Source organism: Lonchura striata, chromosome 3 (genome assembly GCF_046129695.1).
Source record: "Lonchura striata isolate bLonStr1 chromosome 3, bLonStr1.mat, whole genome shotgun sequence".
NCBI classification, from domain to species: Eukaryota; Metazoa; Chordata; class Aves; order Passeriformes; family Estrildidae; genus Lonchura; species Lonchura striata.
The window spans coordinates 81,194,264-81,266,352 of NC_134605.1; the positions used below are offsets into that span (position 1 = coordinate 81,194,264).

General features: G+C 36.9%; 1 long non-coding RNA gene across 1 annotated transcript; it reads right to left on the minus strand.

Moving 5' to 3' along the window:
* Positions 1–28,674: 28,674 nt before the first annotated feature.
* LOC110479159 (uncharacterized) lies at positions 28,675–43,235 on the minus strand. Its single transcript, XR_002466880.2, has 3 exons — positions 43,086–43,235; positions 30,733–31,244; positions 28,675–28,871 (listed from the first exon to the last, which is right to left on the minus strand). It is a non-coding gene; the product is annotated as an uncharacterized LOC110479159 (long non-coding RNA).
* Between the last annotated feature and the right edge of the window lie 28,854 nt (positions 43,236–72,089).

The window sequence follows — 72,089 nt, forward strand, 5'->3', positions numbered from 1 at the left end:
TTTTATTGCCAGTGCCTAAGTAATATTCCCACTTTCAGTAAACACTATGCAATTCAGTAGCTGTGCGCCATGTTGCTTCATTGCTCTAATGAAAAATATATTTTATATGATATAGGTCAAGGAGATATTCAGTTGTTAATGTTTAGTGGATGATAGTAGAAGACAAAAAAGGAAATCCTATACTGTCATCTTGCTTTTAATTTTCCACTCAGATTTACAAAAAAGCTAACAAAGAATTATAGAAGGGAAAATCCACTTAAATATCCACAAAAGTACAAAAGATTTTTGGTTTTTTTTGGGTTTTTTTGGGTTGTTTTTTTTTTTTTTCAAATAAAAAGGAATACACAACATTAAGTTTAAGAGGAGATAAAAATGAAGTTTAGGTTCATTTGTTTCTCTTCTGGAGACTTCTTTAACTAGTCTAAGTCCCTCAAGCTTTGGTTGCTCTCCACTGTTTCCTGGTAGCTGTCATCTAGGTCAGGAAGATGAATTAATCTGATCTGTCCTCTCACAGTCACATGTGGCAATATTCAACACTGTCCTGCTTTTCCACTTGCCTTTGAATGTGAAGGAAGCTACAGTCAACTAATGGTATGGAACTGAATTATTTTGAATCAGCAATATTTAAAGTTGCACTGGGTGAGTCTGTGAAATAAAGTCAGTTATGATTTTCATTATGCAGATAAATTTTGGAGTAACTCAACTCATCACATAGAAGTCCAGCATAACTGAGTGTATAATTGAAAACTTGTCAGAGGTTTAAGAAAAGAAAGGTAAATTAGCCTGAAATTAAAAACTAGCTGAAGCATGTAAGAAAAATAGAGATGCACATTAAGATTCCTCTTTCTTTAATTCAAAACATGGAATTGACAACCTGAAGCTTCAGGATTGGATTTATTCATAGCACTCTACCCCCACTGAAATGGAAGGTAAACACTGCAGAGAAAAGAGTCAGGTTAACACTGAGTGGCTTTTCCATTGGCTTCAGTTTTTTATCAGCTTTTCCACAGAGTTCTTTTGAAAAGAGAAAAAATATAGTAAATATTCCTACCCAGGAACCATGAAAAACACCTTCCTTACTTGCCATCTTTAGAGATTATTTTTCCAGGAGTTTAGATTTAACCTTAACATCTATGTAATTGGATTAGATTGAGATGAACCTGCTTTAACACGGGCACAGAACTACATTACTTTACAATCCCATCCTGATGGTCTTTACCTAAATGTTTATTGTTTTCAGGTTTTCTTCCAATAAAATTTTCATTCTTTGATGATTGCTTTTCTCATCAAACTTCTTCAGTATTTAATTGTGCATGCAGTTATTTGATGAAATAATTTGCATGCAACACAAAGGCCAGTAAGACATTCACTAAAAGAATATTGCTGAAGACATAATATTCTTTTTCTTTCATGTCACTGAAGCCAGATTCCTTGATTCAATGTTTCTTGCCACAGAGGAAGCTATTGAAATGTACAGATTGCAGATTTGCTTATAGCAAGGCCTTTTAGATGTGCATTTAGTACAACTTTCCTTAAAACAACTTAATGTATAAAGGCAGCCAGGAAAAAGAATAGCAAAGGGTGTGATTGCTGACATTTAAACTGAGCAAAACCACATTCGCTGCTCACAATGGAGAGATATTTTACGGCCATGAAGACAAGATTCATCTTAAACAGTAGACTTTGTCACTGCAATTTAAAACTTTCTGTCCTGCTCAGACGCTGCACAAGAAATAGTTTTGCAATCTCTGACCTGCAGTTGTTCTTCTGCCCTTCTGCTCCCTCATACTGGAAAACTGGCTGCCAGCCTCTTCTCCCCAAAGTGTCAATTAGTTTGGAATTGAGTTTTACACTTCTGTGACAGGTGCAACAACTTGGCCAAAGATGACGATGGCATGCTAATTTTCTTTAATGAATAAGGATTCAGCAGAATTCACGATGCACGATGCCTGTTATTTCATATCACTCGGTTGTCTGACTTTTTCAATACTCTATTCTCCTCATTCTGTAGCATTTTATTTTCTAAATTGACAGTTCATTCAACTTGCAAATACAGATTGAATTTGGGTAGAATCTAACTTGCTGCTTCTAATTAGTTTTTAATTTCAGCAATCTAATGAGAAGCCCACTGTGGAAAGAGGATGTCTTGAAAGATTAATTCTATTTGAAATTGACTAGGATGGAGTCAATGCCTGACAATTTCTCATTATCTATGCTCAAATCTTACTCTTCATGTGTGTGTGGTTGGCACTACCTTCTCAAGTCATGCTCACTAGCACTAGTGATTCTGGACCTTTACAAGTGGAACATGTGAGCATTGTCAGCAGCAAAATATTATTAAAATATTTCTCCTTTGCATATTTCCCATTGGTGAGATGGACTTTCCTTGACAGGAACAGTTAATAATGTAAGAAGTATACTGCTTGAGAAGAGGTTTAGATCTTTCCACTGAAGGAGAAAGATCAATTCAATTTATGCCATATGAGGCCTGAGAGAGGTATTTTACAAAGCTCAGTTGGTATTATTAGCACATTCTGATTCTTACAATGTATGAGTTCTCCCTGCTGATTTTAGGTGATGCCCTCATGCTCAGTGCCATGTGAATGGAACTGCCATGGTAGCAATGGAATATGGGCTGCCAGTGCCATGAGCTTCCAGCACATTTCTGTCCCTCAGGAGGTGAATTGTTTAATGGGGACCCCCACAAAGGGCTGCTCCCTCAACTGGTGAGACAATCAGTATTTATAACCCTATGGCTTCATTTTAAGATGGCCAAGGAAAACCCGAAAACATCCTAAATTAAGCTGCAGCAGCTTCAGCAATGAAAAGGGCAAAAGTAAACCAATTTGAGCAATTAGAAAACCATGTCTGTATAGATAAATTGGGCTTTAAACACAATGACAATATGAGAGCACTCGATGCACACAGAATAAATACAACAGACATATAGAAAACTTTCATCTCAGAATTTCACACAAAAATAATCATACTGAATGCAACAGCTTGCACAAAGGGAGCAGTATTTGTCCTTCTGCTTTATATAAAAGTCTCTCTCTTCATCATTGTAATGTATAATATTTTTGGTGTGTATTTCCAAACTTAATTCTTTCTTAAACTTGCAAGATCAACAGTTTGATAAATATTGACACCAATATGGAACATTACACCTCTACTGTTAAATTGCTGAATGTAAGACCCAGACACTTCCACACAAACTGGGGATATTTTTATGTTCTGTAATGCTTTCTTTCTTCCCACATTACAAACCCTGTGAGGAATGTTACATGTTCCAAACTGCTGATTTTTCTCTTTTCATTTACTGGCTGTTTATAGCTTTTAACTATATTCATTATTTTGTTTTGATGTAGTAGCTCTTCTGCAATAATTTTTTTTTTCAATTTTCATGCAGTCATGAAAGGATTCCAAAGGGAATCATGGTCAGAGTGTTTTATTTCTAAGTGTACTTTTTAATTGCAGGCTATTTCTGTGCCTCTTCCTGAATATATTCAGTGCAGGCACACCCTGTTGTTGGGTAGCTACCAATTCCATCATCTTTTCAAAAGAAAGCAGCATTTGTTTGCCTGTTGGACCAGACTAAGCTGAACACAACCATAACTAAAAAGAAAGATGTTTCAAAGGGTGGTTCCCATTTGAAAAAAACCCAAAAAGATACTGGAGAAGACAGCATCCCTCCTGTCTACAACTATGGCTAAATATAGTATCCAGAATGATAAAAAATTACTTGTTTACTGCACTATAGAAGAATGAAAACTGTTGCAGCTTTTAAGAGTGCAGGGAATATTTTTTCTTGAATAATGTGATTTTTCTCAAAAATGGAAAAAATTCCCAATTGTAACTTAAATGGAATTTTTATCTATCAAATATATAAGAAGTTCACACTATTGCCAGCCTGTGTATTGACTGTGTCTGTAGTGTCAGGATGACTAGGATTAGTTGTTGGCTTGATGTTTTCCATATTGTGGAACTGCTGGGCAGAGTGTCAGCCCATAACACTTTCAAATTATACTTTGATATGAGGGATAAAACAGGCCAGGATGGTCTCCTGTTGAAAGTTTGGTGGTCACTGGAAGAAGAAATATTTTTATCTCTTTGGGCAGAAAGCAGACTGTGTTGCTCTCAGGGCTAGAGAATGGGACTCATACATATTTACTAAAGTAGACTTAGTTCAGGTTTGGATCATGCTGTGTAAATAAGGAACACATCAGTCTCTACTGCAATGTAGAAAAGTTGGACAGATTCACAGATGTAAAATGTGGAAGAGATCCTGTAGCTTTAGTTTGTCTCTCTTCAATAAGTTTTGTGTCTAGACCACTCTGCTTCTTCATGTGGCAGTGACACCAAAGGAAAATTCATCCCAATATTCTAACCAAATGCTCAGCAAAGTGAAGTCTGAGTGCATGAGGCATACACTTTGTCTGCTACATCAGACTGTAAATATATTCAATTTTTCTATGAATTTGAGACAGAAAGTATAACTGTAGAATCAGAGAAAACTGCTGACTGGAAGCTTCAAAAATCTGCAGCTGGACTGATAAAGTTTGACAAATTAAAAGAAAAGTAAATAATGAGCTTATCCTTTGAAGACCATATATATAAAAAAAAAAATTCTCAGAGTTCCCAGAGTTTTAGAAAACTCACCATCATTTTCTTGTTTGACACATGACACTGAGTGCTGAAAGCAGACTTTCCTACTGTCTAGATAAGAACTAAATCTTTTGAAAATTTGGCAACATGAAGGTACAATCCAGTGATTGATGACATGGAACCAAAGAGTGGTACAGATGAGAAAAACTAAACAACAGATCAGAATAATCATTTTTCCAAGAAAGCTAGCTGCTTAGTCTGTGCAGGAGAGAGGGTTCTGCATTTGTTTCATTTTTTTTCATGTGTTGTGTATCTTGTGATGTTTTATTTGTTTTGTTTTGTTTTCTGGTAGGCATGCTAAGGAAATCTGCTTTCATCCATCAGTTTTCACTGTGCTGTACAAATGGAAGAATCAGGAGATAAAACTGACACTGGAAATGGCCTTAAAGTCACATCTGAAGTTGCTGGCTTAAAATGGCAATGTTATCTGTTAAAGGTGTCTTTTGCTTCCTGGATTTTTTGATTTACAAAGAAATGTAAAATTGCTTGGCACTGACTGCTGAGACTAGAGTCAGTGGTTGGCCATTATTCCTGAAAAATGGGTTATTTCCCCATTTTGAACAAGCCAATTTGCCAAAAAATGTTTTCAAGAGGAAATGTATTCAGAGTAGGTGTTACAGGATCTTGTCAAGATTTCAAATGTGTAGTGCTTTTCCAGGGGGGCACCTCAGAAGTGATGTCATCAAAAGTCTGTTAATGGACTTTTTACTTCTGAAATCAGGATTATTTTTGGATGAATCCTTTTTTGGAAAGCAGAAGATACATTGTATTCAGCTTCCACTCCTCTAATCACATTGAATTATAGTCTCAATATGTTATTCCTATAGTTAAATGTCTTCCTTATGAATCACTTCCATGCATATCTGAGATATCACTTGGAAGGACTGCAAGCTACTGTTTTCACTCCCTTGAATTAGACAGTGAGCAATGGGATTATTTTCTTCCCTATAAATATGGGTAATTAATGGATATGGATAATTATTTCAATTGGTAAAGAAAAATAATATTAAAATTCCTACCATTCTGGTCTCTTCTGGTTTTCAGCTAGGATAATTTTTACACTGGTGAAGTGAATGTAAAAAGACAGTTTCATGACTTCTTAAAACCATATATTCTTTGTAAAGGTGGAAAATCTTCTCTAGATATGAACCAAGGATAAGGCAGCATAACTTTATCCTCTGAACTTTGAATCTTCAAATTCTCTGCTGTGAAAATTTTGAAAAAAATTTCATGTTTTCCAGTGTCATGTGTTATTTCAAACGACAGTGTGGGGAAACTAGAAGGGGCAGCAAATTATGCTTTATAAGGAAAAAAAATACTTGAATGGTTGTGTAGCAAGCAAACAGAAGGAAGCAGTGCTATAGATAACAATGAGCACCTGTTTCTCTCAGTACTGTCATCCACCAACAGCTCCTTGTACATACTCCAGCTTTGTGTTGCTAGCACTTGCATGCATGGTCCAAATCAGCATTGGTACTTCTACACGAAAACGTCAACAAATTAGAATAAAATGGACTGCAAAGAGCTCTCCTTTTAGATACAGAATCTATAAACCTGCTCCTACAAAAAATATTTGCTGTCTCTCTTCCCATCCCATGCATTCCTTATGTTTAGCTGGTGTTCTGTGCAGCTACTTGTTTAGGAATGTCAGACTGTAGGTAGCTTTTCCTAGTTTGTGGTTAGAATGTGAACACAATTGAAATGTTGTTCTAATTACTTTCTAAGTGGTATGAAGAAAAAAGGCTTTTTTCTGCTGTTCTTAGTAAAAAAGTCTGAAATCCAGCACTTTGTAACACATTTAGAGTTATTTTCATGTTGTAAAGAAGATCACTGGAAGAACTAAACATAAATCTTTAACTTTGGTTTGTGCTTTTCTTAACAGATTGAATACCAATAAATTAATTGTGGGGCCAGTAAATTAATAAATGGTGAATTAATGATCTGAGAACTTTCTAGTGTAGAAGATCTGGTAAGAGGCTTTGGATGTATCCAGAGGAGAATAGTAGTGTGGTTTTGATCTAATACCTCCTCTAAAGAGAAAATTACATGTCTAGAAAATAAAACAGGAGGCAGCAGGGTTTGGTTTGTTTTAGTAATAATAAATTCTACAATATAATGGTAGAATGGAACTGGGGAAAAATGTAGAGTTCTGGATATCACAGAAAGAGTACTGATTTTAATATACTATGCTTAGAATTGTATTTGGAAGGGATTTTTTTCCTGCTGGAATTGTTGGTTTGATTACCAGCAGGGAAGATCCAAACCAGGCCAGCAGTAGCTTCCTCTGAAGGTGCTGCTTTTTATATCTCCTGTGCTTGTGATCTGTATTCAGCAAACCACTTTTGTTTTAAAACCACATTTTGCTTTGTGAAGAGTAAGGATATAATTCTCGGTATGAGTGATTATGTAGTACTCCACCATGTAAAAATCTTATCTGGAGAATGAGGGTATAGAGCCAAGAACAGAAATAGAGCAGAGAATTAGAAATTTGCCAGCAAGGACTGCCAGCTGTTTCAAATGGCAGGATACATTAGATCATATTCTTCCATATACACTCATTTTTCTTGCTCTATTAAATAATGTTAACCAGGGATGTCATCAACCATTTGTATAAGAACCACACTAAGAGAGAAAACAGATACTGATGGTCTTATTGGAGCAAAGTAAGGAATGCTAAGGAAATAGTTCAGCAGAAAGCTTTTATGCTAATAAAGGAGACTTCTTGGGTCGATGGAAGCACAGCGAGAATTTGGAACACAACACCTTTCAAAAAGCCCCACATGGACATAATGTTTACCATGCAGCAGATGGAATCTGTGAACTCCAAAAAGGATAGGCAGCATAGCAATATATTATACAGAGGTACTATAACAAGCTCATAAAACAGGCTACATGAACTGGAGATGTGCTAAGCAGCAAGGGAAGACATGCCAGCCTTTAAGACATTGTCAGATCAGTAAATTAATGGAATGGATTTTATTTAGTGGTATTGCTATGCTGCAGACTTCCAGCATGAAGTGCTTTGTTCTCTTCCTGCAGCCCTTCTCACGAGCAAGATGCCCCCTTTCTCTTGTAGCATTACCTGTTGCCATCAACAAGGCCATACTTCTGACTGCACAGTTCTTTATTCTTTAACCAGAAACTCATCAGTCCCTTTAATAAAAATATTTTGTCCTTCTCCTAAGCATTGCTGCTTTTGTTTCTGCTGCCATGGATAAAGTGAGCTGGCTTTGCTCCCACCACAGCCTTGTGCAAAGAGCACCATGGCACTGGGGCGCTTGAACTGGTTAGCTGCACCAGGGGAAGGGAAACAATGAGATATCACTTCTGAGGCAACAGTGAACTGAAGCTTCTGCTTAATGGAATGCTTGTGGATCATGACCTCACCTCAAGCCCACAGGTATGAATTGAAGTAGACAGTGTTCCTGACAAGCAAATACAAATGATTGATTACGTTTACTGAAAGTCTGCTCCTCTTGTCTCCTTTAAAGGATGATACTTTCACCTCTTTTGCTATCCTGTGCTACTATTAACATCTCACTCTGACTATGTCCTTCAGATCATCAGCTATTCTCTACCAATTCTTCAGCCATCCCCTAATCTACTCTGTCACCTTCTGCATCTCATTCTCAAAGCTCACCCATGACTTTGTGCTTTGTGCCAAATGAACACTTTGGAAAATCCAAAAGCACTGGCAAAATACTCAGCTTGATCTCAATTCTGACACTGGAATAAGTTTTCAGCCATCCAGTGTAAGAAAAAGCCATTGTCTTTAGCCTGAAACTTATTCAGATAATACAGATAGAGCCTATGGAGAACTGGGTTTCTTAGCATTGTTTTACCTAGAAGACAAATTGCATAATTTTTCAATTTTTCCAAATATAAGTATTGGTTTCCAGTTCTTGGTTGGTTTGTGGGTTTGCTTAGGGTTGGGGATTATTTTTTGGGTTTTTTTGTGGGTACATGTATCTCAGAAAAATGTAATGTCTTTGACATTAGAAAAACACATTTGTTTTTCTCTCATTTGTGTCATATTACATTTAGAATATTGCTTATCATTTTTACTTGATATATTCGAGAGATTCCTGCTCTTCAAAGACTCAAGCTAGTGATCAGGCTTTGGTGCATTAATTTCAGCCAGTATCCTTAATACATATATTAGTTTGAAGCAAATGGAAATTGGCTTTCCCAGCTCCTTATCAGCTTCTTTTAGCAGTGAGATTTACCACTAAGGATCTAGGGGCAACTAATAAATCTGGTCCAATTTTGAATTTTTTAAATTTTTCAATTCTTTTTCTTACTAATTTTAATTTCACCAACACTGATATTTGTCACTCCATGACACTGTTTAATATTTGCATATTTCTTCTGTTAAGATTGTTAGGGTTTAACTTTTTCCTAGTTCTAATTTCTAAGTACTGTTTTAATAATTAATGTATTGTTCCAAGAAAGCAACCCTTGGGATGCTGAGTTATTCATATTGTATTTATGCATTGTTGATTTAAAAATATCGTTCATTTAAATACATGATCACAATATGATGTTATGATCCCTTTGTTTATCTGTTTTCTTTATCCAAAATAATTACAAATTTTCTAGTTTTTCATTATGTTTAAATGCCATTTTCATGATTCCTTTTCAGAGTCTAGAATTAATTGAAGTGTTTTGCAGAATCAGAATTCTAGAGGCAATAGTACAAGTGGAAGATCAATAGACTTTGGACATTCTCAGGTGCAATAGTAACACAAAAATCTATTCTTTGCAGGTATATAGACTCATGGAGCCATGGGTCCTCACTGAAATTTTTGCAGTATCTAATATAAAATGCTGTATATACCCTTGCCATCAAATATACTATTGAAGCTTGTTTCTTCAGCCTGATAAAACTGTGGAAAATAATTAAAGGGAAGAGTTTTTATTTCTATGCAGATATTCTATATCCAGATAAATACCAAAAGCAGAAATGCTTTTTTATTAAAAAAAAAATACTGTGTTTTTTTGCCATTAAATTTTCATATGCTGGTAAATTTTCTGTCAGGAAAGATATCTGTCCAAACATCTGGCCAACAAGATTTCTCTTTGTGATGTTTTTTAACATTAAACAAGAAAAATCGTTGGTTTTTGCTAAAATCTCTCAGCAACTGAGATTGTCATTCTCCAGTTTGTCTCAAGTGGAGGAAAAAGAAAAGGAAGGAGACCAGAAAAAGGGAATTAATAATCTGTTATTCTACCATATTATTCAGGAAGAAAGCAAAGAATATGTATTTGGTAGCTTTTACTCTAGGTTACTATATTCTGTGAAAAGTACAGCCTTAGAGTTATAATATGCAATGAAGTAGTAATAAAGAATGGAAATATTCACCAAATGAGTCCTATAGAAGTGGTTTGTTGCAATGGGTTGACCCAGACTGGATACTTGGTGCCCAGCAAAGCAAATCTGTCAGTCCCATGGCCATTTTCAGCATGGATTTCAGTAGTTCACTTTCCCCCACAATGCTTTATTTCATTCCCAGTGTAATTTGAGATAATTGTATCCCAAAGGAATCATATATGTTCAGAAAATGTACACCTGCATCAGAAGTGATGGTATTTGTGGCATATGTCTGCATAAACTGCATAATCTTGCAATTGATGACTTATTCTAGCTCTCCATATTTCTAATACAGACCTAAGCCAATCAACTCAACTTCCTGCCTCATCCAGTATTAGATGTCTCTAATATCAAGTTTTCTTGTCACTTCTCTAGTAGGCTGTTTAATAGTCTTTTTAGCAAAAATATTTTACTAATATTTATTGGAAGTTAATTTTTTAATGTCTTTTTCTTATAGCTAATAATTAACTTTTATACCAGTTTTTATGACTTCATGGGTTCTTCCTTTCCCACATTTTGTACATACAAGTATTAAGTAATTTGCATTAAATAATTGAATTCAACAACTAGATATGTTGCTGATAACAGGATACTTATATATCAAATCACTCTGGATATTTTTGTTGTCATATTCATGAATTGCACAATTGTTATGGGCTCATTGTGAGCAACTTACTGAAAGCATCCAGCACATTATTTGAGACACAAAACTCATGATTCAGAAATTTAAGGTATTTTCTTTATTAGGATGTCCTGCATCATATACTATGAACTTGCACTCAATCCTTGAATAATTAAAGCAAGTAATTCTGGTGCAATTTTATCTACTCAGATGGACAAAAATTAGAATGCACTGCCTGTTCATGCTTTGAAAGTCATGCCCAATCAACACCAAATTAGTAAACCTGATTAAAGAAAATATGAAAGGCATCAAAGTACCAGAGTTACAGAAATTTTCTTTATCTTTTCTGTTGGAAGCTGAGGCTGCATATTTCCTTTGACTATTTCTAATCTTTTTTGTACTTCAGGCATTGCTTAGCAGAGTTAAAATCACATTCAGACATTTTATTAATCCATAAGATAATGCAGTATCTAAATACTTTTTATTGGTTTTCTCAGCCTCAGATGTGATCTTTATTCTGAATTGCCTGAAGGGGAATTAGAGCTGTGATAGTTAAGCATATCTACTTTCTTGTTTCTTGTTCAAGACTTTCTTAAAGGAGCTCTCTAGAGCATCAACAAGCCTGCTTAAATAAATATGACTTAAACGGCTAGACAAAATGGGTAAAACTTTTGTGTGTGTACTTCCCCAATTATTATTCCAGGTTGGAAAGTAATTTATGGAAACTGAATTGTAGTGAGAGATTTTAACTCTGAAAAGATTTTACACAAGGAATTAATAGAATTTAATTCATTCATTTTAAATTTAATTTCTAATTTTCTGCAACTTCTCTGAGAATTTCTAGACTAAAAGTTCTAGTCTCTGTTTTGTCTCACTAAAAAACCTGTCATATAGAACTTCTCCTTTTTCTCTCTCATTAAAAAAAAAAAAAACCCAACAACCTCCCCAAAACTGAACAGAGCAAAGAGTATTCATTAGTCTCTACAAAATATTACACACCATGCTTCACCTAGTACCCTTTTCTTTACTCAGAGGAAGCAAGCCCTGCTTGGCTGTACCACCCAGGTCCCATGAGTGGGATTCCATATGAGTCCCATATGAGTGCTACCCAGGTCCCATATGAGCGGGATTCCCAGAAATGAAGCTATGATCCCAAGTACAGGGAAGCCCTGAGTGGATGTGCAGTGCCTTTAACTCTCTAGGACATTCAGGAATCTGGACACATCGAAAAATTTTGATTCCACATTATTTGATCAGCTAGCTCTCACTCTCTGGTGCTCTGCCCCTTCAAACAGGGGCAGCTGGTGATGATGAATCATTTCAGTAGCATAAGAGCTGCAATAAATATGGGAGCAGTGCCCACAAAGCAAATTCAGAAAGAGGAAAATGATGTGAAAATGGCACAGACTTGACCACTGAATGACTTTAGGAAAAAAGAACACAGCAGGAAGAACATGACTTCACAAGTAGAAAATTAACACAAGATGAATGACTCAGAGAATCATAGAACTGAATCATAGAATGGTTGGAAGGGACTTTAAAGATCATTTGTTTCCAACCCCTCTGCCATGGGCAGGAACACCTTTCATTAGATCAAGTTGCTCAGAGCTCTCATCAAGCCTGACCTCTGGGGCATTAATAGATCCCTCAAAAATCCCCCAATATTGCCAGCTGTCCTGACCCAAGTGCACCACCTTGCACTGAGTCTTGTTTAATCTCATGAAATTCCATGAGTCCACCTCTCTTGACCTTGTCCAGGCTCTGGATGCCATCCCATCCTTCAGGTATGTCAACTGCACAGAATTCTGATTATAAAATAGGAAAAAAAGGGGTCTATTTAAAGATTTTAATTGGTTTTCTGAAGTTGGCAATACTTTTTTCCTTGTGTGTTGACAGCACTCATTGGCTTTCATTGAATTAGAGGGGACTTAGGACAGTTCTGACTCTGCAAGACACTGAAAGATATCTCAGACATTTCAAACCTGCAAAACAAGCCTGTGGAGTCCAGACCACATAACACTTGATGACATTCCAGGCTAAGGTGCTTTTAGCAGAACACCAGAGTCTTACATTTCTTGCCCTAACAGCAAAATGAGCTGCTCATAACCCCAGTGAAAGTGGAGAAACAATGCATGCTTAAAATTTTTGTTACTAAAGATGATGCTGACACTGGCACACTTTTGGTTTTCTCAATCTTGAATAAACTTTCAGACAGCTGTGGTGGAAAATACAGGCAGTTGAATCCCATCCGTGCATTCTAATTTCAGATTAATTTTGCTGCTCCACTCATGTTAGGGATGGAATCTAGTGACTCCATACTGACAGCTGATCTGTCATTTCCTATTTTCTAAAGTTAGTTGTAGCTGAAACAAGAATTAGGTAAACCATAAAATAAACTTTACATTGAAAGATGCAGGAGTTTAAAAGAGACTCTATTAATATACTTCTCATTAACAGTGCTTTCAATTTTCATAACAGTGTAGTGGGCTCTTTGACAACTGAGATATGAAAGGAGTGCACTCACTCACACCTATACTCACATATGCACAGGAGGAAATAATTTGTGAGGGTAACTACAGTGAATGAAGATAAATGCTGAAGGGTAAGAAAAAATGCAAATTAATCCTGCAAAGCAGAAGTCTGAGAGGTGTAGATAGCAACCTGCAGCATTTAATATAGCCGTATCATAAACATTAAAGTTTCCAAAATCTTTTGGACATATATTGCACTGATGCATTCAGTTTTCATGTAAGAAAAGTTTAAATGAATGTGGTTGCCTGCTTCAAATGATTTATGGGCTCACAAGTTTGTAACTCTTGGTTTTTTCTGGAATTCCATCTTTGGAATGTAAGATGATACTGCTGGTGGTATCAAGCCTTCTCTTAATGTGTAGAGCTAGAAAGACCAGCACAACTGATACAGAGATGGAAGCTCTCCTGGTCAATATGTTTATTTCTGCCTTACAGGGTACTGCTTCACTTCATCCAAGGGTTTGACTAAAAAGTATTTGGCCAAAATACTTTTGAGTTGGTGACTGTGCCAATCATGCAGCGCTCTCACCAGAGATGCAAGGAGATGCAAGGACTGCTCATGAGCTCAGGCTGGAGGATTTCCGCAAAGAGCAAAGACTCCTCAGGAAAAAAAATGTGTGCAGTGCTTGCAGCCTGGGAAAGCACAGAAGGTGCTAGACAATAAGTGTGGAAGAAGAAGTCCTTCACACCAGGAGACAGCAGAAAAAAGTGAGAAGAATTGGTTTTTAAACCTTGTATTGCCATCTATCTTAGCTAACAGAGTACAAGTATTTTCTATTGAGAGTTTGAGTTGGGTTTTTTGTTCTAGTTCAATATTTTATATCTGACAAAACCCAGATTTGGATATCAAGTGAATTTTTATAAGCTCCTTAAGCAAAAATGTTATATATTCACTCAGGATGCTGACTTTCATAGAATCCTGTGCAAGCATCATCATCAACATGTTGATTAAATACGTTGCCAGAGTTTATCACTTCTCCCTGTTGACATAGTTCTGGCTTTAATTTCTGCTCATGACCTAATGCCCAGCACTGTTCTAAGACAAAGCCTCAACTTGAATTGCGCACATATTTTTTTCTGTCAGTTCCTGATGTCAGTTTTGCTTTACAAGAAACTGCATTGCAGTGTTTTTCAGGAATATATTTGCCTTTCTCCCTAGCAGCACTCCTATCTTCAGGTTACTGCATAACCTACAACTTCACTAGTCCACATCTTCCATCCCAGACAGAGAACCAGCTCAGCACCAATTCTGTGCTATTATCTTGGCATCTGTCCCTGCATGGCAGTCCCTACTCAGTATCTTATTGCTGCAGATTTTTATCCTGACATTTGATGTGCACTCTGTTACGTAGACATCACAAACAGCTTTTGCCTAGAATCTCAATAGTAATCCATGGTTTACAGGAGAATTTGCATAACATGACTGTTTGGGAAAAAAAATTACTTGCTTGGAATTTGATTTGTTTGCAGTTCTCCATGACAATTGATCAAAAGATGATCTGGTAGTTTTAATGTGGTTAGTCCCTTCCCTTTCTGACTAAGAAATTGATGTGATACTACTAAGGTAGTAGCCATACATAACGAATTCTAGCTATTTGACCTATGCATCTGGTCTATGCTGCAGTCTAGATCTAAATTTCACTTTCTTACTTTATCCACTTTCTTTCTTAGTCCAATATATTCCATCTATTCTTTTAAGCCGTCTCATAATCACTAGTATGTCTTTCTGTGTTTGAATGGGTGCACCACTGTGTACAGCTGTCTCACAGTTTCTAGTGGCACCTTAAAATTAGATGGCTGTTAAAGTTCCAAAACGCATTCACGTCAGAACTGCCAGGGGAGGGTTGAACCTTTCTCCCAAGCAACAGTAGATAGGACAAGACAAAATGACCTCAGGTTGTATCGGGGACCATTGGAAAAAAACTTTCACTGAAAACATTGCCAGTTATTGGAACCAGCTGCCCATGGAAGTGGTGATACCACCATACTTGTAGGTATCTAAAAGACATGTGGATGTGGCACTTAAAGACATGGTTTACTGGTGGACTTGGCACTTATATATTAATAGTTGAACTTGGTGTACATTTGCATACACAAATAAATATTTAATTGCATCAGTGTGAATAAATTGCTCTTTGGCTGTATATCTGTAAAGGATTGCCTATTTTGTACTTGATCCATTCTTGAGACTATAGCCACTCCTCTCTTTGAACAGTTGCTATTTCGATTGGCTAAAAGTATTTTGATATTTTTTGTTTAAAATTATCATTAAGGATTAACTGATTTCTGACAGTAGATCATTAAGAATTTGATTTCTGACAGTAGATATAAGGACTTTTTGCCAAAGATAGCAGCTGATTTCAAGGTACTTTTGCCCTACCTTTCATATCTCTAGAGAAAGCCAAGTGCTCCAGAGAAGGGTTTTGCAGATAGTTGAATTGCTGCCAAAATCTTGTTCCTCCCACCAGAGCTGTTCAGCTGGTGTGCTCTCACACAAGGAGGCAGCGTGAATCCACGTGGTTCACAATCATCTGTTGTGCTGCAGTCATGTTTTTGAGACCTGTTCTTGCTCTGGGCTTTTTTGAGTGGGTGCAATTACCATGCACATGTTGCCATGCACATGGGCTAGTTACAGCATCTAAAGCTGAAGACATGGAGGTTTGGGACAGTACACAGCTTCTCTAAAAATCCTTATCTCTTCTTGCCTGGTATCTAGGAAAGCACCTGATCTTTTACAGGCAGATTTACTTTTCTCCACAAAGCTTTACCACCTAATCCACCCCCCTGTTCTTCACCTGATGCTTTAGGAGGTGTCTTTGCTGTGTGATGTATCTGACAGTATGACCTGGAATTTGGTAATAAGTTTAGGAAGAATAAATAAAGCAGCCTGTGTTGAAGAGAATTTGAAAAGTGTGCATCAATTCTTTTGTTGCTTAATGAAACATCTGGAGATGTGGGATTTACAGGGCAGTGGGAGAAGATAAAGGCACCCAGGTGCTTCAGATTCTCAGGGATGGAGACACTAATGTATAAAATCAGTTTCTTTTCTAAAAGTTGATGACTGAAATCTCATGTGATCAGCAGATTCTTTTTTGCAGACAGTGGTAAAAAATGGAAATCTTCTATTTTATCTCATTCCGAGGTGATGCCCTAGAAGTGTGACTGAGATAAGGGTCAGGAATCACTCTCTGCACAGGTCTGTGTCTCCTCATATTACTTGAAGAAATCAAGTAAAGATTATTCCTCTAGGAGTAATCCTAGATGACTTATGGAATTAAAAATACCGAGACGAAATGGCCCTATAACCGCTATGTTTCTTTTGTAATAAAGGACCTTTAGAGTAGAAATACATGCTGTTAGTCTGAAGATGACAGATACTTTTACCTTCAAATTCTGCTTCCATATTTTAAATATTATCACCTTAGATATGAACACATTCCCCTTCAGAAGCGTGTTTGTGTTAGAGAATAGCTCATGATTCAGGCACACATGATTAAGTCCTTCCACTTCTTGAGGCCTTTGTCTGTGCAGGAAAAGAGATCCTTTATGTGATGCTTCTAAGTGAGAGTCTCCTGACAGATCTGTCTGCTCCCTTTGCAAGTGTGCTGGAGCATAAGCATGCACATTCCATCTGTATGAATAGGAGGGGAGAGAAGTGCATTCAACATCTGGTGCAGGCAGCTATGAATATTACAGTAGTCTGGTTTTCCTAGGAATTATGCCTAAAGCAGGACCTATGGTTCAGATGTTAAAAAAGGAAAAACTAGCCTAGTACAATTTCTCTGTCTCTTATTTCCTATGATTTTCCTTCAAGTTTTTACCACATGTTCCTTGAGAAAAATCAAGGTCAAATTTCCTTATTCTGATTTGTAGTTTTATTTTGTCATAGTTGGACATCTGGATGATCCCTCACAACATTTCTGAAATAAATTTGTGTGAAAAATTGGCCTGGGTAGCAGAGCAAGAAAATGTGATATGAGGAGGTAATTAATACTTTAAATTTTCAGTAAAATTAAGAAAAATGTTTCTAGTACAAATTTGAATTAAAAATATAAGTTTCTCTAGAATTTTATTTTTTATTATTAATATTCAGGTTATATTTCTGTTTAAAATATGGGTAAAAATCTTGAAGTTGATTGCTTGAGCCCAATTTCACATGACAGAGCAAATTGCATATATGGTGGAGTAATTAACATGTTCTTTAGCAGGTCATTCAACATCTACTTCTATTTGCTTCCCTAAAAGTAAAATGATATTAAGTACTTTCTAAAATTCCTAACAGCATGATGGATGAACTATCTTCAAACTGAAAGGAATCAGAATAGATAAATTAATTTCCTTTCACAGATCTTCAAGAAAGAAAATATGCTTAAAGTACTGGAAAAAATAGTTTTGAAAGCTCACACTTTTTTTTTTTTTTTTTTAATCAAGGACTGTTACTTAGATCCAACATCCAAAAATCCCTAATTTTCATTCGTTTATAGCAAAAAGTGTCAACATTAATATAGAGAGTCCTTTCCTGTATAGACTCAAAAATAAAAATCAAACATAAGTATCTAATTGCAGTGTAAGACAGAATGATACATGTTCTGAAAATCACTATATTGAGGCAAAAAGAAATTTAAAATAGTCTTCATAAGTCAATATACAAGATATATTTTTTCAGGATCTGAGTTCCATAAAGAAACATGACAAAATAATATGCAGTAAGTTATTACCCATTTGAAACATATGCTTATGTTAATAATAGAACCACGCTTCATTTTAAACTGTTGCTTTCAGCACTAATTATGTGACTTCCATCGCACCAAATATTTACGAGAAAAAACAAAATGAAGAGAAATTAAAAGATGAAAGCAAAAATTGTTGACAAATATTAAACAGTTTTATTTTGACTCTCAATTGTGAGCTATTGAGAATGCCAGCAGTGATGTTCCAATGATTGGTACACAATTATCAAGGGAGAAAGGGTTTTAAGAATTCATAACAACTCCTTAGCATATCTTACTGGATTTATGCCAACATGAATGATTTGGTAATGAACTGCTAATCTGACTGCTCCCCACCTGCCTGAGGTCTAAAATTTGGGTCTGTCTAAATGTCAGCTGCAATTAAGTGTTAGGACTAAAAGCACCTTAAAATATGAGAAAGTAGTAGGATACATTTTACTGCCTATTATTGGTATTTATGGCTCTTCTCATGTTTAATCACTTATGCACATAACACTTTCTTGCAGATGTGTCTGGAAATAGTGTTTAATAGGAGAAATGGGGGGGAAAAGAGACAGGGAGTTTAGAACAGGTGAAACATCCTGATAATGAAATCTGTTAGACAATAGAAGAATTCTGTGTGGGTAGAAGGGAAAACTTCAATGCCTGGGACATGTCGAATTAAACTTGATAAACATTAGAAAATACTCTTGTTGGGACAGGAAACAGGTGCAATTAATATTTTTCATGACTAATTTATTTTATTCTCAAAGCTTTTTCCCAGGCAAGAAATCTGGGGGGGTTTTCCTATCATGTCTGCAATGGGTAGTTTCCTTGCCTTAAGGAAAATTGCAACATATATATAAACTTTGAAACTTTAAACTGAAAGTTTAATCATATTTTAACCCAGACATCCCTCATGTTTACCTATTAGCTGACATTATTTAAGGAGTTATCTAAGGCTGGTAAATAAGAAATCTCTTTTACCACACTATTGAATAAGAACAATTGTAAGAAAATTTCCACTGCAAAATGTTCCTGTATGTATTCATGTTAGTAGTCATAAAGATCTTTTGTAGTTTTTGAGGTAAGAAGATCTTTTTTGGAGTCACTCACAATTTTTCACTTACTGGGCAGAACTAGGCACATTTCAAAGAATTGGACACCTGATAATGTAGTCCCATTATTTTAAAAGTGCAAAAGGAATGACTCAGTAAATGGGAGCAACCACCTTGATAAAAGGTTAAAGGATAAAACCATTAATTTGCAATCCTTCAGAATATACGAAAGCTGACCTTACTGGTTCTTAAAAGTCAACCATTAATTAATGTTAAGTAATTAATTTTGTTCCCAGATTGAGTTACAACTGTAATCATCTCTCATTTAGGCTGGAATGATTTTTCATTACCCTTCTTCTGACTATATGTGCAATTAACAAAACTGAATACCATAGAAACTATTGTTATATATATATATATACACACACATACATATACACATATTCATATAAACACATATATTTTATATAAATATATTTAGAGAGCAAAAACCAATAATTCCAATAACTTGAATACATGCTATTTATATTTTTCTAAGCCAAATAATTTAATGTATTTAATTTTGAATAAAAACCATCAGTTTTCCAAAACTTTTACAAAAGTATTTTCACAATTTTCAATTTATTTTTTTTTTATAATGGAGTTGGGTATTTTGCCTTAAAGGTTTGCTCTTCTTCACATCTTTCATCTCAGGAAATGTAGTATATATAAGGAAGGACAAGGGCAAAACGTAGAAATGAGAGTAATATATAAAATTTCAAACTAGTTTTTCTTATTTCCTCTTGTTTACTAGTGGTAAAACAGAGAAATCATTCTTGTTGCTTTCACAGTGTCTTGCTTTCCAAATTTCTGTTTCTTTCTTTGATGAAAAAGATTGCTTTTAAAAACTAAAAAGAAAGCAATTTTCTCCATTAATGAAGAAAATACTAGTTTATAAGCAATTTTTAATAAACAAAAATAATCTCAATAGATTATGAAATAAAAATTCAGCCTTCTTTTTCCATCACATAACTCATTAGAAAATGATATTTTTAATATTATCCTTTCAGTATTCTGATGATATGCCACAATAAAATTTGAAAAGCCAAACCATCTAAAAAGCACTTGGTTTTCTGAGTGTTCACATGATCTGCAATAGTAAACATACAACTAATAAAATTTTCAGGCAGATTTAATCTCTTTAATGTATAACAGCAGTGCTTCCCACTTATTCCTGCCAGTGCTAACTCTGTGCTCATAGAGTTTATCTGTCACCCTGATTCCAAATTTCTCTCAATTAAAAAAAGCAGCAAGTGATGCACTGGCAGTGTTCAAAGCAACCCTTGGTTTTTCGTGAGCATTTTATCAGACCCTGAGAGCAGCTTTTCCAGCTGACAGATCTTTTTGTGAGCTTTAACTGGGTTGACACTCACATCGGGATGCATGTCTAGATCTGAACTCTGTGCCCCTGCCCTGTCTCTGCTTGCTGTAATGATTCACGTTTCCAGAAATGCCTCTTTTCTCAAGCATCTACCCAGAGTGAACTGCAATCTGAAGTCACAATACACTGCCTGATCAGCACCATCCCTTCAGCATACTGCATGAGCTGATTAAAAAAGACAGAGGATGATGAGTTTAGGTGAGTTTAACTGTTAATCTCCCCTTCCCTTCCCTTCCCTTCCCTTCCCTTCCCTTCCCTTCCCTTCCCTTCCCTTCCCTTCCCTTCCCTTCCCAACCCAAAAGACTAGGCCTGCACCCTGGTGTAGAGATCAGAACAGCATCCTTTTGCCAAAAATTGTGAAGAATCAGTGAAAACTAGACTTTTCATTTGTTAAAAAACAACTTGGCCATAAGCCAGACAAGCTAATGGGTGAGGAGGGGATGGAGAAGGGAAGGGAAAGGGGAAGGGTAAGGATGAATGACTTTGCTTGTATCATTTAGACAGCTGGAGACAAACACTGTATAAAAGAAGAAGAGACCTTTAATTACTGTTGATAGCTTATATGAGGACTATTTTTTCACAAAAGCTTTGACAGATTTGCTCTCTGCTAAAACAGGCCATCAGAGAATTAATTTGTACGTGTTTAACATTTACATACTTCATGAAAACTACAGACCGAGGAAATTGGAAAATATGTTTCAAAGCTTCAAATAATTTATTTCCCTAGCAACTGCTTAGAAAAAATCAGACCTTTGACTTTGTTTCAGAAATTGTTTATGCTTCTAATAGTAATTATATCAGCATTTGATGAAGGTTCCCTATTATGTAAAGGACAAATGCAAAACATAAGAAGCATCAGAACAAGCATGGAAAAATCACAAGCGGTTCAATCCACAAATGAGATTTACAAGGTTTGTGGCACATTCTGTGATTATGCCTAAGTTAAATATAAACCAGACTGTATTTTCATATTATGGTGGTACATCATCTGCAAAACAGCCTAAATGGCATGCAGGGAATTATGACCTGAATTGAGCCCATAGAAAAAATCACCTGGCCCACACTCAGCTCCTGCTTACCACTTGGAGAAAGCATCCTCTTATGTGCACAGGTCCAGTCCCTGATAATGTTAATCATTGTACCCCTCCTTCTCTCTCATGTATGGTAAAAAATTCTGTGTATTTACTGAGGACATATTATGTACATTTCTTCTTAACTTCATCTTTCTTTCCTGTCTTGTAGGTATTTCCAGCTAGTAAAATTTTTATATGTAATGTAATCTGGTTTTTCATAAATATATAGCAATCATGAATAGCAAGATGACACACAATCAAAGAATAATACACATTGAAAGGGATGTCAGAAAGTTTTCTTCTCCAAACCCTTATTCAAAGGTAGGACAAGTGTGAAATTTCAGGAAATTGCTCAGAGTCGCATCCAGTTGAGTTCTGAATGCCTGCAGGGGTGAAGATGACCCACATTTCTTCAGACTTCCTCTTACAGTGTTTGATAACCTTCACAGCAAATAAATTTTTCCTTATACAAAGTCTAAATTTTGTTTGCTTCTACTCAGATCCGGTGTCCCTTGTCCTTTTGCTTTGTAACTCCAAGAGCAGCCTGGCTCTGGCTTCTTTTACCTTCCATTCAGCTAGTGGAAGTTTGCAATGAGATCTCTGAACCCCTTTTTCCAGGCTGAACAAGCCAATTTTTCTCAGTGTTTCCTCATGCATCATGTGCTCCAGTGTTCCACCTTGGATGGATCTTCACCAAAGTATCTCCTTGTGTGTGCCCTTTTCTCTCCTGAGACAAGACCTGGACCCAGAACTCCAGCTGCATCTCACCAGTGTTGACCAGAAGGGAAGGATGCCTTCACTCAGCTGATAGCCATTGGTTACTCTTACATCATTCTTCATGAGGTTCCTGTCAGCCCATTTCTCCAGCTTCATGAGGTTCCTCTGAGTTGCAGCCCTGCCCTGCACTTTACTGACAGTTTCATTCATATGGCTTTTATTTGTAAAGTAAATTACCAAGGGTGCATTTAAACACTCATTGGCCCCAGATCAGTCCCTGAGGAACACCTCAGCACCCACCTACTACTTGGACTTTGTGCCACTGACATCTGCCCTTCAAGCTCAGTGTTTCATCTTGTTTATTCTCAAGTATAATCACTGTAACTTTTCCTGTCCCTTAATGTTAATATTTTTATTTTTAAAAAAAGAAGGCAAAAATTAAGAAGCGATGCAAGTGTGCCATTCACTTCCTAGGCTTGAAAATCCCAACTCCCTACATTCAACATTTCTACTTATACCTTTCCTTTTTCCAGAAAAATATTAAAAATAATGATTTCACATTCTAACATCTAGGGAAAGCTAAAGAGAGGACAGATACTTTTTATTTTCAAGTTAGTTCTTTAAAAATGCTTCAAAGGGTTATCTGAGTTCATGACACCTGGATGGAATTTGCAGAAACTTTCTGAGCATTTCTGCTCTTTTTTTTTTCTCTTTTTAAGGAAATTGGCAAAGCAAAAATGTTCAGACCTGTACTTCCTTTCTTCAGAGGCTAGTCCTGAAAAAGCCCCTTGAACTAATATGTAAATGTGTATTGCTGCATAAATTAAGGATTAGAAAAATGAGGCCGAACTCATTCAGTTTACTTTTTCCAGCCAGCCTTGTATAAATGAGGTGGAAATCTAGAAGAAGTTGGTCTTTTCATTTAAACTGGGACTGTTCCAGAAGACCATGTACGAATAGAAATATTTATGGAAGATGAAATGTTCCAGACTTATACAGGGGATAGGAACAGTAAATTCCTGAATAGAAAACTGTATTTAATTTTATAATATTTGTTTTTTAATATACTTCTTTTTTTCTTAAATCATAAATATTTTAATCTATTTCAAAAACCAGAAATTATGTTGCTTTGGTATTTTTAAAAAATTACTTCAGGCATTTATTAATCATCAATTAGATAACTAATATATATTTTTTTTTTAATTCTGCATTAAAAAGTTGCATATTTTTTCTCAGAAAGTAGTCTGGCATATGGGCACTTGTTCATTTTCATGAGTCAATTCACATTCAGAACTGACTTAATATAAAATATATGTCTTTATTTTGGCTCTCAGTTACTTTCCTCATTCATCTTAGTCCCAGTCCAAAAGCTAACAGCAGATTTCCTTTAATATAGGTATGCCTCATAGCAAAATTCAGTAAAAATTTGCTTTCCTATGAAAGAAAGTTTGAGATAAGCAGAGGATGTGGGAAGAGTGTAAGAGACATATTCAAAAAGACATTTTTGTCTCAGGTTCAAATCTTTGTCACAAGGAAACCTCACTGACAAAAAAAAAAAAAAAAAACAAAACAAACAAAACTGTTTCTCAAAGAATTTCTGACTAGCTATTATTTCAGTATCACAAATACCTGAAGCAGCAGTGGTGACAATACATAATTAATTGCAGTTCATTTTCCTTCATTCCTGCAGTCCCTTAACTCATGACAATGAACAGGAGAAGCAACCCACCCACCACCCGTCTCTAACCCAGGGTAAGGAAGGTCTGAGATTTATCTTCCTGACTGTTTTTTGCATGAGAGGACACCACAAGGTACACACTCTGTTGAGGTGCTTGCAAACTGAGTCTCGGTAAGGGAGCACACACCCCACAGTAGCACTGGTAATCTGCTAAGTCTGATCCTGAAGATGTGACCTCCTAAACTGTGGCATTTTCTCTATAGCTGCTGTGACTGCTGAGGAGGTCCCAGTGGGACAGACAGCAGAGGCTGGTGGGCTCACATGATCTCCTGCCTGGCTTCCTCTAAGTCCACTGCCAGCACTGGATGGACATTTCCACTGACCCATGGGGCATTAAATTTTCTTATTCTGGCAGGATGACCACAACTTTACACACACAAGTGATTATGGACTTGGCTCAAAAACCCTTTACATTCCATATTAAGCCTGTTCCATTTGCTCTCTCTTCCACGCCAAGGTCCCATGGAAGGTGCTCTGTCTCTCTCTCTCTGCCACAGAATTATCTTTGAAGAGCAAGTGCCCTCTCAGGTGTCTGAGAATTCTGTATGAATTTAAACATAGACCAAAGACAGAGAAGTGAGTCTTGAGAGCTCCAAACAATATTTTTGACTCTGTTCACCCATTCAGGGAGTCAGCTCTTGCCCTTTTACATGGGTTATGCCCTGATGTTCCCCCCCCTCGCACAGCCCCCTGAAAAATCAGGCTAGCCCAGAGGTCTGAGGCTGTGCGGGGAGGAGTATCAGGAGATGGCAAAGATTTCCAAAAGAGGCTCTTACCCCAGATATGTTGGTTCAGCTCTCTTTATTCTGTGATGTCCAAGGGGAGAGTGGGGCAAAAGAGAACGAACAGGAAATGTCAGGGGTCTATATAGACTTTGGACAGGGTGGGCTTCCCTGGCTCTCCACCAGCCCCATTGGGGCAGGAAGGAGGGGTCCAGGGTTATCTTGATCAGAGTCACAGGGTCCCAGGGAAGGGGAAATGGGGTGCCCATGAGCTCACTCTAACAATGCCCTGCCTACCCCTGCACACACACAGTCCACAGACCCCGCAGTAGTCCTTTTCCAGGACTGTTTAAGCAACAGCAGGTTCTTTAGCACAGCTTGGGGGGTACAGAGATATAGATGGAATCTAGGTTTCCCCAGGGCCTTTCTCATGACTCAACCAAACGCATAAAAAAGGATAAACCATTGCAGATGTTGAGAAGTCTTGACTCCATGCTACCCCTAATGGGGCAGTCCCAGGACAGTTTCCATGACAACTGAAAAGCCTGTATCTATGCAACCTGAGCTATAATACTTACATTGCCATAATAAGCAGCCCTAGCTTTGTTTTTATGTAGGACACCGTGAGGATCTGCTTTCCCATGAGGATCAACTTCCAGCTCCCTTTTCTGGCCTGAAATTCATTGTGCTAATCCTTCACATGGCGCATCCTGAGCTACTGCTGATCAGGGATCACCACAGGTGATTGCAGATCCATTCCCAGGTGGTGGCAATTCCTTGCTGTGTGCTGGGCCATTTTCACATGCAAGGAATGGAATTTATCTTTTTCTCCCTCACATACCACGCCCTAAGGACAAGATCCCCAAAGCTAGCTTCCATCATTTCCCCCCTACTCTTCTACACTAGGAGCTTCCTTGCAGTCCATACTGCAATCAAAACCAGCTTTCTTCCTCTGAGATTTCAGGTGAAATATAGATTATTTCTATAATGGGGATCTACTACATAATCATATATTAGTGATTTACAGCATTACTTTGTACTGCTAGTCAGCTACATGCTTCCCCCCAGTTATAATCAGACTCTGTCAGATTTTTTTTTCCTGAGACCGTTGTTAATTCTGGGACATATTTACAAGGTTTGAAAGCCTACCTGTCATTTCATAAAGCAACACAGTGCAAAATATATGCCAAATATCTACCCTGGCAGCAGACAGGAAGTTTAGTCCTTGGAATTTGTATGAATTCCAGTTTAAGGAGATAATGAATTTAAATGGTACAGACCCACAGACATTAATAGGATTTACTAGATACAGAGCACTTACAGTGGTGTGTATAAGCTGTATGTTACGATTTTATAAACCAAATGTTGGCACACTCCACAAGCTGGCCCTAAGTAATATAATGATCCTGACTTCTGTGTAGAGATCCTCATTATTTTTAGCAAACCACACTCCTGCCTTTTAATCAGTCCTGTGGAAGTTACAGGGGCTGTGGGTCACCATGAGATGGGTACTGAGGCAGTGATAACAAATTAGGAAAAAAAAGAAAGAAAACTATCTAAAATTTGTGGCTATGAAATTAACCGTAATACAGAAAGGAATAGGAAATAGCCTTCTACAAATTTATTGGTATTTTGAAGCTGCAGCAAAAAACAAGTAATTAACTCATATATTGCAGTAATTAGCAATTTCCAGTCTCTATAGCGTAATTGTCTTCAAACATAGTCTTAGAGCTCCCCTGTTCCTGCATTGGAAAGCACAGGACCCTGCCAAGTTTGTACACAGTTCCCTCACTGTATAAGTGAAGGAACTCCAGATTCTCTCTAGTGCAACTGGCATCTGCTTCTGAATAATTTTGTAAGTTCCACAGCTGAGCATATCAGGTTAACCTTGCACTTCTGAAAGCCACTGTGTGTGCTCCCTTTCTCCTCCAGCATGCCAGACAGTGGCATATCTGTGCTCAGTCCACGGTGTGGGTAGCAGGGGGGCTGTCTCCAAGTTGTGGCTGCCTGGCTGTGTGCTGTAATTGTCTCTCTTCACATGAAAAGAGATGATGCATTCAGTCTCTGCACCTTCAGTGCCAGGTAATGCACATAAGGAAATAAAATGAAATGTGTGTGTGTGTGTGTGTGGGGGGGGGGGGGGGGTGTCCTCATCATCCTCAAAATTTGAAACTGTCATCTGTCAGATGCCAAAAAAACTATTCAGTAGTTTGAAGTTAAAATAACTCCTTTTTATTACACTTTTTGTTTAAGATGTTTTCAAAATCAAAAATACAGTTAGGCCAATCTCAAGTAGTAGAAAATTTAATCTTTTTCTGTCTGAGATTAACAGGGCTACCCAGTGGGTGGTATTATCTGGCATTATCTTATAGAATTAAAAAAATTTCTTTTGCGAACTGAACTCTCTTCTAACAGCCAAGTGCTTGAAGACTTGATGTTATTTTTGTATTTACTGTTACCTTTGGTAGCTAAGATACTAATATACATCTGTGCAATTTTCTTGCAAAGCCTCCGGATGGCTTTCATGGCAATTTCTGCCATCAGGAACCACTGTTTATTAAAACTTTGTAAAATAGTTATTTGACAGGTTTAAAACTCCAGACTTTGACATAGCAGAGGCAGCTTGTGTACAATGATTTCTCAGCACATCCTTCATAAGAGGCTGTGTCTCAACAAGCATGGTGAGTCCTAAATTTAGAAGAAGGTATGGTGCAGACAGATCAAAGAAGATAATGAAAATAAGGTTCTATTTTGTTTTACTTTTGTTTTATCTGAAGCTTACTATAGTTATAATGATAAGACTTCAGTCTTAAAGGAAGTAAATCTTTTCTGAGGGAAGAGTAGGAGCTGAAGGAGTAAGCCATAAAATACAAGTCTTTGGTTTACCTGAGTTCTTGAAAAACACTCATGCTCCAGCATAGGTAAAGGAAGACAGTGAAGCAGAGACAAAGAAATAGATGGGAGAATCTTCTCTGAGCAGTTAATGGAGGCCCAGGAGCTCATGCATCAAGGTGAATTCCTTGTCTGCCTCTTCCCCCTTCCCTCAGCCTCCCTCCTAGTCTGGTGACTTAAGGCAAATGACAGTCATGGGTATCAGCAGCAAGATTCCATGGTGTTCCAGCACTGGGAAACTCAGTGCAACTGAATGCTCAGGTTGCTGACATATGTTGTGGAGACAGATTTCCGCAGTATGCAGACTGAGATGCATAATCTGAACAAGGTTATGAGCCAAGCATCTTCAGTGTTTATTGAAAACATCCCTGGTGTTTAAAATTTTGTGGTCTTCTGAAATCCAGCCCTGCAGTTATTTCTCCCTTTCAGGGAGAACCAGACACTCAGATACTTTAGGAACACGTGGGTCTCTTTTTTCCCCTCCCTCCTAACAGGAGAGAGAGTTTAGCTGGCTTTTCCTGGTTCACATCCTGGGATGAATCACTGCAGACCAGCAGCAGAGAGGCAGCTCTGAGGCCCTTACAGGAGCAGAAGAGGAGCAGTCTGTCACTCTGGACAGGGTTCACTGTGCAGAGACAGGGAGAGGGGAGGAGAGTAATTCATGAGGGTCCCTTTATAAGGCAGTCTGGTGTTCAGATACAGTGTGGGATTTTTCTTTCAAAAACAAACAAATGCTAGTTATACTTCCCTGTCTGGAAAAACTCAGTCTTTTAGCCAATCCATCTCCTCTTTGCTCATTCTTTTAACTCTCACTCATTCTAAGCTGCTTTAGAAGTATTTTTGGGGATATTCAGACTTGGAACGCTGTGTTCCTCCTAGCTGTTTTCAGACGTTCTTGCCTGATGTTCCTTTCCACAGCACTGGTCTTTAGGCCAGCCAGAAATAAGGATATTGCTGAGCACAAAAAAAGCCTTGTGTATCCTTCCCAATAACTACTCTAGAGGCTGTAACATATCTGCAAAGGGATTTCAGCATAATTTAAAAATGTCAAAGGACATTTAAAGGCAGTGTCTGGTGACATTCTGCATGACAACTCTTCCCTGCAAAGGTGGGAAATGAGAAGAAATAAAGGCTAGACGGGATTATTTGTTGGAATGTACCAAGACATGGCTCTCTGTGATGGGTGTTGTAACATCTTAGCTCTTGTAAAACTGCCCCTTGTGCCACTCTCTGCATGTGTTTATATAAGTAAAAGGGGGAGCAAGTGAGAATATGCTTGTGGAAGTTCACAGAGATGTTCCCATTTATGAGACACTGGTTTTCTGGAGCTGATATCTTGAAAATTCAGAAATCCTGTAAAAAGAAGAGAAAAAGGATTTTATGTAGAAGGAGAGAACTGCTAAAGTTCTTCCAGATATCCATGCTCAGTTCTGTCATATTTTAATGTCAGATATTTCACTTGTTCATTGTTTTCTGTCACCCATCATCCAGACAATCTATTGGTCTGCCTGAAACCATGTAATGTATTGAAGACTAGATAAGAACTAGGAAATATTTCATCTTTGTGTGAATAAAACTTACAAGCTATTGTGTAAGGTAGTTTTTCAGACCATTGATGCACGTGTAAACTGGATTCCTGCCATGTGCACCAAGAGGACATGTCAACTTTCTTCCAATGTTTTTTTGCAGTTTATGTTCTGGCAGGCATGTTTCCTAGCTCCTATCCTGGGTGTTGCTACAGCTGTTGCGTGTTCCTGGTGCTGGTGGGATCATATGGAGGGACAAAGGTCTGGGACCCCCTGAAATAAAGTATAAAGCTACTTTCTCAAGTAAAACTTTATTATTATTTCTCTTTTCTCTGTTGCCATGTATGATTATATTGGTTATACTGGTTAAATGTACATACATCATTACATTTCTGATTTCTGTAAAACACATTAAAATTTTCAGGGAAGGGACTAGAACCCTTAGAATTTTAGCCACTCACTTGCCCATAAAATTTTTTGGTGTAGATAAAATACATAAAAAGTGTATACACAGACACACAGACACACACAAATGTAAAAAAAAAAAAAATCCCATGGTTATTTATTTTATTGAGAGCTGTTGTATTATACTGAGAGGAAAGATATGCATTGGACTCCATTTATTTTCTTCTCAGTTTAAAACTGTGCTATGAGCAATCATTCTACATTTAAAAGCCATACTGTTCCTAGGAGCCTTCTGTGCCTTAAAAGTCCACACAGATCTCACATTATGCAAGTAGTGAGTAGAGCACAGGTTCCCTATTTAAACACAGAACATCCATTATTATACATATGCCAAACAGATACGTATTCCCTCTTCCTTTCAGGTGCCCAAGTAGTAATCTTGCTTTTAACAATTTTGAAAGGTGACTGGATTTACCCTGGGTGTTTCCTATTCCCACGATACTTTCATGGAATGCAACTGAATGTGCAGTCACTCATAGCATGAACATTTCTGCTGCGTGCATTACAAAAGTGATTTATTTTCTCTAACAAATCTTGTGGAAAATATTCTGAACTGCTTTATGGGAGAGGTTTTAATCACAACAGAAAAAAAAGCTCAGAGAAAAATATTCTATGAAAGCTGATTTTGATTGATAGGTGAAAACATTAAGATTTTAGCACACTTTTCTCTGGTTTGCCACCAAGTAGAGTAAGGGTGGACCTAACAGGAATCTACTTAGCATTTTCCCTTAAAATAACCCAGTGACAGATGCCTGTACCACGGTGCAGAGCACTTAAAGTCTGACTTCCAGAATGATTTATGTCATTCAGCATGCTAATAGGCTCCTTCAAAGCTGCTTTTCCACTATTTTCCACTATTTCTCTAACGGACTGGCTCAAAGAAAGATATTCGTGATCTCTAGAACATAGAGAAAACACATATTGCTACCAGAAGAGCTATTTTAAATTCTACTATCAGCACAAGGATGATTTTTGGAAGTGTCAGTGCTGAGGGGCAGTACTAAATTTGAGTTTCTACCTCTATCCTTATAGAAAAGAGCAGAACCTAAAAGAATAAAATAAAATAATAAATAAAATAAAATAAAATAAAATAAAATAAAATAAATAAGCACTTAATGGCAACTGCATTTAGTTTTCATGAAAATCAAACAATTCATTCATAGTTTGTAAATTTTAGTTACATTAATGCTGGTTTTATAACCCTGTGCCTTTCCAACTCTTACCTTTCTTCTTTTCCATAGGCTGGTCTCCTGAGTCAGACAAGACTGCAAGTGAATGGTGGCAGCCTCTTGGGAATGCCTTTGTTATTCATCAGAGGCTGTTTGAACTTATGCCAGTGTGTTTGACGGGGCCTCATTCAGAAGCCATCAGGATCAATGAAAAAGCTCCAGTTAACAAGGCCTTGATACCAGTCCAAATCTGATACCAAAGGTCTTCCAAGAAGGATCACGGAGTATGGTACTTGATAACTCTTGTGCACGGGCACAGTTTTCATGGGGAAGAAGATGTATTTGCTTCCATTCCACTACAGAAAATCTTGCATGTGCCCTTGGGTTTTTGGCAGATGTTGAAAGCTGATCAGAAGCAGATGATGTGAGAGCAACAATATGTCCCTGAGCAAAGCAAAGCAGCAGGTGCAGGAGGAGCATATGCCAGATTCCCATCAGCAGAAGGAGCTGCATGGAGGACTCTCTGGGACTGCATGTAAGGTGCATGCTCCACTTTTCCTCTGGCACTGGGGAATATTAATGTCTTCATCAGGCCAAGCAAATGATTTGCAAATTTAGCTTTCAGTTATGTAATAATTCATATAATAAATACCTAGGGACTATAGTGCTTGAATATTTCTCACGCAAAACAACCTAAGTCTTTAAAAACCATCACATTTTACTTTTAAAATAGAATATGCATAAAAAAATTATGAAGGAAATTAGAAACCTTAGCTACCACAAAATCTTTTGTACTCATCCAAGAACATGAAAATTTTCCACTTAATTGTATTTTAATTTAAAAAAAATAGTTTCAAAAAATACTGTATAAATTTAATTTGAAATGCTTTGATGAGACCAGTTCTGAGACTCTCTTAAAAAAAAATAAACTAAGAAAAGCAATGCTTCAGTGATTGGAAGTCAGTGTTGTTCAGCCCTGGCCCTCTGCTTTGCTTTGAATGGGCTAAATAAAAATATGCCTATTACAATCAAAATTGAGCAATTTTGGATAGAAGTTATCCATTTTTCTCCAGTGTCATATTATGGTCTTCTCAGTGGAACTAGACAAAAAGTCTGGCTCATGAAATACATATGCATACGTATGCATTTTACCTCGAGACCAAGCCAAGATTTTTCTAAAACAAAAAACATCACACCCTCCACATAAGAACCATCAAAAAGCAGTGAGGGCACAAAAGTATAAACTTTCTTGCATTGTGCCAGGTCTGTTTCTAAACTTCTGCTGTGCCATACTTTTTCATGCTAGTGACCTGAAACTCATCTTCAGGAACAGAGGTGCTTTCTCTCTTTCTTCCCACCTTTGGTGGAAATTTTCTTATTAAAACCTACAGGAAGATTTGGGTTTGATATTTTTTCTAGTAAGGAAATTTTTTTTCAGAGATCTACAACTCTTCTCTTGAACCATATAATGACATTTAATGAACAGGTTAGAAATCTAAATAACTAGATTTTTTGAAATCTAATTTTTTTCTAAGTTTTTTTTTTAATCTACTTTTTTTTTTTTTTTTTGCTTTTTCAAGTAGGATTGAAAGGCCACAGGACAATAGAAACAAAATACCTTCACTGGACAAAGATTTTACCATTTAGTTGTCTCTAAAGTACTCACAGCATGACAAGGTTTTGTGAGTTATGTGTTTTGGAACAACTTTCATTGTCACTAATGTAATCTAATGAAAAAGATGTAGAGGAAGTGTTGACAAGACAAGGAATTCACTTTGAGATAACCAGCAAAAAAAAATTGTTTCTAAGTATTTCAAAGCACTGTACTGACAGATTTCCCAGTTATAGCTGATGCCAGAAAACACTCTATAGCTAACCTTGAAATTTAATCTGAAATACTTGAAGAGATTAGAATAAGAATTCATGGACTGACATCCTTAGTTATCCCAAATTGTTTGATATATAACATGTGGATATAACAAATGTTTGAAATGGTGATTTAAATTAACCCACTGAACTCATAAACCACCTATATGACTTCTCCCATAGCATGCCTATCTATGGCCTGTGCTCCTAAATAACACAGAGACTATAAAATTAATCCTCTAATCCTCACACAGGTATAACAACACTGAACCTTCAATGACTGGGAGTGCCACACTCATATTACATATAGGTCTTGGTGGAAAGAGCTGCAAAAACTTTGCAGCTATCTCTAAGGGAATTGCCTTTGCAGCAGGAAATCAACAAATTGGTCATTCCATACAAACTACAGGGATTTCTTGGAGCCAAAGGGGAGTTAGAAGACTTATGAAGTCCTGCAAAATGCTGAATATCTCAGCGTTTGTTAGGAAATCCTAGAATGCCTAGTTAGAAATGTATTGCAGTTACACACCCATGCAAAACAGGCTGGGGAGAAACAACAATCAACAAGGCAGCCCTCCACCCAACAGATAAAGGGGAAAATTTTAGTTTAGATGTCCAAATTTCTTCAGGGAGTTTTTGAAACTCTCCTGTTTTAGATTGGCAAAAAGTTTGTGCTAGAACTTCAGCAGGAAGGATGGTATAGGACATGAAGAAAATCAGGATGAAAAATCTAGTGAATGGTAAAATGTAGTTTTGAAAGAACAGATTATATACTCATGTCCTAAAAAACATGTTTGTCATCTTTTCCCTCACTTGAATCCAGAAGGTACACAGGTTGACATAATTTTTCAATTGTATCTTTAATTCAGAAATTACTAACAATCGTAATGATAAAATGTTGCAGTTTTGAAAGAATATATTATAAATTCATGTCCTAGAAAACATGCTTGTCATCTTTTCCCCCACTTGAATCAGGCTGACATAATTTTGTAATTGTGTCATTAATTCAAAAATTACCAGCAATCATAATACTTCATTTTATGCATAAATTCACTGAGTTCTCCTAAATAAATTATGCTTTTTCAACCTAATTACAGATTTATTTATCCAAATTAAAATGAAATATGCTTCAAATTAACTTTGTGACAGCTGGCAATGGGTCCACTGGAACCAGACGCCATCTGGGGATAAACAGGGAACATCATTTTCCAGCCATTCTTTTGTCCCTCTCAGATCAACTAGTGCATGAGAGACTGCACAAACAGGAATAGGACTCAGTTGTGCTAATCCTGGTCACCCGCCTTGCCTCCACAGGAAAGCCTCAGAGATTATGTGCAAGACATAACTACTTCCTTTTATAGAAAGTAGAGCAAAGCAGAGAAATTTTCTTGAAATCCTTTGAGAAAGTGGAGCTGAGGATGAAAAGTTGGACATAATGGAAATAAAAGAAAGTATTTGGGGGCTTTTTGCAAATATCAAATGTTTATAGCTGCTGTTTAAGCTGATCCATATAGTTTTCTTGAGAGACTTCTACCTTCAGAGTCTCCAATTAGCCAAATTGAATCCTTCACAGTCTTGGGAAAGGATTTCATAGCTTCCTCTGGCTTGTGGAGCAGCTACTCTGTTCATCTGGTGTCATGGATGAGTGGAATGCATCTCACTCAAAAGAGTGAAGCAGTAACGTGTATTATTCAAGTAAAACAGTAACTTAAGAGAGTTCAATAAATTTGATGGAATGTAACACATTTTAGAATCATCCACACAGAACCTGGAGGCACAAGGGGTACGGAAGACCCTCTTATTGATTCATGAGGTTCAGAGAGGACAGGCTTCATCCCAAAACTCTAGATGGAGCCTTTGTGTGGCTAGATCCAATCTTAATCTCCAATTTAGACCGTGGTTTATACCTAATGGATTAGCTATACAATGTTTATAATAATATTGAGTAGTTACATGGGTTAATAATGTTTTTTCAGTATTGATTCAGCATGTTATCAGTCACTGAGGATCTATCACAAGTAAGGGGTGTCTCCACCTTCAGCAAGGAAGGATGTCAGCCTCAGGTAAGGGGTACTCCAGCTTGCAGGTTCATCACAGGGTGTGAGGTCTCTGTTGCTTCTTAGTCAGCCAGAACCAAAGTACAGCCGGGAGTCAAGTGTATCCATCACAGATATCTGCTGGATGCCAGAAATAATTTTGTAGATTCTCAGATACTAGGAGAGGTTTTCCACTATATAGATGGGGGCTAGGAAATTTGTTGTCAGATGGTTTTGGTTTTGTTTTTGTTTTTTAACAACCCTGCAGATGTACAGAAATATATTTTTACTGTCCTGCCCTGGTCCCCTGCCCTTCAGCTTCAGAAATTACAGAGCCAAGTATAATTCGTCTTTCTTTCCAGTTTGGTTTTGTTGGGGGTTTTTTTCCCCTTTTTTGTTGGTCTAATTATGGTATGCAGTTGTCTTCTGTCAGCAGGAAAAATATGAGAAAAGGTTTGGAAATTTATATGCTGAAGTTCTGTACTCTCTTACAATCCCAGCAAGAGCTGTTTTCTAATCCTTTAAATATCAGGATTTCATTACAGTTTTCTTTCCCTCTTCTAATTCTCAGTATGATTCACAACTGAATTGAGCATTAGGCTGTTTAAACACTAAGACATTTACACAGAGGAGCTCCAGCTGTAGTGTAAATACTATTTAACAAGATTTTTTTTGAAGACATAGTTCTGGAAAAGTCATTATAGCTATTTGTTTGCCAGAAACTATAGGAATAAGAGAAAAATCCTTTGTGTGTCATTTATTATTGTCACTTTATAGGTCGGGGAATTATAAACAGCTCTAAGTATTTTGCAATAGCAACTTTTTACTCAAAGCTCCTCTTTTTAAAATACAGTGTCTGGTTTTTAGTTGTTACAATACACCAGTGCATACTTCAGCTGAGTTGCCCAAGTTTTTTTGCAATTATGGATGCCAAGAAGATTTTATAGCCACATGTTGATGCTACCAGTTTTACTAACTGTGTATATAAATCTTGTACCAGCATTGTGACTGTTAAAATAATTTTTTTAAGTGTGACTACTAGATGGTTTACTTATCTAATACCTTCCAATCCACATAAAGTTAGTTAAGAGTTCCTGCTATAACCTTTTGTGACAAACTTGCACAAACCTCACATAAATTCCATAAATATATACTACTTCTCATCAGCTTTAATTCCTTCTGCTGACATATAATCCATAGTAAATTTGGTATAACCTATTGATAGACTCCATATGAGTATGAGATTTTTTTACATAGGGTTAGACATTCTGAAACTCCCTCAAACACAAATGGGAGAAAAACTTTGACTGTTCAGTGATTTTAGGGTCAATATTTTCTGTAACCTTTCCTGTTTCGTAACAAAGGACACCAAAGGCCAACTAAACTCTGACTAAACTAAAATGCAACATAAGCTGCTTACTATATTTCTGAGATAATGCATCCAATGCATTTTAACAAACTTGATAAGACATTTCATGCTCTCAGTTCTACATAAATTCCCAGTGAAAGACCAGACTTTAAAAGTGTATTAAAATTTCAGTGGGAGTACTTAGATAGTGAGACACTTTCTTACTGGTTTTGTAGAGTTGTGCCCAGTCCTTATGTTTTTCAAAAGAAAAGAAAACCTTCTCATTTACATAACACATAAAAATAGAGACAAGAGATAAATATCTTGTGTTCAAAATAGGGTAATAAGAAAAGAAAAAATAATGAAGCTGTACTGGTGCAACTGGAAATGATATGCAAAAACATTTTCATGAAAGCAGTACAAAGTCTTCATCAAACAAAAATTAATAAGCTAAGATAATATATAAAATCACTATTCATTTTAATTTTCCTCACAATTTTACTCTCAGAAGAAGGGAATTAACAAAAGGAAGGCCAAAGCAGATAAACTAAGGACAAAAGCCTAAGAAAAGCAGCTGCTATGATGCAAGCATGATCCTCTGAAATTATTTGATCATAATTTTCTAATATTTCCCAGCTTAGGCCAAAAAATAAAATATGCAACATTAATTAAAACCTGCAGTGGGAAATTATACAATTTAGGAAATCAGAGAGTTCCTAGGAGAAGAGGAAGGTTGTTTACAGGTATTTTTCAAAAAAAACAGAACCCTCCTGAATATATGCAGTTTTCCAAGCATGATATCTTTACAGATCTGTGAAAGGATTCCATTATAATCTGAGGTTAAATCAGAACAAAGTCTTCTTTGCTTGTGTTATGTGTGTTTCCCTTTCAGAATGTTAAATTACCTGGGCCAGTAGCTCAGTATGTGAGCCAGACAGACCCAGGGAGATTAGATATAAATTCCACCCCAGATATTAAAGTTTGGCTCCAACTCAGCAACAGAAGATTCATTCTTCATGTACCTAAAGTGAGCAGATAGTTGCAAGTTCTTTTAAAAGTAAGAATACTTTTGACCTAAGCATCTGTCCTATATCAAAGAATTGCATTGAATTCTAGTGAATTCACATTGTCATTAAAATATGAGTTAAAAAAACAGGTTTTACAAGAACATCATCTTGTTCAGGATTGTTTTCTACTTGCTTTGCCCATTATGTATTTTTTTAGCTCTTCTCTTACTCTTTTTTTACTCCTTCTTCAATTCCTTGTTCCCACCTCAGAAGAACAGTCAGATCCTGAACAGCCAGTAAGTTTATTCACACAGATATTAACAAGGTTAGTGCATCATGCCTCTTTGTGATACTATGTGGGGGAACTAAAAACATGAAGCTGCCAAAAGAAATTCATTGAAGAGTCCATTGTTTCAGACTAACTGTAGAATTATAATGCAAGCCCAACTTACTTACACTACTATCAAGCCAAATACTGAGAAATAATAAACTACCAACGATAGCTATTTCCCACAAGGTTGGCTGCCCTAGCAACAAGGTGCTCTTGGGCAAACTTTTGTTTTGCTGATTCTGCTTTGTCTATAACAGATCAGAGAGGTGGAAACCATGCCCCACAGCAACCAGCCTTACAATCACCAACAACCAACTCTGTATGAAGGGGCAGCTCAGCAGCAATGAACCACAAGAAGGGTATGGAATGCATACAGTAGATGCTCTCAGCCTTCTGCTTCATGAGTGCCTTTGGTCTTTGGTGTGGTTTCTGATACCAATATCTTGTTTCAATATGCAATCTGTAATGGTAAATGCAATTCATTCTCAAAAAAAAAAAACAAAAAACCAAAAAAACCACCTGAGTATACGATATGTTGCAAACCTGGACTAAATCTGATATACTTTTGCATGTAAGTAGTAGTTGTATTTACTTATAGTTAATATTATTCATTAATCACAAGGAACATTAAAAGCAGGATTACTACAGTTCTTAAAAACATTATTACTAAAAAATTTCAGTTTTATACACGTTTTCACTTTCTTATATGCTATTGCTTTACTTTTAAAAGTTTGGATGTTTTACATTTAGTAAGCTTCCTTACCTCTCTCCTTAGCTACATTTTATTTTTTTTTTCAATAGTTTATGTATCAGATGTGCTTATGTCAAAAGCCTACTTCTGCCTCTTTCCAGACTTGCAGTTACTTGTAGTACTTGACCTACTTTCTATCTTGTACATTGTTGCTAATGTTAAGACTTCTCCCCATTAATTTGTGATTGTATTGACATTATCTCAGTGTTTCACAGCTCACAGTGGTGTCTGCTCCTTTATGGAAGTCTAGTCTCTAAAACCAGTTATCCACCTTGGGCTATGAAAGCACAAATATCACCTCTGGCAATGCATAGACTGGAAGGAAACCTATCCCAAGTCTTATTTGCACTGCAACTGTTTACTGTGCACTTACAAGGTAAGGACACAACTAGTTAAAAATTTTACAGAGCCCCTGTGGAATGTGGTTCACATTCCCTTGCAAGTAAATTCACTAGAGTGTTGACGTTTTTTTGTTGTTTTTTTTTTTTTTTTAAGTTTGTTTTAGCTGTAAAGCTACTTTCAGTTCCACATAGGGAAGGTCAAAAGTACCAAATTCTCTGACTATAAATAAGAAACTTGAAATATTATGGGCCTAAACTGTGAATCACAAACCCAAACTAGAAGACACTAGAATCAGTCTAGGCTCACGCCTTTGCAGGGAACAGGCTTCAGTAACTCCAGGCCATGAAATATACTCTGCTTGAGAAGAGTAAAAGGACCACAGCTTCCCTGACAACCTGACCTTCCCTCCTAATCCCAGCTTTAAAGGACCACATGATTCTCACCACTTCATCAAAACAGAGTTATTGGGACATAAACACAAGGCACAGGGCTCTTTCCAGCACCTCTGAACACCTTCCAGGTTACCTACTTGTTTTCAATCCTTACCAGTAATGGCTGCAGGAAACTGTAAAACTAATCTTCAAAATATGCATTTGGTAAATTGTTTTAAGGAGAGATAGTAGAGAAAGTGGACTAAAAAAGAATAAAAAGAATTGAAAATATAATGGGAGAATTCCAACTTAGACATATAATTCTGTTTTGTCCTAATGTTCAGAAATCTGTAGAAACTAAAATCTCTATCAGGTCAGTTTTGATCATTCAGCAGGATTAATTAGGTTATTGTTATGTGTCTCTGACATTATCTGGATCTTATAAGAATTTGTTTAGAGTACTGCAGCACATTTTAAATCCTATTAGCTATATGAAAATTATGAATGAAACTAAAAATAATCTGGCTATGGAATTTCTGGTTTGTTTGCTGGGTGACACAGCAGCAGAATTTTTGTTTCACAAAATATTATACTGAGCACAGACAGCACTAAATGAAGACTTCCCCTGGCTGTCAGACTGAAAGAACTATGATGTTCCAAGGAGTGAGGGGCTCAGCTTTGCAGTAGGCTAAGAGTAACTTCATACCTATGACATTTCTCCAGGCACAGAGTACACTGGAGCACAACATTAAAAAGAAGTGCTTTAGTTTTCTAATCTACAGACTGATTTGCAGATTAAATGGACAAAATTGGTGGGAACCAAGGGAGCTCTGGGGAGAGAGACATTACATCACTTTCTGCTTTAGTGTTTTATGTCCTGATAGTTCTTAGTCCAGAAGTTCCCTTAAGCTTCAAGTATCTGTGAAGAGCTAGAAAAAAAAATTGCAGCTCTCACTTAAATGTTGAGAATGAGATATTTTGAGAAGGAAAATATTTTGAAACCCCATATTGAATACGGTTTGGTGATAAAAAAAAATTTTTAATGCTCATCACTTCATCTGTCCAAGTGAAACTCAGGAGAGTGAAAACATATCTGTAAGATGGCAAAAATATTTTCTAGATCATTATTCCTACTTTTTCACAAGAATAAGAAACCTTTCCTATGGTTTCAATTGATTTATTGCTCAGATATTGATCCATGACATACAGAAGCATTCTGACTGGTGTTAACAGAAGGATACATTTGCCCAAGCATAAATAAAAAGTTATCTCTAAATCCCAGATAAATGCTAAATGTGCTTTGGGTCCCTTTATAGTCCTATAATGAAATAGGTACCTCTGGATATCAAATCAGGTCAATTTATTCTAAAAATAAATACCTAATACATGCCCAAATAAATGTCCATTGAAAATGCTTGTCGGTCACTATAAAGAGAGTGACAGCTTTAGATTTTAGGGTTAAATTTTAAAACACCTAAAATTAGCTGACATAAATCTTACCCGATGTGCTTCCCTTTGTCATTGTATCTTTAGAGCTAGCAAAGTATTAAAAAATGATCAGGGGTCTTTTTTCAGTGCCAAAATACAGGACTTTTTGCTGACAGTTGCCAAATTGAATCCAGCCTGAGCCTCAGAAATACTGCAGGGCTGCAATGTAGGATCACGTGCAAATCACTCTTCCAGGCATAAAGACTAGCAAACAGAAAACAGCAGAAGTACTGCTTTATGCTAATCCTGAGGATGATTTGATGCCTTGAGAGGCTGATCTGGAACACAGACTAACCAGAGCTAAAGGAATAAAGTAGGTATTTATTGAAAGGCCTTAAAGGATACACCTTGGGCAGTACAAGAGCTTGGCCAGGGCTACATCCATGGATCAGGAATGGTCACAAAAATGGATGACCTGTCATGAGGTCTCACAATTTTATAAGTTTTGGTCCATTTTCACATTGGAGTTAATTGCCCAATTATAACTTCAGGTTATGAAGTCCCATCCTGTGGGAATCCAGGGCTTCCCTCTGGCTGCCCTGGAAGGTCTGGCAGAGGGTCAGGAACCCCCCTGTACAGAGCCCTGAGAGACACTGTCTCTGATGTCTGTCCATGCAAAAAAGTTTTCAGTCTTACAGGATGAATTACAAGCTCTGAGTGTTTGATATAAGTAATAATTAAGTGTGGCATGGGTGCAAAAGTAAAATTTTAGGATTCAAGATTAGGGGTTCAAAGGGTACAAGATGGAGGAAACATGCCCTCCATGTTCCACTGTAGTGTTGGCATTTTTCTATTGGTTTAGACTGGGGACACACTGTTCAAGGTAGGTGACAGATATTGACACATTATTGTAAATACAGCACAGGTAGTTTCTGGTATATAATGTTTGTAACATCCCACTGAGGGCAGAGCCCCACACACTGCCCTGCAGGACAGACCTGTGGCAGGGCAGCAGAACAAGTTATAGATAAGCAAGAATAAACAGCCTTGAAAACCAGCACAGACAAATTCTGACTTCTTCTTTGGCAATGGGGCAGAAAGACAGAGACTTTTTACAATCTCAGGATCATCAATACCTCAGATTCTGACACCATCCTCCTTATTTGCTCTTCAGTTTCCTGTTGATTATACCTCTAGACATGAAACTTGTAATGGTTGTCCTTGGTCTCAAGCTGGAAAAGGAATTGTTTTGTCTACCTACTCAGTGAGGAGAACCTTAAAATCTTATTTTTCAACAAACATGCCAGAAAGAAGAGTAGCATGACAGTTATCTTATTGAAGAAAGACATAAAAAATCCAAATGAATTTCACAGTTCTTAACTAACTTCATTCTTTCTGCAATTTGAAGGAAAGTTAGGTTTAGTGGTTCTCTCTGGCACCAGAAACAAAGGCAGTCAATACTTAACAAATTAAAAGAACTACAATCTGAACAATATTACCACAGAATTTTTTTGGCTGATTTACTTCTCTCAACTGTCTGTTCAGCCTAAAGTTTAAATTGGCAGCACTCAAGGGTTCTCAGTGAATTTAACACAGCTGATTACTTTCACGTCCAGCCATCCACAAATACCTCAACATGTTGAAAGTCACGGAAATTTGCTAAAAACATGAGCACTATGGAATTCATAGCTCCCCAGACAGCTCTAACAAAATGCAAGCAGGGGTCCTGACCCTGTGGATGTTCAGTTCATTAGGTTTATACAGGAAAATAAGTAGTTGAAGTATCAGCCTTTTGGCTAAATATTCACAATCCTAGCAGCTGGTGTGCTGTGACTGACATTCATTAAAGCTGTTTATCACAATTTTCTTCTTCCTACTGTAATTTTCTTTATCTCTGACTGTTATTTCTTCCCACAGCTTTAGAAGAGCATTCTTTGAGACCTGAAATTTCAGGTATGCTACCTAAACACAATAATAATGTGCTCAATGACATGATTCTTTAAACAGAATGGAAGCATAAAATGTAAATAATTGTAGGTCATGATGAGTGTGACAATTATCATAATCAACTCTGTGATGAGGATGGTAATGAGGATATAAAACGGAGCTTTCTAGCAGAAGCTTCTTTTGCCTAGCATCAACATTTGAGTAAGAACAGTCTTTTAAAAGTACATTAAAGAAAAAGGTTAAAATCAGCTACATTCTGTGCTGTTTTATGACATATTCATTCAGTGTGTTATTTAATCATGAGTAGGAATACTGGTTCACTCTTTAAAATGGAAGTTATATGAGGTGCAATAGTTAAAGCAGGGTGGCATTACTCTGAAAATCTGCCAAGAGAATTGGTTAAATCTTGTCTAAAACATGAAGTGAGGGAGAGAAGTTGTCTGATTTTTCAACTTTATTGGCACATCTGTAACTAATAACAATGATCCCTAGTATGGTTTTGTCAGGCAATCAAGGATCTCCGAAACTACTGCTGGGCATGAAAACAGAAACAAGCACGTGCCAAGGACCATATCTAAAAGGCAGCCTGAGCATGACCACCCTGCTCTGGAAGGTGGGACCATTTAATAGTATAAATTACATCAAGCTGCACTGCTGGCCTCAGGATGCTTGAAATGTTTAGCTTACCATTATAGCCTGTGTGTCCAATAATGCTAAGAACTTCAAAGATATTATATAACAATATTTTTACACATATATCTATATACATATATATACACACACACATACATATATATATGCAGCATATTACATACATTATGTTCCAATATTATTATATTTATTGTATTATATTTATACAATTATAATATATATAATTATATCTTTCAGATTAATTTATTTTTCTTACAACAGAACATTATAAAATGCAATATTATAACACTATTATAAATATTGTGTCATATTTGTTAGGTTATACTCACATGAGAATAAAGTGGTATATTGGGTTTGCATGGCCAGGTTTTGGTAAGGGCAGCTTCTGTGAGAAGCTGCTGGAAGCTTCCTGCATGTCCAGCAGAGCCAATCCCTGGCAATTCCAAAGATGGATATGCCACTGGTCAAGTCTGGGCCAGTTAGAAATGGTGGTAAGGCCTCAGTGATAACAGATTTAAGAAAAAAAAAGTTATTACACAGTTGTAATTTTGGCCAGATAAGAGTGAGGTGAGAACATGTAAGAGGAATAAGGTGAGCGGAGAAGGATGGGCAGGAGGTGCCCCAGGCACTGGAACTGGGATTCCCCTGCACGATGAGGCAGCTGTGGCCCTGCAGCCCCTGGAGGGCCATGGGGATGCAGAGATCCACCTGCAGCCTGGGGATGAGACCCAGAGTGGAACAGCTGGATGCCTGAGAACAGGCTGTGGAGAAGGGAGCCCCATGGGAGCAGCCTGTCCTTGAAGGACTGCAGCCTATGGAAGAGTGACCCATGCTGCAGCAGTCTGGGGAAGACTGTTCTCAATGATGGAGTCATTGCTCCAATGAATTGATGTCATGAGCACTTCAATAAGTCTGCTTTGACACTTATGAGATTTCTTTGATCTTGTATAAAAAAAAATAAAATGTGATTTGGGCAGAATGAATTAGTGAACACCTAATTTGAAAGATGAACAGATTTTTGTCCCAGCACTGGCTAAGATGTTCCTTTGTAAGAACAAAAAGAATTTTAATTTTCATTGGACAGAAAGATTAAAAAAAATAGAGAAAGGGGAAAAAAAAAGAAAAGAGAGAGAGAGAAAGAAGAAAAAAAGAAAACAGAAGAAAAAGACATTAATAAAAGAAAGAATAAAAAAGCACCATTCAAAATCTAGTCACTTTGGAAATTTTAAGCCATTTCCTGCAAATTATACTTTCTGAAAAAGAAATGCAGCACTGCCCATCCAACCTGTCAACTGCTACAGACTTTCCAGAAGCACCACTCTCTAAAGTTGTCAGCAGTTTATTTTACAAAGATATACAGTCAGCAAAGAAGCAAGTAGCACAGAGATATCCTTTATTCATAGCAAGTGGCACACACAACCCTTCTCCAAATTGTCAGACACTTACAGCTGTTCATCAGTAAACCACATTGTTAGCAATGAAACCATGGAAGAACAGGGTGTTGCAAATTTCCACACCAAGCCTGCAAAAGACATTGTGAGACTGGAGTAAGTAAGGCCTTTGGAGACTTCTACTCATGCAATCATTGGACTACATGAACTTTAGAAGCAAATTATTAGAGTTGGAAGAATAAAAAAGACACTCCAGTTTCAGGGTTTCCCTACCACAACTCTGGGATTGAAGGTCCAGGCTTTAACATCATCCCCATATGTCAGACTGTCTCACATTTTGCTTGTTAAAACATAACCTATTATTTTTATATTTGTTGTATAAACAGTAGCCAGGAAATTCTTTTAAACTTCTATTACTCATGCAGTATTTCCTTATTCTCAGATATTTAAGAGACTTATTCTTAAACAGGCAGAGAATGGTTCTGTTCATGATTTGTCTGTTTTGAGTAGCGCAAGTTTTATTGAGTTCTCTTTTTGACATCTGGGTCAGAGAAGCTGAATTCTGTATTGAGTAAGTGATGAGTGCACTTTGGCCTGGAAGTGTTCAGGCTACTGATTCAATAAATATGTTCAGTCTAGGGAGATTATTAGGTCTCTAGTTTCAAATACTTATTTTTAAAAATAAATTTGAAAAAGCAACATTTTTACAAAACCTGTTTACTGCAGAATGGTTTTTATTGGATTTGAAGATTTCTTTTATTTTTTGAAAGTAGAAAAACATCTAAAACAAAAGTCTCCTTTAGCATTAGGTATGTATTCAGACACAAGCCAAGACTCTACCTTCCCTGCTTACCATGCAGGTACATGTCTTACTACAGTAAGACAATTTTTCAATATTTTCACTCAAATAAATAATTATATTTAAATCATAAAAATTTTCAGCCTGGTCTCATCCTAGTCCCAATGCATTAATAAAAATGTGTTTTCCCCAAGGCACAGCAAGTACTTATCATTATCTGTCAGCTCAGTTTTATAATATTGATTGAAAAACAGCTATTCCTTAGAATATAATTTTCATTACAAGTGCTGATGTTAATTAGCATAATTAGGTAGTAGTATTTGTAGAAATCAGACAGTGTTCTCTCAAACATGTCTGTTTTCAACTTGCACCTACTGTTTCTCTGAATTTTTCAGTGCTGATATAAGCAATGTATAGGTTTTATTCTACTTTATTTTTTACTTAGATGATTTTTAAGCAATTGCAGTATTTTTCACCAAGGACATGCAGTGGTAGGACAAAGTGCAACAGGTCCAGACTGAAAGAGATTAGTTTTATGTCAGCTATAAGAAAGAAATTCTATACTGCAAGGGTGTGAAGTACTGAAACAGGATGCCCAAAAGATGTAGATATTCCATTCCTGGAAGTTTTCAAGGCTGGACTGGATGGAGTTTTGAACAACCTGAGTTAGTTGAAGGTGTCCTTGCCCATGGCAGAGGGGTTGGAACAAAGTGATCATCAATGCCCCTTCCAATGAAATCCATTCTATGATTCTACTATGTGAAGAGTTGGGCAGTGGTCACACAGAATATTCAGCTCTGCAACAGCATCACCAATTAGCAGAAAGTTAGGCAGCTCTGAAGAATGAAGTAGTAGGAGGTGTGTGTATGAGAAAGGTACTCACAGCTGGAAGGGCCAGAGTCAAGGAGGCAGCTGAGCTTCTAGTGCTGTCTGCAGAAATGGTTGTGAGGATGGATTGGACAATCACCAAAAAAGTGATCTGGATTTGTCTCTGAGCAGCCTGGTTCACCTGTTTCACCTGTGCCTAACTTGGAAGTTGGCCCTGCTTTGAATGGGTTTTGGATCAGATGATTTCCAGACACCTCTTCCAACATAAGTTATTATGTTACCATGACTTTAATAGGCATTGCTATGTAGTTGGCCTATTATCCCAGAGTCAGATCCTAGGAGAAAACAAGAGAAATAGAGCAGCAGTCTCGGGTTACCTGACTTACACAGGTGTCTAAGGATCCCCTTCTACTCTTCATTCCTTCCACACCTGACTACATGTATTTCCCCGCCTCTTCCTCATTCCATGATCTAGAAGTGTCTTTTCTATCCCTGACCATCTCCACTTATAGGAGCTTCAGGAAGCCTCCAAATGGAAAGCCTCGATTTTTTTTATATTGTGGAGTTCAACCATTTGGGCTCATGTGCACACTGGGCACAGCCTTTGACCTATATGAATTATTAATATAATGAAGGCTTCTAAGTTCCTAGATTCAGATGTCCTCCCTGGACATGCCCCAGCCTTTCACAAGTTGTAATTCATTGGTTCTGTGGCTACAGCTTGTGTGGGAAAGAAAATTTGAAGAACAGCATCTATATTTGTAAAGAAGTATGAAATTAATTTTTATAGCTCCTAATTCTTCAGTACAGAAATGCTGTTTCCTTATCCTCTGGTGGGATTTTTATCTAATTATCTTAATGATACAGAAAAAGTAATACAAAGCATGTTTGGGTTTTTTTTCTTCTTCCGTTTCTGGATTCCAATAAGAACTAATCCAAGGAGCTTTTTCTGGGCTTCTTCTCCAGGCAAGAAAAAGGTCAGCAGGATGGGAACAGTAGGGAATTAGTGCAGCTACTTCAGATTTTTACTATGTTATTCTGCATACACATGGTTTTCTGACTCAGAGCCTGTTAAACATAATCAGGTTTAATATAATTTTAATTTTTTTCTGAAGAGCAGGTACAGCTTGAACCTCAAAAAACAATAGCAGTTGGTGGGGGAAAAAACAAGCAAACGGAAAGCAGATTTGATGGTTTATTGGTTTGTCTCAATATTTAAGCATTATCTGGTTCTCCCAACAATGGTAGCTGAGATGTAGTTAAGGATAGTAAAAGTCCTTGGGGATCAATCTGCTCTATCATACAGTGTCTAATTCTTGTAGCTTGCTGACTAGGGACTTTTATCTGGTTTAATGCCATAAGGGTTTATGGGCATAGGAGGAGAGGGAGGCAGTGTATTTCAAAATAGCAAATACCAGGGGTTTTGGGATTTCAGCATCAATGCAGGTATGCCTCCAATGATTGATTTCATGTTCTGGTAAAGCCATTTAGGCAGGGGCCTTGATACATCTACAAAATCTGAATCAGCTTACTGCTGTCTTGCACTTAATCAAAACCTTTTGATGGCAGTCCAGGACCCCTTTTTCCCTAAATAGCCATAGGATTCTATAGACATAGTTTTCACAAAAACAGGATATCCTACATAACCATGCACAAACCTGACAAATTACATCAGACTTGTAGACAGTTCTTTTCCTGTGTTGGAACAGAGTTGGCTGAAATGAGAGAAAATTATTGTAAGCAATCGAAAATTCATTGCCTGCTAATGACTAGAGGATGTATGTAACTGTGGCACACAAGTAGGTGCTACAATAATGTTTTCCTCCATGGGAGGAAATGGAGTTCATGAAAGAGTTACAGAACATTCCTGTATAAGACTTCTCCTGTAATCTGTGCATCATGGGATGGCACATTTGTGTGTGTGTGTTGTAATTTGCCATGATCTGTGCATTCATAATATTTTCTGTGTAGTGACAATATTTCCATGGTCAAACATAACCCAATGTTGGTAAGAGTTAGCTGTATCCAAACTGCAGATTCTTTTCTATTCCACTCAAAAGATTTTGTAGCTATAGGCATTTTAGAATTTAAACTCACTTGCCCAAGTTTTGTATTATAATTGTTTTGAAGGTTGAGGACCAAAAGTCATGAGCACTACATTTTTGAAGATAATATCCTGTATAAGGTGATAAAATACTACTGAAAACCTTTGCACAAATTTCTTCTCTGAAAGCTCTTCTATATGACTTGAATATAACTTTAATTATTTTACATACTTCCCTTTCCCACCACTGAAAAATCACCATGTCCCTATGAAAAGAAAATTCAAGTGCTTCATCAACCCAGCATTAACCTTGTGGTTTTGGAGTTGGATGCTACATGAAACATCTTCTCACATGCTTTAATTAGCACTTGCTGCAGTGGTTAGCCCTCAGTTGCTCTGGATATCTTGATTTGAACAGAATGTCCCAGAATCCCAGAATTTCAGAGTGGTGGGACTGTCAGTAGATTCATTGCTCAGAATACTTGGTTTGACCTTTTCATTCATATTAGTGACTTTCCTTCTAAACTTGATCTGGTCCTTTATCTCTGAATTATGGGGGTTTTTCATAATATTTGTCTGATGAAATTTTCAAAGGGCTGTTGAATATGATTGTGTTGTTCAAAAATTAGGTAGAATCTAAAGGTTAAAGTTTAAGTCAACTACGTCTGACCTAGTCACCCTTATTTCTCTTTATGATTTAGAAAAGATTTGCATGATTTATAAGACTTAATTAATGGAATTTTATAGTAGAGATCAAAAATAAATAAAAAATTACCTGAGTAGCACCTATTTTTATACTTAACTATTTAGATGTAGGTGACTGCAGTGATATGCAGATCTATTTCACATCAAGTTTCAAAACAAGTGACAACTGATAAGAATAACAGTAAACAAAAGAGGTAATAAAATTTTCAAAATATTCTAAGGGCTTTATCAACCCAGTTTGTCTCTCTCAGCAGTGACTTCTGCCTACTGTTTTTATGGCTCCTTGAGAGTTATTACACCTTAAATGCCTAAATATCTCAAATATATTTTAGAATATAAGTTAATCATATTGCAGAAAAGAGGAAGTAATATAAAAATGATTGGGACTTTACACAAAAACCTGTGAGACTCTCTTATACATTGGTTTATATTGAGATAAATTATGCAAGCTATACAAAACTTGCAAGAGTGACTTTTACATGTGACACTTCCATCTATGAGATGTCTTACCAGCAATTGCAATCTCCCATTTCCCCTTTGATGACAAAAGCAGCAGTTGGTAAATCCATACATTTACCCCACAAAAACAGTGGCATCAATCACAAACATACTGTAAAAATCTGGGGTTTGAAAACATCTCTAACCTTTCTTCATAACATCTCTAGCCTTTCTTCATTACACCTCTAGCTCTTCTTCATTACTTTACTTCTTCACTGTCAAGATTCTACATAAAACCTTCTGAAAAAGTGTGTTATCACAAAAATCTGCAGAAGATTATACTCACAATTCAGAATGAATAGGGCTCCTGCCATGAAAATCATGTTGGTGCTGAAAGAACATATTCTTTTACAGTAAGCTGGTGATGATTCATTATTTTACCAGAGCAACTGAAGTAGGGATTACAATAATGAAATCAATGACAAAAGCTGTTCAGTTTACATATTTGTTTTGGCTTTTCATAATCAGCAGTGAAATAACATAACCCTAGGGTTAAGCCAGAAGAGCTCTTGAAGTCTCCAGCTGATCACATTATATGAAATTACAACAAAGATTGTGAGTGATGTTTTGAAGAAGTATGGATATTTTTGAAAAATGGACATTTGAATAGCCTTGCTAGAAGGCTACAAAAATAAAGAAACTACCAGCTCTTCCTCAGGGCTCTGGCAGAGAGATCACGTATAGCTCACATACAGATCTTGGAGGACCTCTCCCAAAAGCAGCTGCTGTTATTCCTAGAATGTGCTGTACTTTGGAAGCATTCATTGGGATGGTGGTAGTAAGAGAAAATGGTGTGTGTGTGTGTGTGACTTTAAGGTACACCCATGAAAGCCCTGCTCCCTGGTGGAGTTGGCAGAACAGTTTTAACTTCTGGAGCTTTCAAGTCATCAAAACTGCTTTAAAAAACTGCTGCTTTCTGTGCTTCAAGTTAAGTAATTTGCTCAGATGTGACTCAGAATTCTTCCAATAACATTTGGAAGAATAACACTCTTCCAAACAACTTTTTCCTCTTATCTCTATACTATGAATAAATGTGTTCTGATATATTGTAATATAGAAATACATACTGCTCTAATAGAATTTTGTCATAGGCTAGTGGGACTACTGAACTGTTAAAAATGTGAGGGAAAGGGGTCTGTGGATAAAGGCAGTGCTGTTTTGCTTAGGGAATAAGGCAAGCATGATAATATATCAACAGTCTAAAGGCTTACTTCAACAGAGGCCAGTAGTTTTTGCTGGGAACACCAAAACACCAGAATGACATTTTCACTGGCATATGTACTAAAACCCAGTTACTAAAGCTGGTTCAGAACCTTATGAACCAAAACTTTATCTAGAATGTCATATTTACTATCCATCAATGGCTATCTATCAGGATTATATTTTATCTTTTTTGAATACATTGACAGTTTTGATATTCACAGAACCTTTTGGAAATAAGCTCCACAATTTAAAAACCATTCCCATCTCTTAGTATGCATGCTCCAAAGATTCAAGGCATTTATAAGGTGTATAAATGGGTTTGTTGCTTGAGGTGCAACAAAGCTTGGGAACAACTGAATGCAGGTAAAGCAAATGCAACTTGCATTAGTGCTAAAAAAGTTAGGTTCTTGTAATGTGAACAAAGTGCCTGAAGTTCTCGTCTTGTGGGATTGTGATGAGCTTGAGGAAAATCAGCTTGATAAATCTCAGTACATAGCTCAACAGTTACTGCAGCTTTGGTATGATGAGGATTATTTTAAGCTAAGAAAGCAATATTTAAAATTGTTCCTTAGATTATTTTTATTTAAACAAGAATTCCCACTTTTGAAAATTTTTTGAGGTTTTGGAATATGTTAGGGCCAAATTGATTTGTAGTGCCTTGTTGGCTTTCCACCTCTATAGTTTTGAAATCTTTGGGGGGTGGACAATGGGGAAGGGAAATCAAAGGTCTCAAACTTGGCTACCACAATCTTTCCTTCTGCCACTGACAAGGAGGATGTGATGTGCTGAGTCTTGTCTATAGCCTGGCTTGATTACAGAGGACAAAAAACATCTGTATTACCCTAGGAGGCCTTTAGTCAGAGTCCAGTAACAGATTCATGGCCAGACCATTTGCAGACCATGACTAATGAACAGCCATACAGGCATTAACCTTCAGCCTCAGTGGGTTCAACTGTTCCCAGTCAGCTGGAGATGCAACCAAAAACTTTGCACTTCATATTTGATGACATTCAAAGGCTGACTTATTTTCTATGCACTCAGAAACATGGACCAGAGAGGACCACTGAATGCACAGAAAGGATAAAAGCTGTGATAACAGTACTGCAGAGTGGTCATTGATTCCTAAAACAGACAGGAAGATGGCTCAGATTGGAAATTAGTGCTCTTCTGAATGCTCACACTGAGTAGCCCTGTTCATGCTAGGAAATTAAAAAGCACTAGGGAGTGTTCCCCATCACTGGATGTGAAATCTGTACTTATTCAGTTCTCCTGGTACAATTTTTGCTTAATCTAATTAGCAGCTTCACAAGTAATTCCTGGGAATAGTTTGTCAGCTAGCAGACACGAGAAACCATTCACAATATCAGTCAAGATGTATCCATTGTATTTGACAGGGTCAGACTGTTCAATAGAGGACAGACAAGGTTAATTCATACCTCAGCATCAGAGACAAATCAAAGATAAATGCAGTTGTCTACTATAGATGGAGCTTTCCCATGTCAGCTTGTGACCTGTACATAACATCCTTTTAAAGCCTTACCAAAAAAAAAAAAAAAAAAAAAAAAAGAAAGAAAGAAAGAAAGAAAGAAAGAAAGAAAGAAAATCCTGGAGGAATAAGGTATTTTTTTGCTAACACCTGCCTGTACTGAGTGGAGCTTCACTGACTAATGGGGATGTAAAGATCTTCATACAGACATCTACATTTCAATATCATGATCAGGATCTGAAACCTGTCCTCCTGTCTTCTACAACTTGATGACACCCTTATGGTCATTTTCCTCTGACCTTTGTTAACCTTTGTCTTAAATTCTGTCGCTGTAAATCCTGAGAGGAGTCCAAACATCCAAACTTCTATGCTTGAAATTATATACTGCCATCTTTTGAAGGAATTTCTTAACTTTTTAGTTTTCTTAACAGCCATCCGTGTAATTCTCTTATCCACATATTTAGCACAGCAAGACTCAAGAATGTGCAGTAGCTGTTCTAAATGTCTGGTTTTCTAAATAAACAGAAGATTAAAATGGTTGAAAATACTTTGAAAGAGGCATTACTTGGGAGATCAACTTTATTAAAAGCTAATGTACTTAACAGCATTTTTGTTTCACAACTAATTGAATTTAAAAAAAAAAAGGGGGTGGGCTCATGCTGTAAGGAACAGAAGCAGCAAAATGTCTAGTTTGTGGTGCAGGTGGAAAGAACTCCTATTTCATATTTTCCACATACAGCACAGACTGTAATGTAAATGGAGCAATATTATCCTGGAACAGTGAAAGGAATTCCATGGGAAATATAAATTCACAAGGCATTTTACCTGAGGACATACTAGTAATCGCTCCACTGATACAAATTGTTCTCATTTGTACTGTTTCATCTGAGGCATTTAATCTGAATTTTCAGAACTTTCTTGAGGAAGTCCTGAACTAAGATACTTCAAAATATAAAACAAAACAGCCCTAAAATGTATAATCTGTCTGTAGAGCTAATGAAAGTATTTTCCTTAACATGACTGCATAAAACATTAAAGCCTCTTCATTTGTCTAACCTTCTATGCAGGATGATTCCCAGATGTGTTGCTCCACAGGGAGTTCAAAGCCTCTGAAGTGCAAATAAAATGTAAATTCAGTGAAGTGAGTAGTTACACATTTCTTTTATTAGGTGAAAATTAGTCTGTTTAGGTATAACATATCCTTTGTTTCTTTCAATTTTTAAACCAGCAGCATTTTCAACTTAAATTCTCCAATGTCAGAAACAATAAGTTAAACCTGCAGTTAATCCATATATCATTTAAAACATTATTTTCTAGAACAATTTTCCCCTAATACCATAACGTCACTGTGTTTCAGTCCTGAGGAAATGTATCATCATTACAGCTGAAAAGCTTGTTTATTATTACTGGCCAATTTTCACCCAAGTTTCAGCTCCTGAAAGATCATATTTCTTTTACTTGCTTTCATACTATGATTAGGAAAAAATAAGTAAGTATGTATGAGACCTCTGAGCAGCACACAAATAGTGTGGAAAGTAGACTGTTTACCTGATTGTTGACAATTTATCTTATAATAGTGGTTAAATCTAAATCTGAGCATAGTGTACATGTTAAATATTAAGGTAGAAAACCGTGCTGCACATTTGTGGCGGGTCAATCCTGGCTGGATGCCAGGTTCCCACCAAAGTTTCTCTATCCCTCCCTTTTCAGCTGAGCAGAGGAGATTAAATATAACAAAAGGGTCATGGGTTGATGAGATAAGGCCAGGAAGAGATCACTCATCAATTTCTGTCATGGGCAAAACAGACTCAACTTGGGGAAATTAGTTTGAATTTACAATCAGTCTAATCAGAGTGGGGTACATGTGAAACAAAGTCAAACTTTTAAAGCACTTTTTGCCTCACTCATCCCTTCTTCCTAGGCTCAACAGTACCCCCAATTTCCCTACCTCTTAAGTACTCCTGTCTCCTAACAGGGAGGGCTGCTCCCAGTCTTCACCTGCTTCCAGGACATTTCCTTGGGAGACAGTCCTGAACTTCTACAACTTGGGTCCTTCCCACAGGTCCCCACAGGGTCACAAGTCCTGCCAGCAAACCTGCTTCAGGGTGGGATTTCTCTCTACAGCTCCAAAGGTCCACACAGAATCTCCTCCAGCATGATCAACCCATGGGATCACAGTCTCCTCTGGCTGCATCCATCTGCTCTGGTGTGGGTTCCTCCAGGGGCTGCAGGTGCATCTCTGCCCCAGTATGGCTTTCCATGGGCTGCAGGGAATTTCTGCTCTAGTGCCTGGAATGCCTCCTTCCTCTCCTTCTCCACTGACTTGGGTATCCTCAAGGCTGTTCCTCACATATTTTCACTCCTGTCTTTGACTGAAGTTGCACAGAGTTTTTTCTCTTCCTTCCCAATCTGTTATCCCAGAGGTGCTACCACTGTTGCTGGTGGGCTCAGCCTTGGCCAGATGTGGGTCCACCCTGGAGCCATGTGGGATTGGCTATGTTGGACATTAGGAAATATTTTGGCAGTTTCTCACAGAAGCCACCCCTGTATCAACCCTGCTATCAAAACCTGGCAATGCAAAACCAAGATACAATTTTTAAGCTCATCTATCTCTGTGAATAAAAATTTTACATGATCTTTAGTTTTTATATTCAATATCTTTTTTTTTTTTTTTTTTTTTTTTTTTTTTTTAAGGAGATGCATTTCATTAGACACTGCTGCTGCATTCTGGCAAGTTCTTCTGACAATATATTCCCAAGTCTTAAGGTCTGAATAGCTGCTTATGTAGGGCCTGATTTTGACTAATCATAAGCTTAGAGTAATTCCACTAAAGTAAATTAGATGAAAGACATCTTTTACAGTCTTAAAATAGTTAGATAATAAAAAAATTTGGATATACACCCAGACAAGAGAATTAGTACTGTTCAGTCTTTGAAGTGTTCAGAACCTTGGGTCATTATTTTCTACGGGCAAGGCGGCTGCTGGAGGTTTGTGTTCAGACACAATTGCATGATATGGCTCTGTATTTTTGTATTAGAAATGTGCTAAAGAATGGGTGCTCTACCTACCCTGCCTGGGTCAATGGCTACATTTGCCAGTGGTGCTGTGCATCTCTCTCAAAAGCTGCAGGGTCAAGTCCCTGGGTCTATATCTGGACATTTTCTTCTGCCACAGAGTTGCATCAATCAAACTCAGCAACTGCAACTTAGTAAAGTACCTGAGAATATTCCTGTGTACAGTGCTGTGCCAAAGGATTAGTGCATCCTCAGCATTATCTAGTTATCACTTCTGGATTGACAGAGAGACATACAAAAAGAGCATTCCCTTGTGTTACAGTTTTGACATATTAATCCATAGTTCATATGGAGAATTAACTATTTACAGGCAGAAAAATGCCCTCTGCACATGAATGCTTGAAACAGAGCAGTCAAAACTTAGCTTTAATATTCATTATACATATATGCAATTAAAGGTTAAAAAGACCCTATTTTCAATATATGCTGAAAAGATTTGTTGCTGTTTGCTTTTGGCTTTTGTTTACTTTTGATCATGAATTAAAACAGAGCAAATTGTGGACGGTAATTCAGTGGTCCTAATACCAATCTCTCACTTTGAAGGAGCTTTTTACTTTCCTGTTTCTGACCATAAGACGGGATGATGCTGTGTCCTGTTAACATCCATACTCTTATCATAATTCATGTTAAAAATCTGGTCAGGTTTTCTTTTTTATATATTTTCCTTAATCACCAGATTTCAAGAACTCTCAGAGTTGTTACTTTTACTGTTACAATGAGGGACAAGTGCACTGTGGAAGGATCAGCCTCCTCAGACAGAGTTTTTTAGCCTCTCCCTCCCATTAACTAACTGTGTGGTCTGTGGAAGAGTAGGAGTGTAGGAAGCCATGAGGGTGGCCCAAAGACATGGGAGCTAACAGCAGGGAGACTCTCAGTGACTTTCTAATGTTTTCTTAAAAAAAAAAAATAAGGTATCTGGAAAAAATAATAATTTTGGTCAAAATCCTGGGTTTTGATGATACATTTTCAAGCAGCAGGAGCTGAAAGTGATATCAGCAGGTTCAGCAGCAAAGACAAAAAATACTGATGTGTCATTATATTGCTGGCTGCAGTCTAAGCTCCCTCATGCCAGCAAGCCCTTCATTACTTCTACTGCTTCTCCCTTCACAGATACTCCATAGCAATCCCAGTGCTTTTGCCATTCTCACCTTTCTCCTGTTTCTGTGCCTGTCACCCTTGTCACTGTCTTTCTCAGCTGTGCTCCCAGTCAGCTCACTGCTGCTTAAGCATAAGGCAAATAGACTTGAAAAAAAGTAGCTGGTGCACTGTTTTTCCAGCCCAACTCATATAGCAACCAAACAATAGAAAAATATTATATGCATCCTGGATTTGCTTTATGATTTCCTTGAGCCACCAAGCCTGGAAAAAACTCAGGTGAGGCCAACCCTGCCTTCTCTGCTGACCAGAAAGTGCACAGAATAACAGCCCAAACCTTCCTAGTTATTAGATAAAGAACACACCTTTCTCCTTCCCTTGTTTTTTATGTTCTGTATAAACAGTGCAAGCTACATAAAGGATCATGCTTCCATTACATGTATATAAAGGATTTAACTAAATGTTGTCATAACTCACAAGTAGGACAGCACTTAGGAATAGAAATAGGAAGGATAGTTTCCTGTAGGCAGTAATGGTGGACTATTTAATTTGCAAAAGAAGAAATTTCAGTCTTTTCTGGGACTGGGATCACACAGCACAGCTATGTCTTAAATAGCAACAAAGAAAAAATATGTGGAAAAGTGCATGCTTAGGATACAGTTCAGGCATACACAAAAGTGGTAGGATATTTAAAGTTCAAGGAATTAATGCTAATGATAAAAGATATCCAAGACAAAAAGCTGAAGTCTTTAAATGCTGGTTACAATGAAAGCCAGAGTGGACACTCCAGTCTTTTCTAAGCCCATGCTCTCTGACCGTATGAGTTGAAGACTTGATCAAGGAGGTATGTTAACTCCAAGACAAGCAAATTTGATATTCCAGCCAATATTTTTTTTTTTTTTAGAAAGACAGAAGATAGACAGACAAATCTCCTTTAAACTTCAAATCTGAGAGACTCCCTTGTATAAGAACTGCACCTTCAGACCTATATGAATTAGAGAAATCATCCCACAAGTTACGATTTCATAGCAAAAAAATTCATATTACATAATATTTGCAATTTGGATGATTCATCTGGCCTTGAAACCTCTGCAAAAGCATAGTGGAGGGCTTCATTAAAGTGCTGAAGAGACCTTTATGATTTTCTTACAGCCTCTAGTACTAAGCACACACTAAATGTGTGTGTGTGTCCTTAGGGGTCCAGCCCTTGTAAGAAGGAGCGGCATTCAAATCTTTCAGAAGCTCTGGAAATATATCATTTTGATAAGATGGACAGTAGACACTTATTAAACTAACTGTTCTAATTGCTTTATACTCTACTTCATGCACCTCTCCTTGTATCCATACCATTTTGTCCTCCATATCTTACCCAAGAGCTACACTGCTTTCTGCCCTACAATTAGTTGTTTCATTTATTTTGAGTGTGTTCCCTGCATCTTTTGTGGGTGGCCCCACAAGTCTGTGGGCTGCCACATCTCTTGAGTTCTGTTCCACAATCAGCTTTTTCATTGAGGTAATGGAAAATGTCTGTAGCCATAAGCCTTTCAAGGACAGTTGTAAATCATGGCTTGAGCTCTCCAGAACACCTGCCTGTAAGTCTGGGTTAATCCCCCTCTGACTGCAGATCTAGCTTCTTAAACCAAAATATTTCATAGTGCCAGCAGAACCTACCTGCAGCCAGAGCTGTACACAGAGGAGAGACAATAAGAATTACTTGTGAGTGAGTACATCTGTCACTCTCCGCAGTGTTATTTCAGTCACTCATGTTAAGTAACAAACCCAATTTTTCCCCCAAATTTATGATCTCATATGACATTAACAGATTCACAAGAGAAGATAGAATGGGAAACACTGCAGTGTATATCTGTCTGTCTATCTAACCACTTAGCATGCATCAGGGATCAGTACAAGTAGCAGTTTGAAAAGATGCCCAGGATTTAAAGGAAACATTTCACTTCTTCTCAGCTGAGGACAGTTTAGACATTAGAAAAGCATTTTACAATTTTGCATAAAACTTGCAATCCCTGGTGATATGTTGTTTGACCATTTCATGAATTGTAAATGCTTTCCAATTGTTCTAGAATTATTGAAATAACCTTCTAAAAACCCAAATTATGAAGAAAGATAAAACCAGAAATTAGCATAAAAATATCTTAGAAAATAAACAGCTGGGAAAAAAAAAAAAGCTGTTCTATGTGGAGATGCAACAGAAAAAGTAAAAGAAAAGTGAATTAAAAAGGGAAAAGTTTACCTTAAAAACTACTCAGAGACATTTATGAAAGGATTAACTTTTTAGTGTTGTGTGAACAGGTGACATACAAATTCCAAGACAGAAGCTTTCTGAAAATTATACACAGGGCCTCTGGCCTTGCACCTTCAGTGATTTGCTCAATCAATGTTTCTTGGTGGTCCACTGGCATCAGTAAAATTTGTGTAAGCATCTAGGTCTCATCCTTGTGCAGGAAAAATGAAGTGAGCAAAGTCAGCTGTGCGAAATAGGAGTTTTGAATGAGTGGAAAACTTGTTTCTTTCACATTCTTCCTTTTCCTCTCCTAACAAGAATGCTAAAGTGCTATACAAATGCCACTCTAACATATTCTGAAGTACCCACTTGGAAATCGTATTGTGAGAGTGGCAGAATAAAAGGTAAAGCTGTTTATAATATGAAACACCTTCTGCTGAATTTCTTTTTTAAAAGCCAAAACCTTCCTGTAAACATGGTAAGAATGTAGGTGTTCTTTTGTCTTCAGCAAAGAAAAAGACCTAAATTTTCTGTTTGTGTCTAAAATCACAACTATTTGGTAGTCTTTTGAGATGAAAATTAGATGATTTATTGTATTTGTGTAAATTGCAATATTTAATGGACAAAAGACCCTTGTGAACTATGAAATACGGGGAATTCTACATACATTTTTTTTGCAATAAAATAAAATGTGAATAATAGCTTTGACTTTAATTTATTTTTACCAAACTGATACCAACATGATTATTTTTCTTTGGAATCTTTCTCTCCTTCAGTGAGGAGTTTTGTGTGTGCATCAGGAGAGCTGGCTTGCAGTGCAAGCCTTTCAGACTTGTCTGCTTTTTGGCCCATGTGTCTGGGTTTTCTCTGTTCTTAAGCCAAGTAATCTCTGGCCTTGGGCAGATATGTATGCCCATTTTTCACCTTGACAAAGGAATAAAATATGGCTGAGACACATGGTACCAGAAACTGGGAGAATTCCTGATTCCCACAATATAGATGTTGTCATGGTGACTGGAGACTCTAACATATAAAATACCTTTTCACGATGTTCATTGTCCAAAGGAAGAAAAGGAAAAAAAGAAGAAAAAAGCAGGGAAAAAACTGAAAAGCCTTTAGAAATTTCTTTTTAGAGAGTCAGAATATCATAGACTCTGTCCCTTCAACTGTACTAGGTAAACTAAGTGCAATGCTCCTTTGTTTTTTTTCTAAAATGGGAAATGCAGCTACGATTCCTTTATTGTCCTCTACCTCGTTCAAACTTCAGCAAAGCTATCGGAAATTCAATTCTTTTGGCATTAGAATTGACCTTCTATTTTCAATTTACCATGTTCCTCTTGAACAACTTTTATTCTTTAATTCTCTGCTGCACAATTCCTGTTTTCCCATTATTGCCAAATGCACTTATATGTGAACTATACTTATATTCTATATAAATCTCTGTCACAGTTAAACTATCAATGATAGGTTGGATTTATCTGAATTAATTCCACTTCTAACATTTATGTGAAAACTAATCAATTTTATTAAAAGCAAATTCTTTTTTAAGAACCACAGTAATTGCTTCATTACTACTGTTCCTGACGCTATCATTAACATCAGTATAGCATAGCTGAGGAACACAGAAAAAGAAATGTGTTTAATATTATTGGAAAAACTTTTCTTTACATAAAAAATGCAAGGCTTCTGAGGATACCTAAACCTTCTCAGGAAATCTAATGTAAATTAGATTTAAGAGAAAAAATAATGACATTCACTGCTGTTATTTGGTAAAATTTGCAATAAAACCAACTTCAAATAAAGGTATAGACTGTGCCTATGTTAGCAAACTAAGCAGCAGAAGGAACCAGGCTGAGGTCTGGCACCTGTACCTTTTTCAACTATTCCTATTCTGCCTGGCATGATTTTGGTCCAAGAGATTTAGCAGGATCAGAGACAGTGCTTGGTTAGGAACAAGTATGTGTTAAAGACTGTTAATAAATAACTAGCTCAGATTCAACATGCAGTGTCGGGGGCTAAGACATCTCAGCTGAGTGAACATACGCCAGGGGAAAGCCTTTGTCCTGCTTTTTTACTAAGAGAAATATAACTTGGCTTCACTTTTTCTGGAAAGCCTCTTTTGAAGTCCTGTAAATACTATAGCAAATAATTTTGCGGGTGGGAAAGTTCATTGAAACAAGAAGCTCAAAAATATTCTACAGGATGAAAATACTAGACATATAGCCATGATCAGTCGATTTTGAGGATTGTTCCTCTTTAAAAGACAGATTCACAACCCTAGCAATTGTTTAACACACTGAGATTTAGGTTATTTATATTCTTCAGTAAACCACTTTTGCCTATTTTGCAGGAGCCAGGTATTTGGAAAGAAGTTTCATATTTTAATGTAATAAACTTAGGGAGAATTCATAATCTTTTTACAAAGTACAAAACTTTGGGTTTGTGCATTTCCTTTGATTTCTTAATAAATTTTATTTCTTTACTAGACTGGAAGAAGCCAGATGGGACAGCATTTAACATTTTCAGGGATAATCAAAGTGTTTGCACAATCTGGTTTCCTGAAATCTCATTTCTTCCTAGCAATCAGTGACACATACCTGATAAAAGCAAACTACTGACTTTTAACTTGTCTATATCTCAAAATGCAGGTGGAAAATTTGGCACAGATGATCTCTTGGTGGGTGTGGTGCTGTCATGAGTATTCCTCAATTTAGTACTCCCACTAAAAAAAGCCCCTCCAGAGGGAGACAAAGGGCAGAGATCATAGGTTGACATAAAAATAATTTACTGGAAACAGCAATGAGATAAGAAAACAAATAGCAAAAATACCAATGACAAAAGTGTCACCCAGAGAGGCTGATTTACATTCAAAGGGCTCATATGCCTGGGACAATGAAAAGCAATGATGAATCCACCCCCTGCCCAGCAGGCTTTCCCAGGACCAGAAAGGATCACTGCCCCTTCCCAGAAGGGAGAAACAGTCCTGACAATAGCACAAGATGGCATCAATATCATTTGGGTCATGGCCCTGACTCCTCACTGCTACTACAGAAATTAACCAGGAGAGTTGGCAAGACCAAAGCAATAAAAAGGAATTCCTGTGGTTTCTCAGTTACAATCATTCTAGTCCTATATAGTGCTACTTAAAATTTATATCTAGAGTTGCATTAGCACATCAATGGCAAAGGAAACATTTCTCAGTATGGATATCTCAGCAGAGGTGAAAAAGGAGAAGGGAAGACAAAGTGTCAGTCTGCAAGTTTAGCACATAAGCTGCATATCATACTCTAATAAAATGTATTCTTCAGATACAGGATGTTAATCCTCCAAGGACTCAGCAACTAGACATTGCAAAATAATCACCCTGGTATTGCACTGAAAGTTGTCATAGAAATGAATTTATGCTTTACTTTGATTGTTAAGCATGAGATGACTCACTCTCAATCACAATCTCTCTTGCAGATGAAAAAGAAAAAAGTTCAGATCCACTTTTACTTTGTCTGAATTAATGACATGATAAGAGTGGTATCTTTCCCTCCCTTCTGATCTGCAGTTAATGAGTAAACAAGATAATTTGGAAGCAAGGAGGAAAGGTTCTGCACACTTCACAGGCATCAGGGCTCTAGCACAGCTGTCTAAGCTGCAGTGCTTGCTTTCATGTCCTGGTGATTTCATTGCAAGATGATTTAGGTGATTCCTGCCCAGGTGGTCTGTTGCTAAAGTGCTCTCCCCACTAATGAAAAACTACACGCTTGATTCAGGGTTAGAAACACTACTGGGCACTGGGCCATTAGTGTTTCTAACTGGGGATGAAGAGTTGCAAAACAGAATAATATCAAAGGCATACAAGGATCTGGGAATAAATAGCATCCAAATTATCACAACTGGAAATAATAGGGAATGCTGAAACAAAAACAATTTAATGATGTTCCTATTTATTTTCATGTATTCTTTATATATATATTAAAACCTGATTGAATCTGAAATGTCCTGTGGTGCAGGAAGCTGTTCACACACTGGTTGGTATAGGGAAAATGAGCTGCAGCTGCACTGATTTTTTGAGCAACTACAGGAATCATTTGCTGGGAATGGTTGAATGATAAGGGACTAAGAAAACACCTTATCTCCATTTAATAAAACTGTATTTTGTATGACTAATTCCTTATAATTTTTTTATATAGAAATATAAGACAATAACAATGTAAGCTTTTTTCTTTTCCCCTTTTGCATTTTGATAATATTTCTATCAGTTCCCCGTCAGTCAGATTTTAGAGATTTGTATAGCAGCTTTGTTATACAGCTTTGTTATACAGATTTGTGTAACAGCTCACCGTTTGTACTGATTTCCTGTGGTTTGGTAATTACATTTCTTTCCTAATATCACTCCTCAGAAAGTACTTTGGACTGCATCATGCTTATTACCCGATGATTTTATCTTCAGGCAGAACAACCAAACCTGAGCCAAATATTCAGCAGTTGACTAATGTCAGGAAGATAAATTTTAACTATAGTTTTGGTCTGATAATTACTGGGAAACTAATCAAGTTCCTCAGTGAGTTCTTTTTATTCACTTATTAAAGATTACCATGCCAGACTTTTCTTTTTCTTCTCTGAGAAGCAGAGAACTTCAAGGTGTTGAAAAGGAGCATATAGGATGGAGTTCAAGCACTATGAAAGTTCACTGCACTTCACTAAACCCATGTGAACCACAAATTCAGACTTGTAAATCTGAAGACTATGGGGAAGTTTAGAGATCAGCTGCTTGCTGTGGACATAGATGGCTGAAACAACTTGTGGGAAAGAAATGCAAGTTCCCTGTGACTAAGACATGTCTGTGCAATACGTTCTGGATAGGGACAAGATTTTTTATTTTAGTCCTAAATGTGGTACCCGCCATAGAGTATACTGTACAAAATCATGTTTGAATATCACTTAGAGATCTCCCACCAGCCTTTCTTTTGTAGATTCTACTCAGGAGCTAAAGTATACATTCAAAAATCTACTACAATATGTATTTTACTTCTATCTTATCTTGACACTGAAGTAGATGCTGAAGTGGCCAGCTTGTTGTCAGTGACAGTGTATCCTCTGTTTTTCCTACTGCTTTACAAATCAGTTCAGATCACCTTCTATGACTATTATGAACAAACTTCTGAAGCATCCTCTGAGGTTACATTTCTTTAACATTTGATAAGATCAGCAAAACATTGCTCCAAGAATCCGTCAGCAATGAGAAAACAGAATCTGTGGATGCCACAAAAGATCTTTTTACATTTTCAAGATGCTGACAAAAATTTCAGTGGGAGATTGTAAATGCTGCATTGCATTAAAACTACAACTTAACAGAAGAAAAATATTTGTAGAGGTCTTTAGAAGATATATTACTCTGGCATTTGATAAATATGAAACAACACTGCCTCACACCTACAGCAATTACAAAAGCATACAGAGACAATGTTGTGATGAAAATGATGAAACAAATTAATCATAATCCTACAGTAATTATGGAAAGCAATCATATTATCTGATGTTCAGCCACTCCTTTGATGTCAAAGTCCTTTCCTATCAGACAGGCTGTTTACTCTTTAACACTGGACTGGCCAAATATTTAGTAATTTAAAATTTTTCAGGTTGCTGTTAAAATTGCTGTGAATGAAGGTTGCTGTGCATGTCTAAACTTCAATATGAGATAGTTAAGAAAAAGTTTAGAAGTACAGAAAGATTATTGTCTCCATCTTCCAGGATAAGGGATGAGTTCATTTGTGGTTGGTGACAGTGATGTTCATTACAAATCCCCTCATGTCAGGGAACAAGCACCTTTTATCAGAGGTCCTACCCAGGACATTGTGACCCTGTGTTCTCAATGCTCTGTCCATCCCAGCACTGGCAAACCAGGGCCCAAATATTCTTTAAACATTATGTAGTCAGATATTCTAGATGGGCACATTCTTCCACTTTTGATTGAAGCAAGGTCTTTTTTTTATCATGATTGTTTCAATAACCAGGCTAGAAGGAGCAGAAGCAAAAAAGATACAAACAAAAGACAGTACTTGCTGCAAAGTCATTGGGAGTCTATCCCTCATGACTAATGTAGAAAACCATAACATTTTCAAGAATAAATTCTCCTACCTTCATGCCCAAACCATGAGGATAGAGTTAAGGACCCTCTTAGCACCAGAATTCAAGTATCCCTTGCAACACCTTTGCTGTTCAGTAGGAAGGAAGCAGAGAGACTCAGAGACTGCCCCACCCTGGTGTCTGCAGCAGCTGAACATCTGAAGCTGCACACAGTCAAGGATCCTGCCTGGTGAGCATCCAAAGTTATTTGATGAAGAGACATTTCCTCAGGCATGAGTACTCAGAAACCAGCTAAATCTTCTGGACCCCAAATGGATGGGCAGGTTTAATTTTTAGTTTGTGGAAGGAACGCATACCCCAGGGAAGGGAAAGAGCTCATGCTTCTGGACCAGCTTCACACTCTTTTAACTCTCCTCAATAATAGTCTGTGAAACTCAGACCCTCAAAAGAGATCTGATATCTCTGCTGAGATAAATAAATAGCTTAGGTCTTGCCAAGACTCTGTGTGTAGGTATATATTTGTGCTCATTGTGCAGCACATGGTTTTATACAGAGCCTTCTTGAAAATCTTAAGTGGTAAAATCTGTTCTAAAAGTATGGAAAATGCTTGAAGATAATAATGTGTTTCGCATAAGGATCATCTTAGCAGGTCATGGTGAAACAGGCCAATATGTAAACCAAAACAAATAGATGCTTGAAATATATGCATATTTTCAGACATCTGTGTGAAATTAATTCTGATTTTACATAAATATTCTGTAATTGAAGTTATTGTTAATCGTAAAGTTCTTTTGATTATATTAGCAAGATCATAGGAAAAAAAATGAACAGCAAATACATGATTTCTTGAATGATTAGAAAATAAATAAACCCCACATTTGTTCATAGCTTTCTGTTACTACAGAAAATAAGTCTATCTGATCAGAATTAAGTAAGAAAGGAAAATATTAATCATAAATGGAGGCAATATATAAATCATTTCACCTGCTGTTCTCTTTCTAGTTCACTACAATTCTTGGCTGCTTCTGTGTTATTCAGCTTGTTTCAAATGCCAGCTAATGCATTATGAAATCTTATCCTCCTAAGAGACTGAACATCCACAGAGCAGACAGAAAGAACCAGGAAAAAGGAAGTATGTAGGCTCCAATCGATAATGTACAACAGAAACTACAAAGAGGAAATTGTTGTCTTGGAAAATTATTACTATATTTCTTCAAAAGTTGATAGGTCCTGTCAAACACATTGGTGGTTTTTTATTTTCTTTTTTTTTCCTTTTTTTATTTTCCTTTTTTGTTTATAATCATCATGCAGTGCATCTTTATGCCACCTCAGTTTCAGGGTTTTCTTCTGCACCCTGTCAGGATTTTTTTTTTTACTTTTACATTAATCAGACATTTAGGTGCAAAATAACCAGGTGCAAAAACCTTACACGTTATAATCTCCCCCATGGAACAGAAGAGTTTTATAAGATAATGTTATCCATCAGTACACAGCTACAATTCCCTCATACTCTTGTTGCTGATAGACATTAGCTGGGGACTAGTGAGAGCATGGCAGAAAAAAACCACTGTGTGTCCATGTGAAGTACTTTGAAAGGAGCTTGGGCTTTCTTTGTGGGTGACAAGATAAAACTGTCTAAGCTTTTCAGCTGCTCTCTGCCTTATTACAGGCTTCTTGTAAAAAGAATTGGGAACTGTGGAAATGAACAAAAAAAAAAAAAAAAGGAATTCTTCCTGATTCTAGATCTTTGGGAATTGTGATTTTTCAATGTCTAATGAACAATTAGTCATTTACAGGGATATAGTACGTATTCATAATATTGAAGCGCCTGGGTCCCTGGTTAGTAAAGAACTTGTTTCATCCTTGCTAAGTAGGTGGATGAGTTTTGATAAAACACATTTGGAGAAAATATCTCTCTTTTATGTACAGATTTCTATGTGCTTATAGAAATACTTCAAATTTTATGAGGTCTGCATATACCTATGTCCACATTATCATATGCTATGATATAACATGACTGTTGTAACACTGACAATTCAGATGTCATATTTTAGAGCTGCCATAAAACAAAAAAAAAACAAAAACAACAAAAAAAAAAACCACCCCAAAAAAACCCAATCTTTCATAAAGAAAATTTTCTAGCTGAAATTGAAATGGGAGAGGAAGAGGTACCAAGGTAAAATAAAGTGCTGGACTTCAAAGTTCAGCCCCTGAGACTTCAGTCATGCAGGTAAAGCACAGATCTACTACTGGACAAATCTCAAATTGTGCTTGTACCTTGGTATGTAAAATGGTCTACATTTTTTTCTTCTTTGTTCTGACTAATTTGATATTTGTTATCATTGAATAAGGACAGACACCATGTTTTCAGCTTTGGGGGTGTCACTTTTACAAATATTTGATAATTTTTTATCTTAGTATGCTAACTTTGGAAACAAGAAAAGCTGTGAAGATTTCTGTGCAGGTGAAGAAGAAGAAAGTATAGTGGGCTAAAAATCTGCCATCTGGAGTGCAATGAGAAATTTACCTTAACTGGTCTTGAAAATAGAAAGTAAATCAAAGTACTTGGCAATGCTTGCTCATATTTTTCCTTCCTATCTCTCAGTTAGAAATTATAGTTGTATTTTAACTTCCTGAATAATGAGAGAACATTGAGGGTTTGATGTTTGGTGATTTTCATTTCCTTTCCTACTTTCAAAAAGCATACTTTTTTTCACTGTATCAAGTAAACATCAATAACTGATTTACATATAAATTTAGACTTACTGTATTTTCTCTCCATCTAAAATATCTTTTGGCTCTTTTCAGTAAGCTTTGGGCCAATAGAAGAAATCCAAGAGAAAATATTGGCTGAGAATGGTTTGAGGGTAAGTTTCTATTAGGGGAAAAATATCTTTCATTAAATCCAGTTATGTTTAGATAAATTTTTTACTGGAAAATGATGCTTTTAGTATGATGAACAAATAGAACTCCATTATTATGCATATATTTTCTGGTTGTGATGTCTGTTATGAGAAACTCAAGAGACAAGTTACATTATGTCTAGAGACTACTGGTGTACCTTTCAAATAAACTGTCAGCACCAATATATTTAGGGGTCTTGAAAAGCAATAGGCTGATAGCCCAAGAAATTCTCTAGTTTTTCATAGTCCAGCTTCATGCAAGACTTGGCCTGCTAAATAGGATTCAAGGGTGCAAGCCAGGATACATGAGTGAGGTACCTTGTCGCATCATATCTGTCACATCAACAGAGGTTTAGGCACTGAGTTTTATCTGACTCCTGTGCAAAGCAGGAGAAGCTTAGATGCTAAGAAAACTCAAAGGCTGAGATGCTAAAGCAGATTCTGGGATTTTCTAGAGTTCAGCTCCTGATGAATGGATGCTCTGAAAATCTGGCCATCTTAGGAATCTAAACCTAGTCTGTTCCATTGTTTGTTCATGGTTTTATTTTGGAGTGTACTTTCTACTTGTCCTGCTATGATGTGCCATGACAAGCAGCTCTCATAACCCAACACTGCAAGCCATGTGCAGATCCAAATCAGTAAAATTCAACGTCTGCCACACACTCATATTCTTTCTGAAAATAGATGTATGTCCAAAGATTTAGTTGCATTTTTTTTTACTTTCTTTTCCCCAAACTCTACTTCTACATGGTGAAATGATAGGAGCATTTCATCCTGCAAAGGCTTTTTAAAATTCATATTTTAGTTTGCCTGCCTGAGTATAGTGAGAGACCAATGACCTTTTCCTGTCAGCACTGTGAACAGCAAGCTCCCTTACAACATTATGGCATCTAAATACTGTGCTGCCTCACTTCAAGTAAAGCATGAGCTTAAATATATTACTGTGCTGAGATTCAAATGATGAGCTATTTTAGCATAGCTGTTCCTGAGCCAAGTTTGATTTTTGAGTCAATAATTTCCATGGAATTGTACAAGGCTTAGAATAAAGTTCATGAAATGAAGTGTTTATAAAATATACACAAGCAAACTAAGAAAAGACTCTAAAAAAGTTATTACCCCTGTCACTTATAGATAAGTTCTCTTGAATGTAGACTAACTCTCAGAAAAATTCCTTGAAATTCATTATTTTTGTAAATTCTTGTTTTGTAAATTATTCACTTTTAGAACTCAGTTCTGTGGTGTTATCCATGGTACCACAGTGCACTATTTTTGGTCAATTTTTGGAACCAAGCAGCTTTCTGAAGTTCTTTGTGTCTATTTGAGGCATTTATTTTTCAGTCCTTATTTTCTAGTAACAGCATTGGCCATGGGCATCATTTTGCTTGATATAATGCTGAAGACAAAAATGTCTCATGTCCCTGATTGCTGACACTCTTGGACAGATTGCACCTGAGCTACTAAAAGAGGGGAAACATGATGGCATGATCTGGGATTCACAGAGAGCTAGAGCCATCATCACTAACCAAACCCAGTGAATGGCTAAACTCAATACTGAGAGATCATTAATGCTATTTAACCTGTGTCATTCTATATCTCTCTCACATAAGTAAAGTTTATCTCTGTCTCCATGTTGACATGGAAAGAACAGGGTCCTGACACAGGAAAATCCAGGGGTAGTGTACAGCACATGAACAGTAAACCTGGTGGCTAAAGTCTGACCAGGATCCTAAGGAAGAAATGTTTCCAGGAAACATTCACTGCACTGCCTTTTGTAGGTAACAAGGGATTTTAGAATAGGAGTTGGTTCCTAATAGTCAGGTACATCTGTGCACAGATCACGTACCCTGCCATAGTATCAGCGAAGACTCAGTAAGTCCATACCATCCTTTTGTCTTCAAGCTGCTGAAACAGGCTCCATGAACGTGGGGACCAGATACTCTAGGGAAAGTACACGGTCCCTGCTGCCTAGAAAGGAGTTTGTAGCAATACCAGTGTGCATCCATGGGTGGTTGTATCCTGACAGTTCCTTTGCTGCTGCATAAGATACGACCCCCAGAGGTGAGCATGGGGCTGAGTAGGGGGTTACTGAGATTTTCTATCTAGTACTGTATGCACATTGCTGACACCTGTCTGAAAAAGCAGCAGAGATATTGAGAATAATGAAGGAACCCATAGGCAAACACCCAGACAGTCTGGGACTGCAGAATAAAAGATGCATGACTCTGTACCTCTAACATAGGTTGTCCATATGTGAAAATGTGAATCCCCTTTGCCATTTTGTCTCAAGGGGAACCCAGACCTATGTACATCACTGCTTCTACAGAATTAGCACAACCCCTGTGATTCTGGGGTAGCAACCATACCTTTCACAGTCACAGTTCGGCAAAATTTTGATTTAATAAACAATTTTTTATATATTTGAAAACTCAGTCAAAGCATCTCCCTTTATCATGCTGAATTGCTAAAATAAGGAATAATGCTGTCATAGACTGCTAATACAGCCAGACTGCTGGGTTCCAGCTGATCAGTCACAGAGAAAAAGAAAGACTGAGCTTTACCAGATACTTCACTGAGCTGAAGCTTTAGAGGGAGAGCGACTTTGAAAAATACCTCCTTTATATCAATAGCTTGGAATATTTTCAAAGAACAAGGAAAAGTAATAAATGAACAAGAAGTTATGAAGTACTGGATTGAATTATATTTGGTCAGATGTAGTCACATTTCACAATCCCTGATATTCTCCAGGATCAATTTGTGACAAACACTACATGGCATATTTGAATACTTCATTTTCTGCAAGGCCATCTTTCCATCTTCCACCTACATCCCTATCTCAACATCTTGTTAATCTTAAGCACCAAAAAAAGATCTGTATGAATTCAGAAGATAATTGTTTATTTTATCTGTTTATACTTCATTACAATGTCATCTTTTGGCAGTATACTAATCTTTTTCACAAGTTCATGATGTAGGCACTTTGTGTTTCTCCTAGGTATATCTAATCTAGATGATAATTTTTCACATTTTCTCTGTCAAAAATGGCATCATCAGAAAAATATATAGGACAGTCAATAATAGTAGCCTCTTTTTTTTTTTTTTTTTGCCTGACTATAGATAGCATAGGGTTCTGCTAGCTTTCTAGAGAAAAACATATGGCTTTGTGAGTTTTACATAATTATAGAGAATAATGAACATATGCTGGTAATTTTAAAAAATCATGAAACCAGAAATAAAATGAAAAGTTGTATGAAAAAATGAAGGTTACAAAGTTTACCATGTTGCAGAAAGATGGTTTTGACATATTGTTCCTATTAAATCTCTATAATGTTTAGTTGACAACTCTGGTTGATCCTTTCTATAACAAAAATGAAGTTACATCACTGCACATGCAATGCAATTGCAACAGGAAAAGATCCAGTAAAATACTCTAAGGAAACTATTAACTAGATTGTTATTTGTAATAATTTGTGGCCAGTATTGTCTCACAAATAAGTGTTAACTTTAAAGTAACTTAGCAGCACCTCTTCCAGTCTTTGCTTTGGTAGTAGCTGTAAGCTGAAGCCAACAGGGACACTCAAGTAGATCTATTAAAGGCATCAATGATGTAATACAAACCCAAATCCAGTAGTATATCCCCTAACAGGTGCCTCTATCCTGTACATGTTGCCATGGCATTTGGGTAAGATTCTCAGGTTCCAAGAACTTCCAAACTATTCTGAATTCTATCCCCAAAATTGTAACATTGTGCTCACGTAGAGGTGAGCGCTAACTCACAACAGGTTTCTGGCAGTGTTTTGAATTCTCCTGGTGTACTGTGTTGCTAACACATTGATATTGAAATAATGGGTTATTGTAATTTGTTCCATTAATAACTAGGACTTTTGTAAAAAGAAATTAAGAAATCTATGATCAAACAAAGAGAATTAAAGCTGAATAGTATAGAACAGACAGAAAAATATGCTTTTAAGGATTGGTTTCTAATTTATATATACTATAATTGGTTTCTAATTTAATCCTAGAATACCAAATATTACAGTGCCTTTTCTGGCAGTGTGTGAAAGCTTTGAAAGAGGATGACAGGGCTAATAACAATCCAATGTGACCTCCCTCAGATTTTCTGCCTAATGCTTGGAGTACAGTAACTCATTTACAATGATTTTTTGAAGACAGGTTTTTCAAAGCTGTGTCTTTATGTTACTTCTCTTTTCACTTTCATCAGACAATAATGAAGAGAAAACAGAGAAATGGCAATGCAAAGGTTGAAGTAATAAAAAATGTATTTTGATATATGGCTTCACAAAGTCTGAATGTGAAGGAAATTGCTGAATGAACACTTCAAGGCCGATACATTTTTGGGGTGATGAAGGATGCTGTGGGGCTTGTACATTGACTTAAAAGCAGAATTTCCATTAAAAACAAAATCCGAACAAACAAAATCACAACCAAAGTAAAATCTTTTTGGAAAACCAAAATCTTTCTCTCTTTTCTTTTAATTTAATTTTCTTGCTGTTATAATGTGAAAGAGTAGATCTAGAAACTTTCTGAAAGTCACTAACATTAAAAAAAGTCTCACTCCAATTTTTTAGAAGCTGTTTGTCTATAAGATGAAAATGTCAAACCTTATTCAACACTGACAGTCAACTTGATACAAAGCAAACATCTATTTTCTTTATTCCCTTTTCTCTACAACATACGTATGGCAGAGGAATCTGTCAGCAGACCAACTGAATCAGTACTGGATAACAGAACTCAGAGCTCAAAAGATGCTAACTTATCTGATCTGCTCTTTTTGCCAGGATCAAATTGATTTCTAGCATGTATTCCCTGCAGTTATTTTCAGGCTACTTTTAGATTTCCTTCACAGGGTCACAGGCTTCAAAGCTGCCATCTAGAAAGACTGCACTTACATGAAAAAGAATACTACAGGAAGAAATAAAACACCAGAAATTCAGCCACCATTTGAAATTGTGAAAACTTGAATGCTTCA